Raw genomic sequence first — 72,089 nt, 5'->3', positions numbered from 1 at the left:
CACCTGATGAAGACGCAGCGCCTCAAAAGCTAGTGCTTGCAAATAACCCTGTTGGACTATAGCCTGGTGTTGTGTGATTTTTAATTTTGGGGAGGTATGAGCAGGTTAAACAAAGGGGAGCCATATTTCTAGAAGTCTTTGATAAAGTGTCGTATAGGCTACTAAATACTATAAGAATTCATGCTGTTAGGAGCATTGCACTGGCATGAATAGAGGATTGGCTGACTGGCATGAGGCAGAGAATGTAGATAAAGGGATCTTTTTCAGGATGGCAGGCAGTGACTAGTGGAATTCCACAGAGGTTATACATTAACGATCTGGACAAAGGAACTGAGGATATGGTTACTGAAGTTGTGGATATGACATAAGGATCGATGGAGAGAGACAGGTAGTGTTGAGGTAGCAGGGAGGCTGCAGAAGGACTTAGACAGACCGGGACAGTGTGCAAAGAAGTGCCAGACAGAATAGAATGTGGGAAAGTGTGGGGTTATGCACTTTGATAAGAATAGAGTCATAGAGATGTGCAGCATGGAAATAGACCCTTCGGTCCAACCCGTCCATGCTTACCAGATATCCCAACCCAATCTAGTTCCACCTGCCAGCAACCGGCCCATATCCCTCCAAATACTTCCTATTCATACACCCATCCAAATACCTTTTAAATGTTGCAATTGTACTAGCCACCACCACTTCCTCTGGCAGCTCATTCCATACACGTACCACCCTCTGCGTGAAAATGTTGCCCCTTAGGTCTCTTTTATATTTTTCCCTTCTCATCCTAAACCTATGCCCTCTAGTTCTGGACTCCCCGACCCCAGGGAAAATACTTTGTCTATTTACCCTATCCACGTCCCTCATAATTTTGTAAATCTCTATAAGGTCACCCCTCAGCATCTGACGCTCCAGGGAAAACAGCCCCAGCCTGTTCAGCCTCTCCCTACAGCTCAAATCTTCCAACCTGTCTCTCTCCATTGATCCTTGTAAATCTTTTCTAATAGAGGCACAGACTGTTTTCTAAATGAGGAAAGGCTTGGAAATCTGAAGCACAGGGGGACTTGAGAGTGTTAGTTCAGGATCCTCTCAAGGTTAACATATAGGTTCAGTTAGCAGTTAGGAAGGCAAATAAAATGTTCACATTGATTTCAAGAAGGCTAAAATATAAGAATAGGGATGTACCGCTGAAGCTGAATAATGCTCTAGTAAGACTACATTTGGAATATTGTAAGCAGTTTTGAGCCCATATCTAAGGAAGGATGTGCTAGCTTTGGAGAGAGTTCAGGGAGGTTTACAAGAATGACCTCACAGATGAAGAGTTTGTCATATGAGGAGCAGTTCAGGACTCTAGGTCTGTACTGGATGGAGCTTAGGATGTTGAGAGGATCTGATTGAAACACACAGAATACTGAGAGCCCTTGACAGAGTGGATATGGAGATGTTTCCACTAGTAGGAAAGGCTAGAACCTAAGGGCTCAGCCACAGAGTGAAGGGATGACCCTTTAGACCTGAGATAAAGGGGAGTTTCTTCAGCCAGATGTTGGTGAATCTGTGGAACTCATTACCACAAAGGGCTGTGGAGGCCAAGTCATTAAGACAGGGATAAATAGTTTCTTGATTAGTAAGGGATTAAAGATTACGGGGAGAAGGCAAGAGAATTGGTCTGAGAATCATGTCAGCCATGATCAAAGGGCAGAGTGGACTTGAAGGGCTGAATGGCCTAATTCTGTTCATGTGTCTTGTGGTTTTATGAACATTACATTCCAAACCCACAACTTCTACCATCTAGAAGGATAAGGGCAGCAGATACAAGGGAGTCACCTGCAAGCTTACCACCAAGCCATAGATCATAGGATAAGATGTTGGAGCAGAAGTAGGTCATTCAGCCTATCCAATTTGCTTTGCTATTCCTTGAGATCAAAGCTGGTCTGATGATCCTCAAGGCAGAAGTGGGTACTGCAAATGCTGGAGATTAGAGTGAAGCCTCATTTCTGATGAAGGGCTTTTGCCTGAAACATCAATTTTTCCTGCTCCTCAGATGCTGCCTGACCTGCTGTGTTTTTCCAGCACCACTCTAATCTTGACTCTGATGATCCTCAACCCCACTCTCCTGTCCTTTCCTCATATGTCTTGATTTGCTTACTAATTACAAATCTGTCTACCTCAGCTTTGAATATTCTTGATGTGGAGGTGCCAGTGTTGGACTTGTACTTTCAAATAAACCTGTTGGACTATAACCTGTTGTGTGATTTTTAACTTTGAATATTCTTGACAACCAGCCTTGACAGCTGCCTGCGGTAAAGCATTTCACAAATTCACTACTCTGTGAGAGCAAAGATTCCCCCACACCTTAAATGGGCAAGTTCTTACACTGCGATTATGCCGTTTGGTCCTGGACTCTCCCACAATGGGAAACAACCTTCCCACTCTGCTAAGTCCCTTCGGTGTCTTTTATGTTTCAATAATGTCTCCTCTCATTCTTCTAAACTAAGACAGTGGGAATCAGAGGTAAAACTCGCCAGTGATTGAAGTTGTACGTAGCACAGAGAAAGATGGTTTTGGTTGTTGGATGCCACTCATCTCAGTCTGAGAGGTGTTTTCCCTCTTGGTGAGAAGTGTCAAGTCACATTTACACCACACAAATACCAGCCAATGACAATGTCCAACAGGAGGGAGAGTTTAACCACCTCCCTTTGATATTCAAAGGAAACCCACGCAGACACCGGGAGAATGTGTAAACTTCACACAGACAGTTGCCCAAGGCTGGAATTTAACCCGGTTCCTGGCACTGTAAGGCAGCAGTGCTAACCACTGAGCCACCGTGCTGCCCTTTTCTTTTTCTGTGGGTCACAAATTAAGTTTTGAATTCTATGTTTGCATTTTCCAGCAGGGACACTTGATAGGAATTAAGATTGAGAAACATAAATGTTTTCCCAGATTAGGCAGGAGGAGGATCAAAGGTCAATTATGATCCCTTCACTACTGTCCAATTTGAGATTTGTCTGTCCTCTCTGGCAATGCAGCCTAATGCCAAAGCTTGAAAATTGTTGTGAGATCTCAGTGAGATCTTAGAAAGGGGAATGTTGTTGAGAGTGGGGACCTGTCTGTTGGAGTGCGAGTGCAGCTGTTTCAATCAGAAATCCATAGTAATGTTTGCTGCCCCAAATTGCAACTTCAAAACTTAACTCATAACTCCACTTGGGGTCCAAGTCCTCAGTTTGGGAAGTTCTGTTCTGTGTTGTTTCATGTGACTTGTCCAACAATAGCCTGTATTTCAATCACCACATTTAAACTCCATAAGAAATGATTAGTCATAAGTGCTAGGTAGACAAGCAGGAGGATGGAGAAACACAGCAGGCCAGCAGCATTAGGAGGTGGAGAAGTCACCATTTCAGGTATAACACTTCTTTGGAAATGGAGGTGGCGGTAGGGAGAGTTGCAGATGAAGTAGCGGGGAGGGTTATGGGTGGGGAAAGGGGTAGAGTGGTGAGGTAGTGACAGGTGAATACAGGTGGTGGCTATGACCTGGTTGTTCAATGTGAGGAATGAATCCAGCCGGTAGCTGGAAGGAAGGGTCAGTAGGAGGAATGGAAGGGAAAAGATGGGGCTGGAGAGGGAGCCATGTGATGGGTGGGAAGGACATTTGAAATTTGAGAAATCAATATTGAGTCCTCTGAGATAGCGATATCCACTGCACATGTACATGTAAGTCCTTCTCTAAGACTTAATAAGCCTGTTTGGTTTTATGGGTTGTTGGATTCATTGCTTGTATCTGGGATATGGATGTTGCTAGCAAGGCCAGCATTTATTGTCCATTCCTGAGAAATGTGTTTGGAATAGGCTTGGTGCATTCTCAAAAAGACACAGCTGAGACACACTCTTAACCTGACAATCCAATCACCCAGCAACTATACTGATGGGATGATGGTTAAATCTGGCACAATTACAATGACCACTCTGTAATAATTGGAAAATTTGGAGATATATTTGCTTGATCAAATAATTCTAGCTCACCACCACCTTCTAAAGGGCATCTAGGAATGATCAATAAATGGTGGCTATGTTTAAATACCACGACTGAGTAAAACAAATTAGAATTGCAATTAGTGGTGAATTTATTTGGGTGGTAAAATGACCCAGAAAACCTCATCTCCGCTTTGGAACACTTCAACCCCAGGGCATCAATGTGAACTTAACCAGTTTCCTCATTTCCCCTCCCCCCACCTTACCCCAGTTCCAACCTTCCAACTCAACACCATCCTCATGACCTGTCCTACCTGCCAATCTTCCTTCCCACCTATCCACTCCACGGGTGGCATGGTGGCACAGTGGTTAGCACTATTGCCTCACAGCGCCAGAGATCCCGGGTTCAAATCCTGCCTCAGGCAACTGTCTGTGTGGAGTTTGCACATTCTTCCCATGTCTGTGTGGGTTTCCTCCGGGTGCTCTGGTTTCCTCCCACAGTCTAAAGATGTGCAGGTTAGGTGAATTGGCCATGCTAAATTGCCCGTAGTGTTAGGTGAAGGGGTTGCTCTTTGGAGGGTTAGTTGTGGACTTGTTGGACCGAAGGGCTTGTTTCCACACTGTAAGTAATCTAATCTAAAACCCTCCTCTCTGACCTATCACCTTCATCCCCACCTCCATTCACCCATTGTACTCTTTGCTACCTTCCCCCATCCTCCTCTCTGACCTACCACCGCCCATCCACCTATTGTACTCTTTGCTACCTTCTCCCCACCCCCACCCCCATCCCTTTTATCTCTCCACCCTGGAGGCTTCCTGCCTTCAGTCCTGATGAAGGGCTTTTGCCCAAAACATCGATTTTCCTGCCCCACGGATGCTGCCTGACTTGCTGTGCTTTTCCAGCACCACTCTAATCTAGACTCTGATTTCCAGCATCTGCAGTCCTCACTTTTGCCATTTTTACACTTAATGAATGTATTGCAAGTTTGAAAACATTAATATGTGGAAATCTGGTTATAATCTATTATAAATAATGATTATTTTCAGTGCGGTTACCGCTGTTTGATTATTGAGAACTGCACGAAACACAGAATTAGAGAGTTACCATTGTCTAATACATGCTACCGTTGTAAGTCATTTTGTTTTCTTTGGCATTAGCCCTAAGATATAAGCCATTCAGCCCATTGAGTCTGTTCCACCATTCATTCAGCTAATTCTCGAATCTACTTTCCTACATGAAGATGTTTTATATTTCAGTTGGTTAACATTGCTTTCTGATGACTACTGTACTTGTATTCTTCCAGTCCCCAGGAATGACTTCCATAAGGGTGGTATAACACACTTGCCAAGCATTGATGTTCAGAGCAGCTGGAAGGGAAGCCAGTCCTGCAGCAAAGAAAGCATCAGTGACAACGAAACATCAGATGAAGAGGAGAGTGCAATAAATTGACCCAGGAAAGCAGGAAGACAAAAAGAACTGAGCCAGTGACTGATAGTTAAATCTGTTGTCAGCAATTTTTAATGTGACTTGAGTGGTAGCACAGTGGCATCGCTGAGAAACAAGATGGTTTTGAATAGAAATGAATAGTAATGTTTTTTTTTAAAAAAACCTAATAGCTTTGCTGTTAACCTAATGAACTTTGTTGCAACTCAGTTATAAGAAGATAAAAATCACTGTGGTTAATTTGCCTTAATGGCGACTATTTTAAGTGAAAGATTGCAACTATTGTATCTGCCTGCCCGCCTCTAACCTAATGGACCAACGTACAATAATTATGAAACAAAAGCAAACCATATTCTTTGAATGTGTGCAGAATGAATATTTTGATCTAAAATTTTATATACAAAACATCCCACATTGTGTTATTAAAAAAAATTATGAGTTCACTTTGTATCATTTATTACATTTTCATTTTCCCATCCTGTACATAGAGTTTTATTTTATATACTGTATAGGTATCCTATATAGGGTTTTGGATGGTAAGAGACTGACATTGTTACGTGTGAATAGGGCAAACAATTGTATGTCTCTTTAACCATTCAAGTTGAAAAATCACTAATGTGCAGCACAAGTCTGAATCACTTAATGTAAGCTAGAACTGTGAATTCATTGTCAAATCAGGTACAGAAAGCAGAATCAAGACAGAGAAAGATTATGTGAAAAATATGATAAAATAGAAAGAAAAAGTTAATAAAGATTTATTTTTAGAAATATCTGGCAATAACTGCACACATATAAGAGTTAATGTTAAGGTAGTGATTAAAATATGAGGCACTGTTGAATGAGTACTTATATTGGAATTAGCAAAGCCCGATCTTTTTATGGCAAGTTTAATTCATATCAATGATGCCATTACAGCAGTTCACACTGTTCAATGAAAGTCAGACATTACAGTTGCAAACCTTCTGGAGAAACAGAGGATCTTTTAAAGCTACTTTCTGATTCTTGCATGCGCACAGTTGTTGTTTAATTACCATGTAAATAACAGTGAGTGATTTTAGCCCAGTGTTATGTCTGCTGTTAAATCTCCCCCAACGAGTATCAAGAATTAGAAAAAAAAATTAAGACAATTGTATCCAAGCTACAAATCACCTTTTCTCCCTTCATCCCCTTCTACTGAGAGGAGTAACCACCACAAAGGTGGCAGCAGCTTTGTCTTTTACTTAAGTTTGCATTGTTCAAATGTACAATGCATGGCAGTGAGTATTGACATCATTTTCAATCATATGAGTCATTGTGACGAAACCCAATGCTGTAACCATCTGTCATCCACACAAACTAACACTTCTTGCCAAAGTTAATTGAGAGCAAATGAGATTTTATTTCTTATTTTCTTAGTCTATGATTAGGACCAGTGTCAATATTCTCAATTATGAGCATTGACTTAGGAAACAAGTGTTCTGGAAACCCCAGAAAGGATGGGTGGAATCTTCACAGTCCTGCAGAAGAACATTTGGTAACCAGGGAATCACTTGCTGTGACTTCTCATTCTGTTCTTACACTGTTATCTCTTTGCCCTCCAAGGATCTATCTTTACCCAAAAAAACTGGAGAAGTGGTTTCTAATTTTTGCTGTTTTTACTGTTTTTGGTTATACTAGTTTGAACTGTAGTAACCAAAGATTCAACTAAATTAGGAAATCCACACAGATTAATAATTCTAGTCTTTACATTTGGGATATATATGTGTGTATTTATTTTAAGCTGCCAGTATATCTATAATCAAATGCCATGCCTTGATCACAAACAATAGGTCCAGTGCTCTGATTCTCACAAATTAGGAAATGCTAAAAATTAAAGATTGGAGCTGGCTGCCTAAAAAGTTAGGTTTAGTTTTCTGTCCTTCTTGTTCCTTAAATGTTCCTGAACATTTCTGAACAGAACAAAATATGTAGATCTGATTGCATGCTTTGTAGATTGTGTTAGGAATGTGGGGTTTACTAAGATAATTCATAGAATGAAAATAACATGACTCATGTATATGAGATGTCTCAAACATTTATTTAATTTAAATGTTCCAGTGGTTTCATAAGTAGGAGGCAAACTATGTGAACAAAGTTTATAAATCCCAAAGCAACAGAAAGTGTTTCTGATCATGACATAATTACAACATTGATTGCCTTAATTAGTTTAATATAATTGAGGATCTATTCCTTGACATTTAATCTGTATGTAATTAAATAACTTCAAAGACTGAAAAAAAATGCCTTTGGCCATACTGGTCTGAAAATGCTCAATTTTGTCTGTTCTCCAAAACAAGTGCATTTTATTAGGTTTAATTCACAGCCTTCATTCCATGTGCTAACATGGACAGAGTTTAACTCTCCTGCTGGAGGGTAGGAGCACATATCCCCACTGTCTCTCCCAATTAACGTGTATACACTGTAAGGACTTGCCTGTGGTCTTCTCTCCTAGATGCCAATTGAGGCCCTGAGGAGGGTAATAAATGTCCACTTTAGGGCCTAATCCCACTACTGTTGGTATTCAACCAGCAGCAGGCAGGAAATCTGCCAAGAAAGGAACCTGAAGATTAAACGCTGCTTATTGGGCCAGGGGGATGTCTTGTTCAAAGGCACACTGCCTGATTAATGAACCTGCCATCAGAGAGGGGTGGTGCCTGCTAAGAGCCACATCTGCCCTCCTCTCATTCACCCTCTGAATAACCCTCAAATTTGCCTATCTTACCTTTCTCCAGGGGTCCCATGATGTTCCCTGGTGAACACTCAAGTGTATAGTACCTTTGATAAACTAGCAGTTCTCATACTCAAACCCTACTGGGGGGGGATGTCCTGAAATTGAATGCCCCCAGGGATCCCGCTGCCAGTTAGTTTTGTAGAGGCTGATTTGACTGAAGTATATAAGATCCTGAATGGTCTTGTCAAGATGGATGTGAAAAGGTTATTTCCTCTTGCAGGCCAGTCCAGAACTGGGGTAACTGATTTAGAATTAGTGAGAACCTTTTTAGTCAGAGATGATGAGCAATATTTCTCTCAGAGAGTTGTGCAACTTTGGAAATCTGCCTCAGAAGGCTATAGAAGAGCTGGGTAGGTTCCCGTTAGAAGGTTCTTGGGTGTGGAAATTGAAACACAAGCAGATCAAGCCTGATCTTATTAGATGACAGAGGGGACCTAATGGACTACTTCTATTCCTATTTTTGTTTGTTGCATATAATTGAGAACTTAAATCCTTCAGACTCCCAGAGATCGGGTTAGCAGGGGTGTCGCCATATAGTGGGCTTCAGGACCCCAACTGTTCTTGTTAAATTCTGTGCCATGTTTGCAACATTGCATTTAATTTGCATACTATTAACTTACAACCTATAACAGCAAAACTTAAATCTCCTAAACACTCCATTAAGCATTTCTTATTTATTTTCATTGAGAACTTGGGTGCGAAATGTCCAAAAGGTTTGCATTTCAGAGTTTATTAAAATGAATGGTTTCTTGCAACTTGGATTTGCAGTTGTAAGAGGACAATTATTCAGTAGTCTGTTCATCAGAGGGATGTGTCCAGAAATATCTAAAACTTCTCCTAGCTGTTATTTAGTGACTGCTACTAGAAAGTTAAAAATACACAACACCAGGTTATAGTCCAAAAGGTTTATTTGGAAGCACTAGCTTTTGGAGCGCTGTTGGATTATAACCTGGTGTTGTGTTTTTTTTCAACTTTGTACACCCCCGTCCAACACCGGCATCTCCAAATCATGCTACTAGAAGGGGAGCATCCATCTAAAAGGGTCCACTGCACACAGAATTAGACACATTTCAGGATGAAAATGATAGAGAAGAACAGAGCAAGATTGTGATAGGAGAAAGTGAGGACTGCAGATGCTGGAGATCAGAGCTGAAAATGTGTTGCTGGAAAAGCACAGCAGGTCAGGCAGCATCCAAGGAGCAGGAGAATCGACGTTTCGGGCATGAGCCAAGAAGGGCTCATGCCTGAAACGTCGATTCTCCTGTTCCTTGGATGCTGCCTGACCTGCTGCGCTTTTCCAGCAACACATTTTCAGCCAAGATTGTGATACACTGACAATTCAATGTGACTTGCAGAATCAAAAGAGGCCCTATAGAATGTCATAGATCAAGTAAAATGAGAAGTTTAGAAACAAGATATAAACGGTGGATGTTCAGAAGAATCCATTAAAAGAAAACTAGAGTGAAGATTGAAATGCATATGGGTCATACTGTAACAAACTGATAAGTTTGTGTATTTATTACAAATGATAACAGAAGGTGGCTGATGTCATGCAAAAATTAGAAGGATACAGAGAGTCAGGAATAATTTTGTGAGGGTGAAGGTGTGAGAATAACAAGAAAACTCAAGCTTGCAAAAAGGAAAAAAACCTCAAGTTTGTACCTTCCATCCACTTTCCTGTATGTCTCAGAAATCTGAACCATAGTCATACAGTTGACAGCACAGAAACAGACCATATGGTCCAGCCTGTCCACACCGATCAAATATCCAAAATTAATATTGTTTGTTCACTGGTACAGATTGGTTCTTAGCATATGATTGATAGTTAACGATCTACTAGCAACTTATTTTTCTAAAGAGGTAAAGCATCGCTAGCTTCAGAAGCAGTAAGACCACAGTGAGTCTTATTGTTCTGAACAGTTCTGTTATTGAGCAATATTTCATAGAAATTAATTTTTAAATAATTTGTGTTGCTAATTTGACTCCATTTTCATGTACACGATAGTCAATTAGAAAGTTGATTAATAGTCACATTACTCTAAAACCTTGAATTCCATCATTGCAAATCGTACAGACTGAACTAATTTTGCTGCCTGGATGAATCATTTAATGAATAATGTTTTCTGGAGTAAATTTAGATGTCCAACTTAGATGTATGCTCAACAAACTTCTTCAAGGACCGCAATTTCCCCTCCCACATGTTTGATGATGCCCTCCAGTGCACCTCCTCCACTTCCCACACCCCCGCAATTGAACCCCACCCCTCCCAACGCAACAAGGACAGAGCCCCCCCAACCCTGGTCCTTCCATCACATCATCCTCTACCACCTCCACCACCTACAAACAGACCCCATCACTAGGGATATATTTCCCTCCCCACCCCTATCAGCATTCTGGAGAGACCATTCCCTCTGCGACTCCCTTGTCAGATTCACAATCCCCACCAACCCTCACCCCAAGCTCAGCACCTTCCCCTGCCACTGCAGGATGTGCAAAACCTGCGCCCACACCTCCGTCCAAAGCCCCAAAGGATCCTTCCACATCCAGTAGAAATTTACCTCCATAAATGTAATCTACTATATCTGTTGCACCCGGTGTGGTCTCCTCTACATCGGGGAGACAGGATGCCACCTTGCGGATCGTTTCAGAGAACATCTCTGGGACATCTACACCAACTAACCTCACAGTCCCATGGCTGTACACTTTAGCTCCCCCTCCCACTTCGCCAAGGACATACAGGTCCTGGGCCTCCTCCATCACCAAAACCTAACCACCTGATGCCTGGAGGAAGAATGCCTCATCTTCCACCTTGGGACCCTGCAACCCTCCGGGAGTAATGTGGGATTTCACCAGTTTCCTCATTTCCCCTCCCCCCACTATATCCCATTCTCAAGCCTCCAACTCAGCACCACCATCTTGATCTGTCCATCGTCTTTCCCATCTATCCACTCCACCCTCCTCTCCGACCTATTACCTTCTCCCCCACATTCATCAACTTATTTCATTCTCAGCTATCTTCCCCCCAGCTTCACCCCCCTTCCATTTATCTCTCAGCCCCTCCCCCCGCCCCCCCCCCAAAGCGCACAAGCCTAATTTCTGATGAAGGGCTTACGTCCGAAATGTCAATCCTCCTGCTCCTCAGATGCTGCCTGACCTGCTGTGTTTTTCCAGCGCCACCCTTTCGACTCTGATCTCCAGCATCTACAGTCCTCACTTTCTCCCAAACCTCCCTGTATCCGGACACTGTGATTTGTCTGATTCTATAGGTAAATAATGTTGTGGTTTTGCAAACCTCCTGTCTTTAAGAAGAGGGAGTTGCTCCATTTTTATTGCTGCTTGGCTCCATGTGTGCAGAAGCTGTATCATTGATCCCTTGCTTTGACATTTGCTGCTGTCTCACTGTTGAAAACACACAGAAATAAAATCATAGGAAGATAGCAAGAACAGATTTCAAGTTTTGACCTTTGAAGTAGAGTATAAATGCTAACAAAACAACATCAATTACACTCTAAGAAGAAAGATTCCATTGATGATTTGTTTTACTGGTGTGTGAAAAACTGGGTCTTGGAGATCAAGAAATATCTGGCTTTGATCATCAATCTCTGCCTTGTAACCTAATGGCAAGTGGTTGGCCTTTCCATACTTGATGTCTCAACACTGACTAGCTTCACCAACATGAGAGGGCACGTGTACTTTAGTATGATGCCAGATTAACTAATATAGGGATCATGTGTAGAATTACTTCAGCAAGGCTCCAAAAAGCTGTTGTTCCGCGGAGCCCAACAAGAAATCATATCTGCTGTAGAGGGATATAAAAGAGAACATTGGAGAAAATACCCATGAGAGAAAAGAACCATCCACTAGGATTTTTTATTTTGTAAAAAAAAATTGAGAATTTTGATAAAGCCAATGGTTAAGAAATTAATTGGCAGTTTAACTGTGAAACTTGAAAGAGTTCAGAAAAAAATTACAAGGATATTGCCAGGGTTAGAGGATTTGAGCTAGACCGAGAGGTTGAATAGGCTAAGGCTGTTTTCCCTGGAGTGTCGGAGGCTGAGGGATGACCTTATAGAGGTTTATAAATTCATGAATGGCTTGGATAGGATATATCGACAAAGTCTTTTCCCTGGGGTGGGGGAGTCCATAAGTAGAGGGCATAGGTTTAGGATGAGAGGGGAAAAATATAATAAGACCTAAGGGGCAAATTTTTCACACAGAGGGTGATACGTGTATGGAATGAGCTGCCAGAGGAAGTGGTGGAAGCTTGGGACAATTGCAACATTTAAGAGGCATTTGGATGGGTATATGAATAGGAAGGGTTTGGAGGGATATGGGCCAGGTGCTGGCAGGTGGGACTAGATTGGGTTGGGATATCTGGTCAGCATGGATGAGTTGGACCGAAGGGTCTGTTTCCGTGCTGTACATCTCGATGACTCTATAAGCTCAGTGCTAGCCAAAACCGCCACTTGACAACTGTTGAGAAGAAAGACCAGGTGAAAGTGATCCAATTGCACCAGTCTGACACCTACAAGTCAGAATTGATTTGAACATTGTACCCCATGTGGCAGTGTGCCAAGCATGAGAATGTGGTGCTGGAAAAGCACAGCAGGTCAGGCAGGATCCGAGGAGCAGGAGAATCGACGTTTCAGGCATAAACCCTTCATCAGGAATGAGGCTTGTGGGTAGGGGCTGAGAGATAAATGGGAGGGAGGTGGGGTTTGGAGGAGGTAGCTTGGGAAAGCGATAGGTGGATGAAGGTGAGGGAGAAGGTGATAGGTCAGAGGGGGCAGTGATAGATAGGTCCGGAGGGCAGTGCCAAGTTGGAGGCTTAGGATTGGGATAATGTGGGGAGAGGGGAAATGAGGAAGCTGCTGAAGTCCACATTTATCCCGTGTGGTTGCAGGGTCCCAAGGTGGAATATGAGACGTTCCTCCTCCAGGCATCGGGTGGTAACAGTTTGGTGGTGGAGGAGGCCCAGGACCTGAATGTCCTTGATGGAGTGGGAGGAGGAGTTGAAGTGTTCAGCCATGGGGCAGTGGGGTTGGTGGGTGCAGGTGTCCCAGAGATGTTCTCCAAAACGATCTGCAAGAAGGCATCCTGTTTCCCCAATGTAGAGGAGACCACACAGGTGCAATGCATGCAGTCGATGACATTGGTAGAGGTACAGGTGAATTTCTGTGGATGTGGAACGATCGCTTAGGGCCTTGGGTGGAGGTGTGGGGAGTGGTGTGGGTGCAGGTTTTGCACTTCCTGCGGTGGCAGGGAAAGATGCCAGGAATGGGGTGTGGGCTGGTGAGGGGTGTGGACCTGATGAGGGAGTTGCGGAGGGAATGCTCTTTTCGAAACGCTAATAGGGCTGGGGAGGGAAATATATCTCTTGTGGTGGGGTCTGTTTGGAGGTGACGGAAATGGCGGAAGATGAAAAAGACAAAGGCCAGGTGGCAGGGACACATGCACCAGATCAATTTATTTTTTGTTAATTATTCATCCATGGGACATGGTGCCCACTGAAGCTTGCTAGGGTCATTTCAGAGGGCAGTTAAGAGTCAACCACATTGCTGAGCGCTTGTAGTCACAAGTAGGCCAGAATTGAATTGATTTGAATTTATTGTCATGTGTACCAAGGCACATTGAAAAGTTTTGTCTTGCGAACAATACAGGCAGATCACAGAGTTAAGTAGCATAGATAGTAAATAATAGGTAAACAGCGGCAAAAACAAAAACACAGGTAAAGGTGAATGTTAAGAGTTTGTGAGTCCATTCAGTATTCTAACAACAATAGGGTAGAAACTGTTTCGAAACTGGATGGTGCGTGTGTTCAGGCTTCTGTACCTTCTCCCCAATGGTAGAGGTTGTAGAACAACATTGCCAGGGTGGGATGGATCTTTGAGAATGCTGGCGGCCTTTCCTTGACAGCGGACCTGGTAGATAGATTCTATAGATGGGAGGTTGGCCTTTGCGATTGTCCGAGCCGAGTTCACCACCCTCTGTAACCATCTCTGATCTTGAATGGTATAGTTGCCATATCGTGATACATCCAGACAGAATGCTCTTGATAGTGCGCCTTTAAAAATTGGCAAGGGTATTCGCCGCGATGCCAAATTTCTTCAGCTGCCTGAGGAAGAAGGGACATTTAGATTACTTACAGTGTGGAAACGACCCTACGGCCCAACAAGTCCACACCAACCCATTGAAGCACAACCCACCCAGACCCATTCTCCTACATTTACCCCTTCACCTAACACTACGGGCAATTTAGAATGGTCAATTCACCTAACCTGCACATTTTTGGACTGTGGGAGGAAACTGGAGCACCCGGAGGAAACCCATGCAGACATGGGGAGAATGTGCAAACTCCACACAGTTAGTCGCCTGAGGCAGGAATTGAACCCAGGTCTCTGGCACTGTGAGGCAGCAGTGCTAACCACTGGGCCACCATGAGGCCATTGTTGGGCCTTTGTAACCAGTGCGTCCACATGAAGAGTCCAAGAAAGCTTGTTGTGGATGACCACTCCCAGGAGCTTGACACTCTCCACTCATTGCACCTCTGTGCTGTTAATGTGTAGGGGGCATGAGTAATGTCCCACTGAAAGTCAATAACGAGTTCCTTGGTTTTGCTGGCATTGAGAGCTAGGTTGTTCTCAGTGCACCATTTTTCCAGGTCTTCCACCTCCCGTCTGTTGTCTGTTTCATCACCATCTCAGATTCGACCGACTATGGTGGTGTCATCAGCGAACTTGTAAATGGTATTAGTCTGGTATTTGGCAACGCAGTCATGAGTATACAGTGAGTACAGTAGGGGGCTGAGTATGCACCCCTGGGGGCTGCAGTGTTGAGTGTGTTGAGGATGAAATATTGTCCCCCGTCTTCACTGATTGTGGTCTGTGGGTCAAGAAACTGAGGACCAGTTGCAGAGAGTGGGGTTTAGTCTGAGAACAGTAAGTTTAGTAATCAGTCTCAAGGGGATAATAGTTTTGAAGGCTGAACTTTAGTCAATGAGTAGGATTCTTACGTAGCTGTTCTTAGTGTCAAGATGTTCTAGGGAGGAGCAAAGCGCATGTGTTATGGCGTCTGAAGTTGACCTGTTGGTCCGATAGGTAAATATGAGTGGGTCAAGAGTAGTGAGGAGGCTGGAGTTGATTAATGCTATGATCTGCCTTTCAAAGCACTTCATGACCACTGAAGTTAGGGCCTCTGGGCGGTAGACATTGAGACATGCTGCATGAGCCTTCTTAGGCACAGGGATGATGTTGGCCCTCTTGAAACAGGCTGCAACAGTGGCCTGCTGCAGGGCGAGGTTGAAGATGTCCAAGAAGACCTCTGCCAGTTGACTTACACATGCTCTGACTGCTTCGTCTGGTTCCATCGCTTTCCTTAGATTCACACGAAGGAAAACTGATTTGACCTCTGATGCAGTAACTGTTGGGATAGGTTTGTCAGGGCTTGTCGGAATAGGTGTTATGCCTCCGCCAAAACTCAGCTCAAAGCGAGCACAGAAGGCATTGAGACAATCTACGAGGGATGTGTCAATGTCTACTATCTTACACTATCTCTTTTTAGAACCTGTGATGTCATTCAGTCGTTGCTATAGTCGCTGGGTGTCTGTGTGGGTCTCTAGTTTGGATCGGTATTGGTCCTTGGCTATCTTAATGGCTCTGCGAAGATAATACTTGGATTCCTTCTGTTTGAATGAGTCTCCTGATCTGAAAGACTTACACCTGGTTCTTAGCATGTTCCATATGTCCTGATTCATCCAGGGTTTCCTGTTGGGGAACACCCAGATTGACTTCCTCGATATGCAGTCCTTCACACACTTGCTGATAAAGTCTGTGACGGTGGTGGCGTATTCGTTCAAGGTACCTGCGAACTGTTTTGAACATGGCCAGACGAGGTAAAGATGGTAGACTTGCTTCCCTGAAAAGAATTAGGGACCAAATGGGTATTTATGACAATCAACAGTGGTTGCCAGTAGACTACTTTTTAATTCCTGAATTTTAATGGTTTCAAATTTCACCATTGACATCATGGTGGGATTTGAACCTATGATCCTCAGAATATTAGTCTGAGATTCTTGGTTAAGGGGGACATTACCGTTCACCCTGCCGCCCATCGATGAGCATGGGAGAGAGGTAACAGCCCAGAGGGGTTAAATGGTTGCTGTCAATTTAAGATGCCTGGCTAAATGGTTGTACAGCCACCGTGATGGTGATCAATCTGTCAAAGCCATTTGCAGCATTGACTTTCAGTTCCAGACGTCACTGACACTCACAGGCCTCAAAGGTCTGCACAGAATAAAAGCAATTAGCAAGAATGTTGGTGGCTGCCAGTCACTTACATTCCCATATTTATTAGGTTTATAATATGGAGCTAGGAGTAGTACACACCCACCAGCAGAGCGTTTCAAAGTCTTTCTGGTGGCAGCCCTTTAAGGTTTCTGGTTTTACTTGGACAAATGGAGTGTGAGCCACACACTGCTGACATAGAATTCCTACCGTGCGGAAGCAGGCCATTCAGCCCATTGAATCTTTACCAACCTTGTGAAGAACATCCCGCCTAGACCATCCCCCATGACTAATCTACCTAGCGTATTCATCACTAGACACTATGGGAAATTTAACATAGCCAACCCATCTAACCTGCACATCTTTGGATAGTGGGAGGGAATTGAGCACCTAGAGGAAACCCACACAGCTACAGGGAGAATGTGTTAACTCCATGCAGACAGTCACCCAAGGCTGGAATCAAACCCTGGTGCTGTGAGGCACTGAGCCACTGTGCCACTATCTGTGTGATCCAAAAGTGCAATTGGACCTAACACAAATCCCTGGTTTACACAGAAATTAGGATTAATACCAGTGTCAGGCAGGAACCCAGGATGACACCAGTGCACCCTAACCAACCTGGCATATAGACTGAGGGTGATAAAGCCATATTGGATCTTGCAGCATTTGCTCCATTGCCTGAATAACATTTGCAATATAAACAAATTTGTAGGCTACTGTCAGTAGTTTTTCTCAGCAAAGTTGTGAGACAATTTTAAATGTGAGGGGGGAGTTTCATTAGATTTTGACGTGTTAGCTTGCAGAATAGACTGCCACCTAGTGAAAGTTTCAACAGATTCCTGATTCAACTGAGCATCATTTGGAAACTTGGATCATTCAAGAAATTTTGCAAATCACAGGACCTTTGAGAGCATTTGATTCTGCAAAGTAGGAACAGGAGATGAATGATCCAAATCCCTCTTCAGAAGTCAACACTTTTTAATTGTATTCATTCACAGGATGTGGGCATTGCTGGCGTCATCAGCATTTATTATCCACCCCTAATTGCTCAGAGGGCAGCTTGGAGTCAATCACATTGTTGTGGGTCTGGAGTCACATATAGGCCAGACCAGATAAGAATGTCAGTCCCTAAATGACATTAGTGAACGAGATGGGTCTTTTTGACCATTGATAATATCTCATGATCATCATTTGTCTCTTAATTCCAGATTTTATTTCATTAAAATTCCACCACTTGCAGGATTCAGACCCAGGTCCCAGAACATTATCTTGATCTCTGGATTAATAGTCTAGCTATAATACTGCTAGACGTCACCTCCCCATTGTACAAGTCTAAGAATGTGATCTGATGCTATTCTATTCAGTGAGTTATTTTCATTCCAAAGTCTCAGGATAGCACTAAACTTCTGCACTTTGGTTGATAAAGGTTATTTAATTCTTTTAACAATCTAATTTTGGTCCAGGTATAATAATGCAGGAATATTCATTTTACATAGTTAGCAAAAGTGACTCTCTCCAAGGGCTCATCATTCACTGCCTTTATTACAATTTGCTCTGGATTAAAAGTTCCATTAGAAATTTATCCAAAATATGTATAAGTGCAGTGCACATTCTATTCTAAAGAAGGTGGAACATTTCAGCACCTCTTCATGTGTTTCTCTTACAAACATCCTTTGTCTTTTTCTGAGAGCTGTGTCCCTGCTGTTCTCTCAGTTACTGATTTCTATGACTTTTTCTCCTGTGGTCCTTGTCACACACCCTTTCCTTTCTGTTTCTAACTCTCTTTGACTGTTCTTTGTGCTTTCGCTGTTGCATTATCATCCTGTGCCAACTATGTCTTTTTTCCTGAGTGATCTCCATCGCTTTTTACTCCTTTAGTAATCTCGTCCTGCATTATAATCTGGAATAACCGACACTACATTGGAACAAGCTCACCAACTCTCTAGCTCTGAATATCTAAGTAGTGTGTTCTTAGAGCTTAGAAAGGCTTTAAAAATATGCATTACATTTCCATGGACCCTTTTAAGTTGGGCAAATGGGCATCCTCAAGATTGAGATTGAATGCAGATGCTGACAATCAGCCGAAATAAAAGTTCTTATCCTGTTGCTACTTCATTACAGGATTCCAAGTACCACCAATTCTGCCCTGCTATCAGATACTAAGTGAGTGATCATAGTTTGATTTCTGTTCATGTGAAACTTTCATTGAGCAAAGGCACATCTCAGTGATTTTCTGTGAATAAAAGCTTTGTCACTTGCAGACTCGACAATTTCAATGTGCCTCTGGCTGGTATTCCCCATTCTATCCTCTATAAACTTAGGGTTTTCACTCACAGCTGTTCTGTTCCCTATTTGCCCTGTACTTAACACATATTGGCTCCCAGTCAAGGAACATCTTGTTTTAAAATTCTTATCCTTGCTTTCAAATTCCTCCATGGCTTCATCCCTCTCCACTTCTGTGATCTCCTCTGACCCATAACCATCTGATACATCTGTGCTCCTCTAATTCTGGCATTTGTGCATCTCCAATGATACTTGTGGATGTTTCCATTGATTGCCTAGACCCCAAGTCATGGTGTTTTCGATGTATGGCGCTTCACCGCACTATCTCACTCACACAAACATACCAACCAGGATCAGTAGTAGGCCATTCAGCCTGTCTGTTCTGCCATTCAATAAGATCATGGCTGATCTGATTGTGATGTCAAATCCACATTCCCACCTAGCCTCGACAACATTTCAACCATTTGCTTCTTTAACTCTGTCCTTTTTCATCCATCTTTCTATCATTCAACCTAAGGTGTGAATCTTGTTGAGGTGTTGGGCGTCCCGGCAGCTGACTGGAGAACCAGCCAGAGACACATACTGCTTCTTCCAAGCCACCAAAGCACATGCCAGATGAGTGTTGGCAAGTCCATCCACAGACCTGTGTCTGGAATGCAGACCTGGGGTAGAGTCCTGCCTGGTGTGAGTATTATGACCAGTGCCAGGCATGATCCCTCAATTTGTTATGATTCCGGATGGGATATCCCAAATAATTAAGTTCTCAGCTTTTGAGGAACCATTTAGCAGGATATTAATGGACTGCATGGGATACCTACCCTAAACAAAAATGGGTTATAAATGGTATAAGCTTGTCATTACAGATGTGGCTACCAATCTTCCAAAGGATGTGCCCCTAAGAACCGTTTCTGCCAAAGCATTGCTGAGAGAATCAACCCAATTCCCTCAGGCCATTTGCCTGGATTCAGTACTTGCTCTTCCATTAAGTGCACATTTATTGGGAAGGGGATAGAGCTTTCAGACTCCCAATGGGTAATGATGAGGATTATTTTATGGAGGTTTTCATAAGTGGCCTCTGTTTTACGTGCCCATACATGTTGATCAAAAGCAAGTTGCTTAAGCCTTCTGATCAGGCTGTTTCCTGAGGACACAGAGTCTTTGACAGAACATTTCCAGATCTGACTAGAATGCACTTCAAATGGCCTTTTGTTGTTAAAACCAAATCTGCAGACAATTTGTTTGTGTTTCATGGAAAGACCAACAAGTTAAATTAGAAATAAAAGGAAAACAAAAAGTGATCTATCGAGACAGTTTTAATTCTGGGATTTGATTTATCCAGTAGTAACATCAGCTGGGATCATAACAAAATGTAAGTGTATATTGTCAACATAACCTGCAATGAGAAAAAGCACCTCACACTGAAATAAAGGAAAGAAATGTGGATACTGAAAATCTAAAACTGAAGAAACTCAGCAGGTCTGGCAGTATCTGTGAAGATAAAGCAGAATTAACATTTTCATTCGACCATAATAGTATAAAATATATGAGTAGAGTTGGGCTAGTCGGCCCATGGAGTCTGCTCCACCATTCAATTATGGCTGATATGTTTCTCAATCCCATTTTCCTGCCTTCTCTCCTTACCAATCAAGAGCCTGTCTATATCTGTCTTAAATAGGAAGCAAATCCTTAAGGTATTTGGTTCCCAGGCTTGAACCCTTGTAGCAACATCTCTGTGATACCCACAGCATCATACCTGCCAATTTCAATCTGCACTACAAACTCATTTACCTCATTTTGTTAACTGTGTGCATTTAAGTATAACACCCTCAGCCCTGAATTGGCTGCCCCCCTTCTCATAGTTGTCCCCTTATCTGCTGTGTCTGAAGTTAGAGCTTTGACCTTTCCATACTCTCTGTCCTATTACTTATTCTGGAGACTTTAATAACCTCTGCTGATCCCTCCCCCCCCCTTTTATTTTTTCTATAATTTCCATGGAACTGAACTAATCCCAATACTATTTAGTTTAAAGCCCTAACCACAATCCTAATTATATGATTCAATAGACAATAGACAATAGACAATAGATGCAGGAGTAGGCCATTCAGCCCTTCGAGCCTGCACCGCCATTCAATATGATCATGGCTGATCATTCCCAATCAGTATCCTGTTCCAGCCTTATCTCCATAACCCTTGACTCCACTATCTTTAAGAGCTCTATCCAATTCTTTCTTAAATGAATCCAGAGACTGGGCCTCCACTGCCCTCTGGGGCAGAGCATTCCACACAGCCACCACTCTCTGGGTGAAGTAGTTTCTCCTCATCTCTGTCCTAAATGGTCTACCCCGTATTTTTAAGTTGTGTCCTCTGGTTCGGCACTCCCCCATCAACGGAAATATGTTTCCTCCTGCCAGAGTGTCCAATCCTTTCATAATCCTATACGTTTCAATCAGATCCCCTCTCAGTCTTCTAAACTCAAGGGTATACAAGCCCAGTCGCTTCAGTCTTTCCGTGTAAGGCAATCCTGCCATTCCAGGAATTGACCTCGTGAACCTACGCTGCACTCCCTCAATAGCGAGAATGTCTTTCCTCAAATTTGGAGACCAGAACTGTACACAGTACTCCAGGTGTGGTCTCACCAGGGCCCTGTACAGCTGCAGAAGCACCTCTTTGCTTCTATACTCAATTCCTCTTGTTATGAAGGCCAGCATACTATTAGCCTTCTTCACGACCTGCTGTACCTGCATGCTTGCCTTCATTGACTGGTGGACAAGAACACCCAGATCTCTCTGAACAGCCCCTTTACCTAATTTGATACCATTGAGGTAGTAATCTGCCTTCTTGTTCTTGCCACCAAAGTGTATAACCATACATTTATCCACATTAAACTGCATCTGCCATGCATCTGCCCACTCACCCAACTTTTCCAGGTCACCCTGTAATCTCCTAACATCCTCATCACATTTCACCCTACCACCCAGCTTTGTATCATCAGCAAATTTGCTAATGTTATTGCTGATACCATCTTCTATATCATTTACATATATTGTAAAAAGCTGCGGTCCCAGCACGGATCCCTGCGGTACCCCACTGGTCACTGCCTGCCATTCCGAAATGGAGCCGTTAATCACTACCCTTTGTTTCCTATTAGCCAACCAATTCTCTATCCAATCTAGTACTTTGCCCCCAATACCGTGCGCCCTAATTTTACTCACTAACCTCTTGTGTGGGACTTTATCAAAAGCTTTCTGAAAGTCCAGGTACACTACATCCACTGGATCTCCCTCGTCCATCTTCCGAGTTACATCCTCAAAAAATTCAAGAAGATTAGTCAAGCATGATTTCCCCTTCATAAATCCATGCTGACTCTGTCCTATCCTGTTACTATTATCCAGATGCGCCGTAATTTCATCCTTTATAATAGACTCCAGCATCTTTCCCACCACTGAGGTCAGACTAACTGGTCTATAATTTCCTGCTTTCTCCCGCCCACCCTTCTTAAAAAGTGGCACAACATTAGCCGCCCTCCAATCCTCAGGAACCGACCCCGATTCTATTGAAGTCTGGAAAATAATCACCAGCGCATCCACGATTTCCCGAGCCACCTCCTTCTGTACCCTGGGATGCAGGCCATCAGGTCCCGGAGACTTATCAACCTTCAGACCTAACAGTCTCTCCAACACCAAATCCTGGCAAATATAAATTCCCTTAAGTTCAGGTCCTTCAGCCACTGTTACCTCAGGGAGATTGCTTGTGTCTTCCCCAGTGAACACAGATCTGAAGTACCCATTTAATTCCTCTGCCATTTCTTTGTTCCCAGTAATATATTCCCCTGTTTCTGTCTTCAAGGGCCTAATTTTTGTCCTAACCATTTTTTTGCCTTGGACATACCTAAAAAAGCTTTTACTATCCTCCTTTATATTCTTGGCCAGTTTACCTTCGTACCTCATTTTTTCTCTGCGTATTTCCTTCTTACTAATCCTCTGTTGTTCTTTAAAAGCTTCCCAGTCCTCAGTTTTCCCACTTATCTTCGCTAAGTTATACTTTTTCTCTTTTAACTTTATATGTTTCTTTACTTCCCTCGTCAGCCACGGCCGCCCATGTCTCCTCCTGGGATCTTTCTTCCTTTTAGGAATGAACTGATCCTGCAACTTCTGCATTATACACAGAAATATCCGCCATTGTTCCTCCACGGTCTTCCCTGTTAAGGTATTGCACCATTGAACTTTGGCCAGTTGCTCCCTCATAGCTCCATATTTCCCTTTATTCAACTGAAATATTGTCACTTCCGATTGTACCCATTCCCTCTCAAATTGCAGATTGAAGCTTATTGTATTATGGTCACTACTTCCCAATGGCTCCTTCACTTCGAGGTCACTGACCAATTCTGGCTCGTTACACAATGCCAGATCCAGAATCACCTTATCCCTGGTCGGCTCCAGCACCAGCTGCTCTAAAAATCCATCTCTGAGGCACTCCACAAAGTCTCTTTCTTGAGGCCCGATACCATCCTGATTCTCCCAGTCTACCTGCATGTTAAAATCCCCCATAACAACTGTAGTAACATCTTTGCGACAAGCCAATTTCAGCTCCTGATTTAACTTACATCCAACATCCAGACTACTGTTTGGGGGCCTGTAGATGACTCCCATGAGGGTCTTTTTACCCTTAGTGTTTCGAAGCTCTATCCACACTGACTCTACATCCCCTGACTCTAGGTCCCCCCGCGCAAGGGACTGAATATCCTCCCTTACCAACAAGGCCACCCCACCCCCTCATGATCCCAGCATGAGTCCATTCCATTGGAACACTTCCCTTCTTCCCCAGTACTGGTGGAAAGAGAAGACTGCAGATGCTGGAGAGTGAGAGTTGAAAAGTGTGGCGCTGGAAAAGCACAGCTGGTCAGGCAGCATCCGAGGAGCAGGAGAGTCGACATTTCGGGCATAAGCCCTTCATCATTAGGGCAGCACAATGGCTCAGTAATCAGCACTGCTGATTCACAGCACCAGGGACCCGGGTTCAATTCCCACCTTGGGCAACTGGCTGTGTGGAGTTTGCACATTCTCCCTGTGTCTGCGTGGGTTTCCTCTGGGTGCTCTGGTTTCCTCCCATAGTACAAAGATGTGCAGGTCAGGTGAATTGGCCATGCTAAATTGCCGATAGTGTTAGGTGCGTTAGTCCGAGGGAAATGGGACTGTTTGGGTTACTCTTCGGAGGGTCGGTGTGGACTGGTTGGGCCGAAGGACCTGTTTCCACACTGTAGGGAATCTAATCTAATCATTCCTAATGAAGGGCTTATGCCTGAAACATCGGCTCTCCTGCTCCTCGGATGCTGCCTGACCTGCTGTGCTTTTCTAGCGCCACACTTTTCGACTCCCCAGTACTGGTGCCAATGTCCCAAGAACTTGAACCTGATTCTTCCACACCAATGTTTGATCCACATATTTATGTCTTTAATCTTGTTGAACCTGCGCCAATTAGCTCGTGACTCAGGTAGTAATCCGAGGATTATTACCTTGTTGGTTCTGCTTTTTAATTCAGCCCCAAATCGTTCACATTCCCTCAGCAGAACATATTTCCTCTTTCTACCTATGTCATTGCTACCTAGGTGAGCTGTGAGAACTAGATCTTTCCCCTCCAACTCAAATCCTAGATGAGATATCCTGAAACCAGGCAGCAGATAGGCATCACAGCCTTTGGGACACGATTCTTGTCACAGAAAAAAGTGTCTAATCTCTGACTATATCATCTCTAATTACATTTCTCTTTTTGTCCCCACTTGAATGGCTCCCTGTACCATGGGGCTATGGTCAGTTTGCTCATCCTCCCTATATCCCTGTGTACCAATTTCCTACACTTCCTCCAAATTTCCAGAATTATATACTCAACTCTCACATGGCATTTAATTCTTCTAGTGGAAAATTCTCCTCCAGACCAGGTTTCATGAGACATTCATTCACGTGTGAGAGATTGGCCATGCTAAATTGCACATAGTATTAGGTGCATTAGTCAGGGGTAAATATAAGGTAGGGGTGATGATCTGTAGGTCTCTCGGTTCTACGATCAGTCAATAAACACACCTAGAACAACTTTTTGATTAACAACCAAACAATCATTCATTGTATGTTACAGCGCTGGGTTGGTGGACTCTGATTTGCCCAGAGGTATGAAAACTTCTTGGCTCAAAAGAATCCAACAACCTTACAGAGTTTGCATAAGGTTTATATACATTATTCATCAGCAGACATGGAGCATGAGCACATAGTAACAGCTAATCAATACATGGGTAGTTGCTTGAACCAACAATATTGATTAAGTCATCATGGTTTATGTCACTTTTACAAAGTTTTGCAGCTTGCAAAATGTGGTTAGTATTTCCTCTATGAGGACTTGCAGCTTGCAAAGTATGGTTAGTTATTTATATAGCTTTAGAGACTAGCTGCAGATAGTCACATAGGCACAGGGAACCAAGTAGTCACATAGGTGCTGGGAACCATTTTGCCTCTAATTGCAATTTAGAATTAATTGTTATTTCTGTTTTTTTATAATGGAATTACATCAGTCTGTGGTTTGTTGTTTCTGTCTGATTCAGTGCAATCTAATTTAGCAATGCAGAAGCCATTTTGAGCAGCTCCTTTATCCATTTTGTCCTGCCTCCCAGAGGCCCATATCCTCTGGGGAATGGGTCTGGGTGGGTTACTCTTTGGAGGGTCAGTGTGGACTTGGGCTGAAGGGCCTGTTTCCATACTGTAGGGAATCAAATCTAAGCTAATCGTATGGCATTCAGCAGGAAACCAGATTAGCTACTCCGTGGAGTGACAACAGCCTGAAACTATTCAAACATTTACTGCTACTGAGTACCCAGTTACGCTGTTATTCCTCCCAAGAACATACTTCATGTCACTGCTTTTATTTTTTTCCTATTTGCTTTTAAAAACCCAATGTAAATGAGATAGAAAATTAATTAGTTTTTTAGTGGCCAAAGGCATTAAACACAAAATCCTCTCCAAAAGATGCAAGCTTCTGGTTATTTAATAAATGCAAATGAGATTAATATTTACTCACTAAGAGCTGAAAGCATTTTAATAAAGAGTTGAGTTGTAAAATGGAAATGACATGCTTTGTTATTGAACAAGCAATTATATCTCCCTTTGTTTCAATTTTCCATTCTTTAGTTTCCAATCCTTTTGATATCAACATCAATAAATTTACTCAGGCTTAACATTAAAGTAAATAGTTTTGATATAATGCTAAGGTCATACTTGAAATTTGTAGGATTGAATATAAACGTTGAAATATGTACAAATGTTTAACAACAAAATCGCCTCTAATTCACTTTAAATATAACAGTTTAAAATTGATATGAGTGCACACAGTAAGGTTCAAGAAAAAAATTAACAATTGGAAATATTGAAATTGAAAGCTTATAGCACTAATGTTTATCCTTACCAAATTTGCTTGTTAGTTTCTTTTCCTGTTGCTATTTTTGACTAAATCTGCAATTAGAAGATAGGGTTTTGTTTTACTAATATACTCAGAGATTATGGGCTTTTGTGGCCTGAGCCAGCATTTATCTCTCATCTCCAATTGCCCTTGAGAAAATGGTGATGAGCTGCTTTCTTGAACTACTGCAGTCCATCTGGTGTAGAGCACCTACACTCCTGTTAGGGAGGGTTCCAGGGTTTTGACCCAATGACACTGAAGCAAGAAAAATAGATTTCCAACTCAGGATGGTGATTGACCAGAAGACAAACTTTCAGATTGTATTGTAAATGTATAGCTGTTGACGTTGAGATGGGAGTAGTTTGGAAGTTGCTGTCTCAGTATCTTTGGTGAAATTCTGCAGCGCACCCTGTTTATGGCATACTCTGTTGCCCTTGAGCACGCTGGTGGGGAGAGTGAATGCTTGTGATTGTGGCACCAATTAATTGGACTGCTTTGTTCTGAATAGTGTCAAGCTTCTTAAGTATTGTTGGAACTGCACTCATCTGGGCAAATAGGAGTATTCCATCACATGCCTGACTTATGCCTTGTAGATGGTGGACAGGCACTGAGGAGTCAGGAGGTGAGTTATTTGCTACAGTACTCCTAATCTCTGACCTGGTCTTAGAACATAGAACATAGAACATAGAAGAATACAGCGCAGTACAGGCCCTTCGGCCCTCGATGTTGCGCCGATCAAAGCCCACCTAACCTACACTAACCCACTATCCTCCATATACCTATCCAATGCCCGCTTAAATACCCATTGTTTGTATGTGGCTGTTCCCTTTAGGGTGTTGATAGTGGTAATGATGGTAATACCATTTAAGGCCAAGGGACAATGGTTAGATTTACTCTTGGTGGAAATGGTCATTGCCTGGTCTTATATAGTGCAAGTGTTACATACCACTTGTCAGTCCAAGCCTGGATATTTTTGAGGTCTTGCTGCATTTGGCTTGTAGTGCTTCAGTATCTGAGGAGTTGCAAATGTTGCGGAACATTGTGCAATCGTCAGTAAATCTCTCCACTTCTGACCTTATAGTGGAGGGAAGATCATTGACGAAGTAGTTGAAGAATGATTGAGCCTAGGGCTTTGCCTTGAACATCTACATCCTCTTGTGGTATGGTGGTTATGCCCTACCTCTGAGCCAGGTGGCCTTGGTTGAAGTCCCACCTACTCCATAGGTATGTAATAACATCCCTAAATAGATTAGAAAATTGATAAGACCACAGGAGCAGAAGTTAGGCCATTCAACCCATCAAATCTGTTCTGCCATTCAATCATGTATGATAGGTTTTTCAACCCCATTCTCCTGCTTTCTCCCAATAACCCTTGATCCCCTGGCAATCAAGAATTTATTTATCTCTGTCTTAAATATACTCAATGACCTAGCCTCTACAGTCCTCTGTGGCAATGAATTTCACAGATTCACCACTCTCTGACTAGAGAAGTTTCTCCTTATCTCCATTCTAAAGGATCTTCCCTTTACTGTTAGGCTGTGCCCTCATGTGGGTGTGGGTGTGGGTGTGGGTGTGGGTGTGTGTGTGGGGGTGTATGAATGTGAGAGAGTATATGTGTGGGTGTGTGTGTGAGAGAGCTTATGTATGAGCGAGGGTCTGCGTGAATGTATGGTCTGTAGGAGTGTGTGTGTATGTGTCTATGCAATGGGGTCAACTGTAGTGTGACATGAACCCAAGGTCCTGGTTGAGGCCATCCCCATGGGTACCGAACATACATTCACGCAAACCCTCTCTCATAAACAAGTTCTCTCTCATACACTAACACATACATACAGACCTACACTCACATACACACACCCTCTCACAGACTTATGCCCCTTTACACTCACACACACTCTCTCACAGACACATCATACCTCCCTCCTACACACACATCCACATGCACATACACACACATATATATATAAGTTTCTGGGGTGAATTTATACATGCAGAATTATACTTTACTTAGCTCAAAAACTACATTAATCCATGAAAGTTTTTGTAAATCCCTTTTTTAGAAATAGAATCAGTCTGAACATTGGGGCACAGGCAACCTCACACAGGGCACCTCACACCTTCATTACATTATCTGAGACTACATGGTACCTATTGTTCAAGTTCACTTGAAAATGCAACTTTAAAAAAAAAGTTCTGGGTTTACATGTGAAAGAACTGTGAGAAACAAAACACACATATTAATAAATTTCAGTCTGAGTCAAATTCTGAAGCAGCAAATTTTATTGATACGTACTTGCAAAAATGGGTGCCTAATGAGTAAACACCTCGATCTGAGGGTTACATTCTGATTTATGCTGTTCAGCTGTGTCTTTCGGTCCTCCCCTTTCACCCCATTGGTTACTTTTGCTGTAGTGCGTAGCCTATCACAAGCTCTAGTTTCACTCCACCTTTGTCTAGCTTCTCTCCGCCTCTGTTTACTTCTCCCATTACTCTAAGCCTGTTGCCCCTTACTCTTATTTATCTCATTCCTTATATGTGACTATCCTGGCATACTTTACTGTCTTCATGCGATCATCCTGCCAAACTAAATTCCATCCGTTGGCCACATCCCTCCTGCGACTGGCACACTATTCTGCTGTTACTGGTACATCCCACTACACGGTCACTCTGCCCTGTTAGTCATAGATAATTCTACCTGTTTTCGCTTCTTCTGTTTTCCTATGCCTGGTACATCCTGCTACACGGTCGCTCTGCCCTATTAGTCATAGATAATTCTACCTGTTTTCGCTTTAGTATTTGCATGCGCAACCTAATTTTATGATGTAAGCTTTTGCAGAAGCAACAGCTGTTCCCTTATTCTGCACAATTTTAACCCTATACCTTACAAACTGAAACCAACATTATCATTCTAAAAGATGACAGACTGAGTGAACAATCCAGGTCTTTTTCAATATATAATTTCAGTTGCATCACACTGTAAACTTTGTGCCTTACGATCTTATGCTCCACAACCACCTGATGAAGGGACTGTGCTCCGAAAGCTAGTGCTTCCAAGTAAACCTGTTGGACTATAACCTGGTGTTGTGTGATTTCTAACGATTAGAAAGTCGTTTGATAGGATTTTTTAGTGTGTGCTGTATCTCTAGTGTATAACACAACTTATTACCGAGTTTGACTCGCTCCTTATCCGAGGCCAAGAAAGAAATCTCTCCGAGATCGCCGTGATCCCGCTCGATCTCTGGTCAGTTTAATTGGTTCTGATTCAACGTTGTTACACGCCCAGGCGCATTCTATTGGCGGAGATCAACGTTGCCCTGGTTACTGTTGTCAATGTATACTGTGGAAACCAGGGCATGTCGTTGGTAACATGAATACAGCTGAACAACATCTTTAAACAGTAATTTACATAGTTATCAGTCTGTAGCAAAAAAAATTATTTAAAGGAGACAAATTAAACAGCTGCAGGCGTTGGATCTTCCAAAACCGAACCCAGTTCTCATTAAAGTTTTCGGTATGGTACAGACTGACCTGCGAAGTATTTTGAGCATTTTCTGATGTCTCTATCTCATATTTTCAGCCCTTCTCCCTCCCTTATTCATCAGCTTTTTAGTCAATTGAGAGAAGTGGGCAGCGCCAGATGCTTAGAATGGTAAAGAAAAACAAGGCGAGGATGCATTTCATTGGTTAAATAAAACTATGAGAACCGGTTTATTTTATGCAGGGCTTCATGGACCATTTCTCTGAGCTATTAGCGCAACAAGCTAACATTATCGTCGTGGGTGTTCTGGAGAATGCCAAGAGACAGCTTCAGGATTTGCAGCTTGAAGCAGAAAGTAGGGAAGAGACCGGTAAGTCGTTAATAAATGATCCCATTTTGGCGCTGTATTCTACTTCCTAGTTTCTATTTACCAATCATGTTTTCACGCGCCCTCGTTTTCACATAACTAAACCTATGTAGCATGAGCTGTTTCTGTGGCAATTCCTGTGTACATTTTGGCTGGTGCTGCTATCTCTATCGTATTTCTGTTCCAGATTCTGAAGAGTCATGTTGGATTTCAAAGCTTAACATCTGTTTCTCTGTCCACAGAACCTATCAGAACTGCTGAGTTTCTCCAGCATTTTCTGGTTTTATTTACGATTTTCAGCATTAGCAGTACCTTTAAAAAAATTATTTCTATTGTTGTGCATTTTTTTTGCCTCCTTAACCCCCAAGACTGTCTTCAATTGTCACACCTAATTTCACGTCTCTCCTCTCAGGTACACTGACCTCCTAATTTCCTACCTCAGCTCTTCAGCATTCCTTGAACTTCTGCTCTGTAGTCACTGTCTCAGGCTTGATTCCCTGTCGGATAATCCTACGTCTTCCCTATGGCACCTTCCAAAGAGCTCATTGAGGCCCTTGGCACTGGTACATTATGAGCTGCAACCCTAATTTCCCCACCTCACTAAAACCACCAACCTCTCATCCAGTATATTCATCTTGCAAAGCCCTTTCTCATCCAGTTCATATTCCCCATCATCCTCACTGTTCACCTTCTGGATTTTGCCAGGGGGTTGACCTTTCAGAACCCCTCTATACATCTCTCTTCAAAATATCTGTTTATTTGTGAACTTGGCCCTTCCCATTCATTAACATATTGAGATGGGTGCATCACTGTCCTAATAGAAACTTGATATAAAAACTTCCACCTTAATGAATCTTTCTTGTTTGATTTTATTTTTCACCACATAACCCATCAATACAGTCGTGGTGGCAGTTTGGCACATGCCTCTTGTTCTTCAAAACATTAATCATTCATTCCTGGTAAATTAGGGACACAATGGTTAGTGAGGGTAGATGGAATTATGGTGCTTAGGTGTGAGAAATACAACTCACTCACAAATCAGCCTGAGACAAAGCCTTGGAAACAAGAACAATTTATTACGGCCTTGCAAGTACAGGACGCCTCTGCAATCAAGCAAAAATGCATGTGAAAACAAAACATGTAAGCATTCTTATTCAGTTTGCAAGTTGCAGAATCACGCCTCTTTTTTCCCATCCTATCATAAGCCTCACTTGTTTTTTTTCTCTCTTGTTATTTTCTTATCTGGCCATCCTGCTGTCCTTGTATGTCGGCATTCTTTGTTCCTTGTTTGTTACAGCTTGTTCTTTTATCCAGTTTCTCTTATCATACTATAAGCTTTATTGTGAAATGCCCCTGCTGCTGGTTTTTGTGGTCAACTAAAATGCTTTAAAGTTATTTCTTAGTTTAAAACTATTTCTTAAACAAAAACCTCAATATTTGTTAAAATCTTAGCCTTAAGTATGCTGCAAGAATCCCGCAACCGTTTGTGTAATGTTCCCCTTCCTCTCCCCCCACAACACCCCCTCCCCCACCTGCAGAAACTACATTTCTAATCTCCCACAATTCCCCCTTTTTCTTTTTCTCTAACTGTTGTTTCTTCACTTATTAAGTCTCCTTTAATTCATTTTCTTATGTTCTGCCCTCTTACATCTTTTGGCGATGAGGTTCACAATCTTACATTTTACATTTGTGTTGTTCGTCCCTCGAACTCTAGAAGCATTCTTTGACTTTCTCTGTGTTGCATATCACCTGCTGATTGTAAAAGCATCTGATGATTTATTTGGGTTCCTTCCCCAAGGGATGTCATCAGTCAGCTCATTACCCATTTTAGGACATTGAACCCTACCACCAGACCCACTAATATCAATAATCCACAGATAGCTAGATTGACTAACCACCTTCCCCAACCAGTCAATCCCCAATTCCCCCATTCCCATTCTTTTTCGTTCCAGTACCGATTACCGGCCTCCCTTATCTTGGCAATTTTGTCTCGCACATGTTTGGAGATATCAGTAATGTTAGAGGAGACCTCAGGTATGTACGTACTACATTCCTCTCCAATTAGTGCACAGGTACCACCCTTCTCTGCTAGAATATAATCCAGAGCCATCTTGTTCTGAAGGGTCATTAGCCTAGTGGCAATCATTTTGGTCGTTATGGCTGCTACTTGGGATTGGGTTTCGGCCAATGCATCGGCAGTATTGTTGGCCAACTCTTCCAGGGAAGCCGCCAACTTTTGTATTTCTACTCCTACATAGGTATCAAAATCCAGAGGAGGTGATCTCCTTCAGTTACTTTCCGGGTTACTTACCTTACTCCCTGTTTGTTCCGAGGTATTTTTGGGGCTCTCTTTAACAGCCTCAAGTGGGGAATTATATAGGCAAGGTAGCAGCAGCCACTCCAGCCTTTCTGGCTTTGAGGCAGTGTTTAATCAACATCATAACATGCATGCATTCCTATACATTCGGTCACGCAAATGTATTTTTCCCCGGGAATAAATGGATAGGCCTTCAGGCCGCATACCCAATATGTTCCGTTTAATATTCGGGGAATGGTTGTGGCAGTGGCTTGGCTGGTGTAGACATAAGATGATTTTTCTAATCAGAAGGGTGCGGTATCATTCTGATTACAGAAATAAGTGGTATTTACTGCTCCTTTCGGTGGGGAAACTCTAAGGCCGTCGATAGCACCCAGAGTTTTCGGGGCTGGTCAAGGGAACCATCCTGCAAAGTTATAATTACCCCTTTCAAATCTCCAAGTTGTATCATTTGAGCCTGAGTCAAATTGTTGTACATCGTACACTTCTTCTTTGGTAAGTGGTATTACCGTGAGAGGAATTCTGGATTCCCCATGGTGTGGGATCTCCGCACATACCCAACAGTCGGTATACCCCTTTAGTTTATCATAATTCTGACATAAAGCGGTAAAATGATTTTTCCCACCCCCCTTGGCAGCTAGCACCAATATTATCGTGACAACATAAAGCTGACCACTCATTTCAGCTCACAACCCTATCTGTCTATTCCCTAATCCTTTGTATGCCAGGGAGGAGTGAGTCCATGCAACACTTACAATTGTTTTGGGATACTGTTTTTTTTAACCAATACTTAATAGTCTCTTATCTCAGTCCATTCTTTTTGCTCAGCTTGATTTTTGGAGGGTTGTCTGTAGGATGAGCTTGCTACTCTGCCGAAGGGGAAGGAGCGACCACGGGGCCCTTAAAACGAGTGTGATGATGCCACCCTTTTTCAGCAGTTCTGACGGCTGTTTCAGTAATCAGGAGGGTTAGGAACGGTCCCTCCCAGCTTGGGTGCAGTTTGGTATCTTTTCAGGTCTTTATCAGGACCCAATCACCTGGTCGTATCCGATGTACTGCGAACTCAATGGAGGTGTCTGGGTCAACAGACCCTTCTTCCTAAGGACAGACAAAGAAGAGCCACAATATAGTTCTTTAAAAACTTATCATTGAAATCTACAGTTGGTAATTCCCCTCTTCCACCCAAGAAAGGTAATCCAAACATCATCTCATAAGGAGAGAGGCCAATATCACGCCTAGGCGCAGTCCTAATGCGTAGCAACGTGATAGGTAAACATTTTGTCCATGGTAATCGAGTCTCTAGGACTAGCTTAGACAATTGCTTCTTTCAGGTTTGATTCATTCGTTCCACCCATCCAGAGGAAGGCGGGTGCCAAGGAGTGTGGAATTCTCAAGAGATTTCTAATCCCGCCATTACTTCTTATAGGATCTTAGAGGTAAAATGGCTACCTTGGTCTGAATCTATACTTTCCACCACTCCATATCGAGGAATTATATTTTCTAAAAGAGTTTTCACTACTCCTTTCGAGGTAGCTGAGGACATTGGAAATGCCTCCACCCACCCAGTTAGGTGATCCATTAGGACTAATAAGTACTTTTGTTTCCCTACTGGGGGTAATTCTGTGTAATCTACCTGTGTTCTTTGAAAAGGTCTTACCCCAGGGTTTCTTCCACCTCTTGGCCCCCCTCTCATTACTTTCTTATTAATCTTTTGGCAAGTCGGGCATCCTGCGCATACCTGCTTGGCTAATGTGTATATCCCTTTACATCCGTACTTCCTTAACACTATGTCACACATAGCTTGGGAGCCCCAATGACTGCCTTGGTGCAAGGTGGTTAGGATGTTTCTCATGACTGGTTTACTTAATAACTCCCTTCCATTTGGGAGGATCCATCTTCCTTGGGTTGTCTTATTAGCCCCCATTTCCTGGAATTCCTTTTCCTCCTCTTCTGTGTACACGGGGTTCACGGAAGGGGACTCCATTATGGGTGTGAGAACCCGTATTTTTATTACTGTATGGCTCATAGCTGCCTCTTTGGCTGCCTCATCTGCTAGCCTATTCCCTCTTGCTTCTAGAGTGTTCCCCTTCTAATGCCCAGGTACATGGACTATAGCTATTTCCCAGGGTATTTCCAAATTTTTCAACATTTGTCCAATCAACTCTTTGTGTATCAATTCCTTTCCCTGGCTATTGATTAGTCCATGTTCTTGCCATATTTTTCCGAAGGTATGTACCACCCCATAGGCATACTTAGAGTCGGTGTAAATTGTCCCATCTCGGTTCTCTAATTGTTTTAAAGCTTGGTTTAATGCATACAACTCACAAGTGTGGGCCGACCATGCATTAGGCAACCGGTCAGCCTCAACCGTTCGATTCTCATTACCGTCCACTACTGCATATTCATTGTGTCTTTTTCCTTGTACTACTCTTGATGATCTGTCTATAAACAGTCTGTCCCCGTCATGTAAGGGGATATCCTTTAGGTCCTGTCTAACTTTGGTTTGATACTCTGATATCCAGGTAGTCATGGTCTAATTCTCGTTTGTCCAGAGGTTCTCCTTCCATAGGAAGGTAGCTGGATTTAGACTGGTGTCTGTTGCTAACACAAGGTCATCTCTCTCCATCAGGATGACTTCATATTTTAAGATTCGTGAGTCTGTCAACCATCTCCCTGCCTTTTGGTTTAACATAGTTCTAACTTGATGGGGGGTACTAATAACTAGTGCCCTTCCAAATGTAAGTTTACAGCTTTCTTCTACCAGTATGGCAGTGGCTGCTACTGCCTGTATACATTCAGGCCGTCCTCTCGAGACAGGGTCCAAGATCTTGGACAGGAAGGCTATGGGCTATCTCTTTCCCCCTCCTTTCTGGGTTAACACTCCTAAGGCTGCTCCATCATTTACTGTCACAAAAAGGTGGAATGGCTTATCTAGGGAGGGAAGGGCCAACACCAGAGCTCGTATTAGACTACGCTTCAACTCATGTAACCCTTCCTTTTCCTCTTCTGTCCAGTGCAGTCTTTCATGTTCAGATTCTGTCAATTTGTAATATAACCCCTTCGTTTTCTGGGCATATGCCTCTATCCATAGTCTACAATAGCCCACCAGCCCCAAGAACTTCCGTAATTCTTGTTTGGTGGTCGGAAGGGGGCAGTTCTAGTATCCCTTTAATTCTCTCAGGGTTAATGCGCCTAGTGCCCTCACTAATAAGGTGTCCTAAGTATTTCACCTCTTTCTCTACTTATTGCAATTTATTCCTAGATACTCTTAAACCCTGTTGCCCTAGGAAATTTAACAGTCTATTGGTGGCTAAACTCACGTCATCTCTCTTTTGTCCTGATACAAGTAAATCGTCCACATGTTGTAACAATGACGTTCCCCGAGGCATTTTATGTTGTTCCAGGACCTGTTCCAGTACTTGCCCGAATAGATTAGGTGATTCTGTGAATCCCTGGGGAAGTACCGTCCATCAGAACTGTTGTTTTCTACCAGTGTATGGGTTATCCCATTCAAAAGCAAACATGTTGTGGCTTTCTGGGGCCAGAGGGCAAGCCCAGAATGCACCTTTTAAATCTATTACACTAAACCAGTGGTGGTTACACGGTATTTTGCCTAGCAAAGTATATGGATTAGGTACCACCGGGTGTTTTGTTCGAACCAATTGGTTCAATGCCCTAAGATCCTGCACCAATCGATGGGTTCCATCTCGTTTGCAGACGGGCAGTATTGGGATATTAAAGGGCGACACACCTGGTTCTAACAGTCCAGTTTTTACCAAAGAATCTATAACTGGTTGCAGACCTCTACGGCCTTCCAACGATATAGGGTATTGTCTAACCCGGACCGTCTCATCTTCTTGAGTCAATGTAATCACCAACTGAGTAATATTTGCCCTGTGTTATCCGCTTTCACCCACACGTCAGGGCTGATTGGTTTTTCTTCACTTGGTGTTAACATAGCCATCGTTACAGTTACTGCACTATCCTCCACCCCAATTTTTAAGACCAGAAATATAATCAAATCCCTACCTAATAGATTACTTCCAATGTCAGGAATATATAGTAATTGTCCTATCACTTCCTCATCATTTCTTCTAATTAGGGTTGGTTCAAAAATAGGCACCAAGAGTTCTTCGCCTTTTACTCCGGAAACCTTAAGATACTCCTTAGTCAATTTAACACCGGTAGGTCTAAAACTTAGGGATGACCGTGCCGCTCCCGTGTCCATCAAAAATACTACCTCCTCCCCTTCAGGTCCCACCTTTAAATTTATCAAGGGTTCCCGGTGGGTCTCAGGAGGAAGGAACCCCTGACTCCCCTATCCCTCATCGAAGGTCATTAGGGAAACGGTTTCCCTTTCTCGTGCTAATCCTGGGCATTCCTGTTTAAAATGCCCCACTTTCCCGCAATGGTAACACCCTGCCTGTTGCCTCCTTTCCCGGGTGTCCGACCTTTGTGTTTCATGTCCTCCCCTACCCTTCCTGTTATCCCCTGATCCCAGTCTCCTTTTTGTTATTTCTTCTTCTGCCTCCACCATCATTTTGTCTTTCTGTTTCTGCTTCTCATCTTCCCTTTTCACATACACTTTCTGTGCCTCACGTCACAGTTCTTCCATCTGTCTTTCACTCCATCCATCTAATTTCTGTAATTTCTTTTGTATGTCCGGCCATGATTTAGTTACAAACTCGACGTTTAAGAGTCCCTGTGCTATCGGATTATCGGGATCCATTCCCGAATACTTCCTTGTGGCCTCCTTGAGCCTTTTAAGAAATGCAGAAGGGGTTTCATCCTTCTCTTGTCGTACTTCAAAGGCCTTAACAAAGTTTTGTGATCTCAGTGCTGCCTCTTTAATTCCTAATATTACCATTTCTCGTAGATCCCGCATTGACTCCCTATCTTCTCTGTCATTATTTTGCCAATGAGGGTCAACATTTGGGAATTTCTGTTCTGCTGGGGCCCCTTCTTCCCCAACTGGGTGCTTCTTTTCCCATTCCTGTAAAGCCACTCTCCTAATCATACCTCGTTCTTCCCCTGAAAATAACGTTCCTAAAACTGCCATCAGTTCTCCCCAGGTGTATAAATTAGGCCCTAGGAATTGATCTAATTGTTCGGCTAGTCCAACCGGATCCTCTATTAAACTTTTTATTTCCTTTTTTAAAGACCCTAACTTCACTGCTAGTTAAGGGAGCGTTTACATATCCGGTTGTACCTTCCCCAATCGGAACCTCTCGTAAAGGACATAATTTTATATTTTCCATTATCTCTGCCTCTCCTTTACGTGTGGTGGATCGAGTGATTCTGAGCTCCCCCCCCCAGGTTCTGCATCTTTTAGTTCAGAGTCCGTTCCCCTCTCTGTGTCTGCACTCGGTTCTACTTCGGGAGCTGTAGGCTCATTCCGGGGAGTAGTATATGGGGGCAGCAAACATGTTAAGGGATCCCATTGTGGCTTCCTTTGTTCATTCTTTTTCTGTTCTTTCCCTGATTCCTCCGTATTCATGGGACATAATTTTACTCCCGCGCTCCCTATCCAACAAGCCGCATAATCGGACTCTTTTTGACTGTACGGTTCTTTTTGATTGATATATATATTAAGATCTTGACACAGCCAATCCTCATCGGACCCATATTTGGGCCAAAAAAAATACCAGGCGCCTTAATACTTTCTCTAGTCCAAACGAAACAGCAATAGTTTATCATTGTAGCCTTATCTTTTTCCCGCGTCCGGGAGTTGTGTTCCCAATTACCCAACATTCTCCCCAAAGGACTGTCGGGTGGGATATATCCCCCTTTAACGTTATTTACAGATCGATCGTTACCCAGGCAACTCCCCGTGCGTCCCGTTATTGCTAATTTAATTAATCTTAACAAGGTCCGGTGTCACCTTCTTCCACACCACCTTCAGGGCCCTGACTTGAGTAAGGGACCTTACTCATCCGATTAATCTGACCAATTATACGCTTTTTGAGACTTTAACTGTTTTCCATAAATCACTTTTATGTAAGGATAAAAGAGAGTAGTTAGAAACTGATAGTAAGGCAGCCATGACCTGTAAAAAGAACAGAATTTAACAATTTATTTCATAATCTGTAAAATCCTTAACCTTAAAAAAAGGTCTCTTTTCTTACCTTGGTTTGTGCACAGAGTTACCTGGTCATTTTGGTGCACCCCGTCCCGCGGCAGTTCCTGCAGCAAATACTGCTGCCCCCGGTCGCCCGGATATATCCTTTAAGACCTTTCCCTACCCGGCTCTTGTGCACAAGAGTTGCCCGACCGAATCCGCCGTGTCTGCCCGCCTTGTTTCCAGGGTCTCCCAGTCCAGATCGTTCTTGCCCAAACCGCGAACGACAAGCAAGGGAGTCGGAGATCACCAAAATCGGTGAGATGCACCTCCCCTGTCGTCCCAAGAGTGTCGAGCGGTTGGAGTTTTGGACCCCAGAATGAGGCCCCCAATTGTGAGAAACAGAACTCACTCACAAATCAGCCTGAGACAAAGCCTTGGAAACAAGAACAGTTTTATTATGGCTTTGCAAGTACCGGACGCCTCTGCAATCAAACAGAAATGCGCTCGAAAACAAAACATGTCAGCATTCTTATTCAGTTTGCAAGTTGCGGAATCGCACCTCCCTTTTCCCATCCTATCATAACTCGATTACCTCACTTGTTTTTTTCTCTCTCTAGTTATTTTCTTATCTGGCCGTCCTGCTGTCCTTGTATGTCGGCATTCTTTGTTCCTTGTTTGTTACAGCTTGTTCTTTTATCCAGTTTCTCTTATCATACTATAAGCTTTATTGTGAAATGCCCCTGCTGCTTATTTTGTGGTCAACTACAACACTTTAAAGTTATTTCTTAGTTTAAAACTATTTCTTAAACAAAATCCTCTATATTCATTAAAATCTTAGCCTTAAGTATGCTGCAAGAATCCTGCGACCATTTGTGTAATGTCCCCCCCTCAACAACACCCCCTCCCCCACCTGCAGAAACTATATTTCTAATCTCCCACATTATGCCACATTCAGTACAACCATGACCTCATTGAATAACAGAACTGGCTTGAGGGGCCAAATGGCCTTCTCTTGCTCTTAACTTGTATGTCTGTAATACATCTTGGTCACTTCCTCCTCCTTTGAGAATTGCACCTTGTTTCACCCTTGCATTCCTCTTTCAAAATCACCATTCTGTACCTCCCATGCATGAAAAATGTTTTAGATTAGATTATTTACAGTGTGGAAACAGGCCCTTCGGCCCAACAAGTCCACACCGCCCCTCTGAAGTGCAACCCACCCATACCCCTACATTTACCCCTTACCTAACACTACGGGCAATTTAGAATGGCCAATTCACCTGACCTGCACATCTTTGGACTGTGGGAGGAAACCGGAGCACCCGGAGTAAACCCACACAGACACGGGGAGAACGTGCAAACTCCACACAGTTAGTCACCTGAGGCGGGAATTGAACCCGGATCTCTGGCGCTGTGAGGCAACAGTGCTAACCACTGTGCCACCGTACTGCCGAAAAGTGTATAAGTCTTGCTAAGATTTGCTTTCCCAAAATGTAGCACCTTGCATTTTTCTCCATCTGCCACTTCTCAGCCCATTGGCCCATCTGATCAAGATCCTGTTGTAATTTGAGGTAACCCTCTTTGCTGTCCACGACACCTCCAATTTTGGTGTCATCTGCAAACTTCCTAACTGTACCTCTTATGCTCACATCCAAATCATTTTTGTAAATGGCAAAAAGTAGAGGGCCCAGCACCTTGTGGCACTCCACTGGTCACAGGCCTCCAGTCTGAAAAACAACCTTCCACCACCACCCTCTGTCTTCTAACTTTGAGCCAGTTCTGTATCCAAATGTCTATTCTCCCTGTATTCCATGAGATCTAACCTTGCTAATCAGTCTCCCATGGGGAACCTTGTTGCATGCCTTACTGAAGTCCATATAGATCACATCTACCGCTCTGCCCTCATCAATCCTCTTTGTTACTTCATCAAAAAACTCAATCAAGTTTGTGAGATAGGATTTCCCATGCACAAAGCCATGTTGACTATCCCTAATCAGTCCTTGCCTTTCCAAATACATGTACATCCTGTCCCTCAGGATTCCCTTCAACAACTTGCCCACCACTGAGGTCAGGCTCACTGGTCTGTAGTTCCCTTACTTGTCCTTACCACCCTTTTTAAACAGTGGCACCACATTTACCAACCTCCAGTCTACTGGCATCTCACCTGTGACCATCGATGATACAATTATCTCAGCAAGAGGCCCAGCAATTACTTCTCTAGCTTCCCACAGAGTTCTCGGGTACACCTGATCAGGTCCTGGGGATTTATCCACCTTTAACCATTTCAAGACATCCAGCACTTCCTCCTCTGTAATCTGGACATTTTGCAAGATGTCACCATCTATTTCCCTACAGTCTATATCTTCCATATCCTTTTCCACAGTAAATACTTATGCAAAATACTTATTTAGTATCTCCTCCATTTTCTGTGGCTCCACACAAAGGCTGCCTTGCTGATCTTTGAGGGGCCGTATTCTCTCCCTAGTTACCCTTTTGTCCTTAATATATTTGTAACAACCCTTTGGATTCTCCTTAATTTTATTTGCCAAAGCTATCTCGTGTCCCCTTTTTGCCCTCCTGATTTTCCTCTTAAGTGTACTCCTACTTCCTTTATACTCTTCTAAGGATTCACTCGATCTATCCTGTCTATACCTTACATATGCTTCCTTCTTTGTCTTAACCATAGTCAGTGAAAGAATGAAGAATTGTCAGAATTAAATGGTCATTCAGTTCAGAACAGTGTACTTCGTTTCGTATGTGGTGTAGTTTCAATACAATAGGCTGTATATATAAATTCAAATTTTTAAAATTAAATTAATGTTTCTTGTCATTAATATCTTCAAACAATTCGTCAAACACTTCTATCATTTGCATATTTTTCTTCTAGAAGAACAGCCCAGTTTCCAAGTCAGTAACATCGAATGGGTTACAAACAAGGACTTCACAGTTGCCATTGGAGCAAAACAAATAGAAGAATATATTTCTGTAAGTTTTCCACATACTTGATGAGTGATCCACAGGATTGTTCTATTCTGTGGTTTCTGTTTTTTTACCTTTTACTTTGTCTGTCACCCAACCTTCTTTACTGCAGTGCTGAAAATGTGTTGCTGGAAAAGCACAGCAGGTCAGGCAGCATCCAAAGAGCAGGAGAATCGACATTTCGGGCATGAGCCCTTTTTCAGGACTCATGACCGAAACGTCAATTCTCCTGCTCCTTGGATGCTGCCAGACCTGTTGTGCTTTTCCAGCAACACATTTTCAGCTCTGATCTCCAGCATCTGCAGTCCTCACTTTCTCCTCGAAGTTCTTTACTGCAGTGCCTTTTATATATGAAACCTTCCACAGCAAATATACAAGATCCAGTACAATACAGCACAGGAACAAGCCCTTCAGCCCACCAAACCTGTGCCGATTTCATATCCTTATTTAGGCCCAGTACTTATGCCCATTCGCAGTTTCTATCTCTCTGTTTTTCTGCAATTTATGTGTCTATCAAGATATGCCTCAAACATTGCTCATGTGCCTGCTTTCACCACCTCCACTGGCCGTGTGTTATAGGCACCCACCACCCTGTGTGAAAAATTTAACCCATGCTTTTCCCGTAAACTGTCCCCCTCTCACTTTGAACCTCTACCCTCTTGTAGTTGACCTTTCCATCTTGGGAAAATGCCTCTATCTCTCCAACCATGCCTCATAATTTTGTAGACTTCCGTCAGGTCACCACATTTTGAGTGAAAATAATCCAACCTCTCTTTCTAACTAAAATTCTCTAGACCAGGAAATATCATGGTAAACCTTCCTTTCATCCTCTCCAATGTCCTTCTGGTAGTGTGGTGACCAGAACTGCACGCAATATTCCAAATGTGGTCTAACTAAAAGTTTTATACAACTGCAAAGTAACTTGCCAACTTTTATGTTCAATGTACTGGCCAATGAAGGTAAGTATGCCTTCCTGACCACCTTATCCACTTATTTTGCCAATTTCAGGGTTGTGTAGACCTGTATGCCCAGATCCTTCCATATGTCAATGCTTCTAAGGGTTCTGCTATTTTATTATATAATTCGTACCTGAATTTAATCTTCCAAAATGCATCACCTCGCATTTGATTAGATTACTTAGTGTGGAAACAGGCCCTTCGGCTCAAAAGGTCCACATTGACCTGCCAAAGAGCAACCCACCCAGAACCATTCCCCTACATTTACCCCTTCACCTAACACTACAGGCAATTTAGCATGGCCAATTCACCTAACCTGCACATCTTTGGACTGTGGGAGGAAACCGGAGCACCCGGAGGAAACCCACGCAGACACGGGGAGAATGTGTCTAACTTCGCACAGACAGTTGCCTGAGGCTGGAATTGAACCCGGGTCTCTGGTGTTGTGAGGCAGCAGTGCTAACCACTGTGCCTGGTAAACGTCTGGATTAAACTCCATCTGCCATTTCTCTGTCCAAATCTGCAAATTATAGACACCCTGCTTGGTTCTCAGCTTATCAGATTTTTGACCAGTTTCTTAAATATGTATAATGAGGACAAAATTGAAATAGGAGTGATGGCAGGTGGGGAGAGTATTTTATAACTTACAAAACCTCTTGTGGGTTTCATTTCTTGACAGTAAAGTAGCTGTTAATATGAGTTATGTTGTACACTAACAGACATGGGAGTTTTCCAATTGCTGGCTTCATTGCCTAGACTACCTGAAAGAGGAGGAGCTGGAATACCGTATTCAACATCATTATCGTGTACGATGGAGTATACCAACTCGGAGAAAGCCCATCCCACGAGCAACAGCCTCTACTTACTTTATCATAGAAATCTCTAAAGTTAAACCACCAGTGAGTAAATAAGCATAGTAAATCCATTCTCTTTTCTGATGAATTTTTACATGATATGTGGTTAGCACTCTAAGGCTTCCATTGAGACATCTGAAACCAGTAACTGTGGCATTCTGAGGCTGGGATCTTCAAGGTGAATTTTTGTGTTTCATTTTGTTATAGGATGTTCTATAAGAATCAAAACCAGTAAAATCTGTATGAGGAAAAGGTTGATTGTGAGTGCCAAAGAGGTCATTATGAATTCACCACAAACTAGCAATCATTGCCTTTATACGTTAAGTTAAAAATCACGCAACACCAGGTTATAGTCCAACAGGTTTAATTGGAAGCACTGGCTTTTGGAGTGCCACTCCAACAACCACCTGATGAAGGAGCGGTGCTCTGAAAGCTAGTCCTTCCAATTAAACCAGTTGGACTATAACCTGGTGTTGTGTGATTTTTAACTTTGTACACCCCGAGTCCAACATCAGCATCTCCAAATCATTTATACGTTAAACCTTTGCAGACACAACCCTTTAATTTGATCTATTATTATTGCATGTACTGAGATACAGTGGAAAATATTATTTTGTGTGCTATCCAGACAAATCATACCTTACATGAAATAACTCCACAGAGGCTGGTATTCCGTCACCAAGTCACCCTTTATCTACATATGCATGGTACTTGACACTGGTCTGCTTTCCTCCCAGCCAGATCTCAGAGGTAACATAACCTCTCAGACTCTTGTTGAGATTTGTTAGGCAGAGCTCCTTGATTGGGCCAAGTTAACAGCTCCAATCAGAGAACTCATATTTTATGAGGTCCAGCTGGCTGACCTTATTACAATCACTACATAAGTAGATCAGGGTAATAGAACAGAAGACTGAATGTAGTGATACAGTTTTAGAGAAGGTGCAGAGAAAGTTTAATTCTCATATGAGGTCTGTTCAAAGTCTGACAACAGCTGGGAAGATGCTGTTCTTGAATCTGTTGGTATGTGTTTTCAAAGTTTTTGTAACCTGATGGAAAAAAGTGGAAGGGTCTATTCTTAGTGATAGATAATCCATTATTAATTAAACTGGTATTTTCAGCAGTAAATATAGTAGGAGTCCACAATTTGAGAACCTCTTCAACTTCAGGTCACGGGTTTCTGCAGTGGGTCATGTTGTCAGTAAATGGAACCATTTCTGATCTTCAGAAACTTGGGCACATGGGGAAGAATGTCTTGTGAGGTAATGGGACCTGGATTGAAGGATTTTCTTCCTCTCTTTCCTTTTTTTGCTGCAGTCTGCCTAATCTTTAAGTTGTTTGGACTTGCAATTGTCGCCATTTTGAATAATGTGTAACAAGCTCCTCCCACTCATTAATGTCAATGTTGCTGCACTTCAAGGAAAGCTTCAGAGTATCTGTGTCATATTTCCTTTGTTCACCTGAACCTCTGGCCATATCAGAGATGAGAACATGGGGTAAAGCTAAAAGATGCAATATGTTCAGAGGGACCTTTTCCAATGATTACAAGACATAATTCTCCACAATCACTGAGTGAACGCTGGTTTCTCCACATTGATTAGATTACTTACTTAGTGTGGAAACAGGCCCTTCAGCCCAGCAAGTCCACACCGACCCTCCGAAGAGCAACCCACCCAGACCCATTCCCTTACACCTAACACTATGGGCAATTTAGCATAGCCAATTCACCTAACCTGCACATTTTTGGACTGTGGGAGGAAATTGGCGCACCCAGAGAATACCCACGCAGACATGGGGAGAATGTGCAAACTCCACACAGACAGTTGCCTGAGGCAGTTGCTTGATCCTGACTGAAACTGAGGTTTTCAATTCTGCCCGTCAGAAAAATGTGAGAAATGTTTCTTTGATCCTTGAACTCCCCCCCCAATAAACATTTATCAACATATCTCATCAGTGTCAACATTAACATTAATGGAGAGACAATGACCTGGTGCCATCACTAGACTATTAATCCAGAAACTCAGCTAATATTCTGGGGATCCAGGTTTAAATCCCACTGTGGCAGATGATTGAATTCAAATTTCATTTTAAAAAAAAGTCTGGAATTTTAAATCTCCTGATAACCATTAAATCAATGTTGATTGTCATAAGAACCCATCTGGTTCACTAATGTCCTTCAGGGAAGAAAATCTACCAGCCTTTCCTGGTCTGGCCTACATGTGACTCCAAATTCACAGTCCTGTGGTTGACTCTCAGTTACCTCTAGACAATTAGGGATGGGCAATGTATGCTGGTCCAGCAGTGACATTCACATCCAATGAGCAAATAAAAAAACAGGCATAATTTGAAAGGTTACAACATGGTGCCTTTTAATTTATGATGCACTGACAACTTGAAGAATTAAGTTAAAGTGGTGACAAGTACATAATTTAATTAATATGATATACAGTGTATGTTACTTGCAAATTTGAAAAGAAACATAGTATCAGTCACTTTATTGAAGGTGAACCTTTGTTTTCTTTTAGATTTTCCCAGTTGAAGTTTACTTTTATTTTGAATCAAACAGACTTCTACACAGGTAAATAGTTTATTGAAAATTGTAGCAATTGTTTAGGTGTTGAAACTCATTCCCAACTGGAGTGTCGTTGGCATTTTTTTCCCACCTCTTGATCCCCTGAGAAATTATAGTGAGCTGCCTTCTTCATGAGTAGTGCTTTTGCAAATAAATGATTGGCTTGCTAGATCACTTTGGAAGACTAGGAATCAATCAAATTGGTGTTGGGCTGGCAGGACACACAAGCCAGAATGGGCTTAAACAGCCAATTTTGTCCCTTAAAGGTCTTCAGTGACGCAACTGGATTATGATGACAAACTGGCAGCTTCACAGTCACTTTATGTAACATATTGGGATTTGAAATCAGGCTCTTAGTGGATTGATTTGAACTACAATTAATTTCAGGACTTCATCTTCCCTGGGTACAGTATAATCAGAGAATGGTTACAGCACAGAAGGCAACTCAGCCGTCGCATTCCCCAGTCTTTTGGATGTTGCAGTCCCACAGATATTTTCTGTTTCAGGTCCTTATGCAGTGGGGTGTTACCTGACAACTGTGGATACAGTTACTGAATATATAGAAGGTTCCCTTGTATTACATAGAGCATGCATTTTCAACTTGCAGGCATTTTGAAGTCAAGATTTTATATCTAAAAATGTAATTCCCTTTTACTGTTGGTCACAGCCATTCTTCCCTGTGATAATATTGTTAAACCATGTGACATGGTTTTCAGTATGATAGGGAGGGTGAGGTTTTACAACAGACATAAACAAGCTCTTCCCTGCCACAGAGTCCTTTTCTAAATTGACTGTCAGCAGATTACTTCATGAACTGATTCTCTATTAACCACCACAGAGGAAAGGAAATTACGCCACCTTCAGCTTCCTCCCACACGATGGTTTTCACTGCAATGTTTGATATCTTGACATTTGCTTTATTGTAATGGGATAATAGTGCAAAACCAATCTAGTCTTTGAGAAGTTTAAACCATTAAACATGGATCATATGCTATCTGATCTGTGAAAGCTTAAATCCTAACAAAGGTTCAAATTACATTCTGAAGAGGGAGCAAAGTTCAAACATAGAGAAACTCAAAAACATTAAAATACAGAAATCACTTTTTAAAATATGGCTTTGCTGCTCATGGGTAGATTCCATGTTCACAAAAAACATGGATTATTTTGTCCTCGTAGAGATTGGTATTGCTTAATGGCATATGTTTTTGAAAGATTATATAACTATTTAACTTGAGTGAGTACTGTGATGTTATTTACACTGGAGTTCTTCTGTATCTTGTATTGGTCTCAAAAGCAAGAAGAAAATTTACTTTCAGTTGCTTGGTTTTACAGAATTTCAATGTTGCTGAACAAAAAGATGCAGTGCCAAAGCTTTTTTGTCTTGCACTTATTAAGTCAGGATTGCTAAATGACTGAAAAGTGCCCAGTTTACCCCAAATTACCAGCATCAGTTTCTTTAGCTTACCGACCAATGACTTTTAGCAGCAAGTAAAAATTATATTGTTGTTTTCATAAATGGTTTGTGTGTGGACAATACTGAAATAATTTTGAGCAAATTAAAGCATTTTGTTCTTTTCTTTAGACCTGGTAAATCAAGATTCAGAGAAAAATGGCTAAAAGACATCATCGAAAGCAAAATTATATTAATGGAACAAGTGACCTTTTAGAATGTTTTTGCAAGTGTACTTTTGTGTATAAAGGAGAGAAAATAAATAGATTTCTATCTCTTTATTAAATGTTTTTTTCTAACTTTTTGTCTTTTCAAAGATATAACTTGCTGTGATGGGTCCATGGGCTCTGGTTGCTTTCTGCCCCCACTCTTCCCAAGTTACTTATATTTATTTCAGTCCCAATGGTGAGGTGCAAGGCTTTTCAGAACTCAGTTCTCTCAGCAAGTTTTGAGAAGACTTGTAAGCTCAGGTTGAGGTTCTGGATGTAGGTTTGCTCGCTCAGCTGGAAGGTTCATTTCCAAATACTTTGTCACCATACTAGGTAACATCTTCAGTGGGTCTCCAGGCGAAGCACTGCTGATAATTCCTGCTTTCTATTTATATGTTTGGGATTCTTTGAGTGATAGAAATAATATAGATAAAGCAGGAATTATCAGCAGTGTTTCGCCTGGAGGCCCACTGAAGATGTTATCTGGTAGGGTGACGAAACGTCTGGAAATGAACCTTCCAGCTCAGCGAGCAAGCCTACATCCAGAACTCAGTCCTCTTTCTGAGGGTGCTTATTCATGGGTGTGCTGTAAACAATATCTGTTTTACCTTCCCCTAGTGGGTATTCTAGTCATGTGGGTGGTTTCATTCTCATTAAGATAACGGCAGAGAAAGCTGATGTTCTGTGATATCCATTTTCCACTAGAGATTGCCAAGAATGGAGATTAATTTGGATGATCATTTCTTAGCCAAAAACAGAGATGAGGACAGTATAATACCAGTGCCCCAGTTAGCTATAATATTAGTCATGAATTAAAACCAACATATTTTGGTTTTGTACAGCCCTCTACATGATAAAGCAGAATTATTATTTAACATTGCATAACTTTTAAAACTCAGTGGATGTGAAAGAAACTTAAGGAAAACATTATTTAATTCAATAGCTGAATAAACTTGCTTGCAGTGTTATTGTTTTGATAAATGTCTGGGTGAAGACATCAAAATTTATTGGAAAAAATCCAATTGAACATTTACTGGGAGATAAGTTAGTTTATTTAGATGATAGAAGGTAATGGGAGGGAGAACTGCACATTTTCAATTCTCTCCAACTCAGCAGCTCCATTACACTCCACGTGGGGATTGTTGGGATGGATTTTCTGTAAATGGAGAAGCAGTGGCACTTGCTGTTGACCTGAAAGAAAGCTGCCCACAAAAATCTAGTGATCTCTGCGATGCAGATGTTTCCTAACACCTTAAATCTGGTCTCAGTTCAGGCCAATGCAAGGGGAATCTACAGACATACAGCAAATACTACCAATTAACACAAGTAGCTAATCGCATTTAAGTACTCACACAGAGGAAATCAGGAAATTAAACACACTTTATTTTTCACTTCTAAATTGTCAGAACAATATAAATGGTCATTTTATCTTTGGATTAATTAGAAGTTAAACAAGTATCAAGATGTTTTAAAAGTATGAACTGTTATAATAGTGGAGCAATTTGCCACTAAAATAGTTTTTCCAAGGCCAATTGGGGTGTTCCAACATTAACTATGAAGTTGGTGGACTGTTCAAAACCCAGTGACACTTTATTCAACAAACATACTTAGGGCTTTTACAGTAAGACAAACACTGTAAATATCTGGGTTTTTATCAATCCACTGATTATTTATGGGTTGTACTCTAGGGAGCAATTTGACAAAACACCCTCTGGAGGATAGTATACTCTACTGTGCAAACTGTCAAAGTTGCTGTCACTTTCAATGGATTAATTATGGTGAAAGCTTGGGCTAAAAGCCCGAAGTTTGGGAAGCCACATGTAAATGTTGGTAAAGATCTGAATAATTAACTAGATAGAAGGGAACACTGAAGAATTATCTTGTATTTTCCAAATATCAATAACCACTTTACACTGCAAGTTTAACCTTTTAGGCCACAGCATAGCAATGTGAATCCTCAAATCTTCAGATTATCTGTTTTTGTGACATCTTTCAGCTACTCCCAAGTTTAACTTCAATGGTTGTATAAACAATGGTGAGATCGAAGATCAAAGTTTACATTACCATCAGTCAGGATGGGATTTGTTAACAATGCTGTTTGAGATGTCTGATCTATTCACTATTGGAATCAGAGTATCATGAAGATTTCCATCCTTCCTTGGACTAATTGATTTGAATGTAATACAAATGAAAGGTAATCTGTTAAACAAGGTATTAATAATTTTATCATTTTACAGCAAGTTTGCAATGAACTGAAGTTATTTTATAAAAATTTAGAAATCTGTTAAGTATACAATGCTAACATTAAATTTGAACCAACTAAAGTAACAAAGACAATGAATTTAACATCCATGGCTCAATTATACACTTTTTAAAAAGAAAAATTATAAAAAATGGTGAAAATTGAAAACTGGGTAGAAACACATAGCAAGTCATTTAGCTTCTAAAAGAAAATATATTAATATTTCAATCATGTATTTGAAACAATCATATATTTGAAACAATCACCTCTTCTTCAATTGACCTGCTTGCATTTAATGAATTTCTGGTTTTAAAGACCATACGATAAGCAGCTTTTTTTTTTAAAAAGGTCTCTATTTTTCTTCCTTTCCTTTAGTTTTTCTGTGAACCATTTCTCTGAAGCCAGACAGGATCTTGTTTTCCCTCTTTAATCGCTCCTCCTTGTTAAACGAAGCCAAAGCCCTTTTCTCATCTGCACTATAAATCTGGTTCTCTTTACGTAGACGCACAGCCTCCATACGGCGATGTCTGCACGCAAAAAAAAAGTTAAACTCAAGTCAGAAGTTAATTATATTAACTTAACATCAAGATCATGTCTCTGTGGACTTTAAGAACAATGCTGCAATTTAGAAAGATACCTCTGAGTTTTTGAGGTGTAATTATTTTCTATGTTAAAAATGTCTACATTCTAGCTGATAGGTTTTATCCTTCAGCCTTTCATTCAATATTCTAAACTGTGTGTATTACACAAATTTTTAAGTGAATCAATAATTTTATGCCAAATGCAATGCACCATGTTCATTGCAAAATATCTATTTTAAAACACCCCCAAAAACTGTTTCTGAACAGAAGGAGCAGCCAGAGTCACAGGCAAAATTGTCTAAAGTTCCGTTTTGATATTTTATGGCATTACTATCACTGAATACCTATTTATCATCACCTTGATTGATCAGAAACAGAACTAGACCAGCTACCTAAATACTGTAGTTACAACACAGCAGATCAGTGACTGGGGGTTCTACCATGAGAAACTCACCTTGACTCGCTAAAGCCTGTCCACCAACTTGGCATGAATCATTCATGTGATGGAATACTTTCCATCTTGCCTGCAAGAATACAGCTCTAACAACACTCAAGATGATGAATATCATCCAGGAGTATACGTAATCATCACTCCCTCCACCACTGATGCACAGTGGCAGCAGCATGTACCATCTACAAGATGCACTTTAATAACTCAATGCCAAACGCCACCTCTACCTTTACCATCCAGAAAGACAAGGATGACAAACCACGGGAATATCCCCACAACCGGAGACTTTCTTTCAAGGCACACACCTATCAGGACACAGAACAACATAACTGTTCTTTCACTCTCACTGGATCAAGATTGTGGAACTCGCTAATAGCATTGTAGGTATACCTGCACTGAATGGACTGCAGCTGTCCAAGAAAATGGCTCACATATCTTTTCAACAGCAATTATGATGGGCCACAAATGCTGCCCTTGCCAATGATGACAATATCCCATGAAAGAATGAGAGAGAAAATGTCAAGGTGTTAACAGTGCACAACATGGTAGTATTTCTCTAATCATAGCCTTCTCTTTTGTTATCAACAAGAGCAAATATATTTGCAAAACAGAGCATTTTAAAATAAGAAAGGGGACCATTTGGTCCTTCAAGCCTACTCCACTATTCATTGAAGATCATAGCTGGTCTTCTACCACATCTACACCCTCCTGCACTAACACAGTGTCTCTCAATTCCCTAAATATCCAAAAATCTGTCAATTTCAGACTTCAACACCCTCAATGAATTAGCAGCCATAGATTATAGGAATAGAGAATTAAAAAGAATTAACTTCAAGTGAAGAAACTTCTCATCTGATTCCTAAATGGCCTAGTTCTTATTCTGAGATTGTGATGCTTGACCTTAGACTCCCCAGCCATAGGAAGTATCCTCTCTAACACGGCTTTAAGATTTCTACATACATAGGCTTAGTCTATTCAAGGGGTTGCTTAGCTCAGTTGGCTGGATGGCTGGTGTTTGATGCCAACCATGTGGGTTCAATTCCCACACTGGCTGGAGGTAACCATGAAGGACTCTTCTTCTCAACCTTTCCCCTCACCTGAAGCATGATGACCCTCGAGTTAAAACACCACCAGTCATCTTTCTCTAATGAGAAAGCAACTGCATGGTCTGGTAGGACTATGGCAACTTTAATGTTTAGTCTATTCAACCCCTCCTTGTGGAATAAGCCCTTCATTCCAGGTATCAATCCAGTGAACCTTTGCTACACTTGTAAAATAAGTACAGTCTTCGTTAAGCAAGGATAGTCAAAGCAGACGTGGTTTCACCAAGACTCTACAGTAACATTTCCTCACTCTTATCCTCTTATCCTCTAACCTCTTTGTAATAAAGAGCAACATATCTTGAGTTTCCCTGATTGCTTTATGGGCCTACATGTTGAAGTCCTGTTTCATTGACAAGGACACACGGATTCCTCTGAGTTGGTATTACACAAATCTGTAGTCCTGATGCCTTAAATGGATAGCACTTATACTTATGACTTAGTTTAAACTGAAGCCTGCCCGAGTTACTAGAATCATCAGTGGGAAAGAAAAATCAACACTGGCTATTGTTTTGCCAATTTAAGTGAATTCAGTGAAAAACTATTCAGATTATTAACTGTATCTGAATTGTTACTTCAGCTTCTTGTGAGAACCTTTCCAGAACCCCCTTTCTCTAATTTTGCTCTCTCCTGTATACAGTTTTGCACTTTCATGGGCATAGCTATCCTTTGCTACCTCTTCCAAAAGAGTGTTGATCATGTGTGAGCTGAAACAATGGCAGGCTCCAAAAATGAGATCTCAGGGGAAATTTTAATTAAACCCAATCCTAATTTTACCTAATGCCTGCAAATAAACAATTCTGACTGAAGCAAAAACTCTTATTAACTTCCAAGCCAAAGCATCTGTGTCAAAGTCAACTAAAGATCCTCTCCTTTGACCAATGATTCTGAAATCAGTTATGGATTGAAGATGCAACATGTGAACTTTCTGACTAGTTTTGCCTTACTACTTACTATGTTAACCAACTAAATTACTGGTTCTCATCTTAGTTAGAGTGCAGAATCTAGATTAGAGTGGTGCTGGAAAAGCACAGCAGGTCAGGCAGCATTCGAGGAGCCGGAAAATCGATATTTCGGGCAAAAGCCCTCCCAAAACATTGATTTGGATTGCTGCCTGACCTGCTGTGCTTTTCCAGCACCACTCTAATCTAGACTCTGATTTCCAGCATCTGCAGTCCTCACTTTTGCTTAGTTATACTGCCGTTCATTTACAAGGTCTTTCACTGCCACCTATTTGCATAAGAATTTGTACACCATATCGGGTCTTAAAACTTGTCTACTTTCATGCAGGTAATGTCTCCAATTGTGACAGTTTGGCACCAAAACATGCCGAGTAGCGGTTTCTCCCAGGTATACATTGAAGGGGACAGTTTTATTCTCGTTTTAACAGGGGAACATACTGAAAATAAAAAGCTTGACTGGTAACTGTGCACCAGACACCTGTCTTTCCCTATTGTTTCATAAATTTAAAACACCATCGTCAACTGCTCTGGGGGATCGTTTTCTTACCTGCTGCCACTCATTACGTAACCAGAATGTTCAAAGGCAGCAATCTGCTCACTCGTCAGACCAATTTCACCTCTTCTTGGAATACGCTTCCCAGCTTTCACGTACTCAGCCATGGCAGCACCTTCACCAGGAAGCAGAGCATGACCGTAACTAGAAGAGAAAGTCAATTAAGTTTATTAGCAATATGGCACAAAACCACTTTCACCTGGAAATACCTTAGCTTTTCATACATTAAAAACAAGGTTGTGGGAAGATTTCATACAGATATGAATGGCTAAGCCATCAACTAATTAACGAGGAAAAGGGACAGGAGTAGGGAATTCAGCACCCTATATCAATTCTTGCATTCAACGGCTGTTCAGGATCTTAATTCCATTTATGCAATTTGGCTCCACAATCCTCAATTCCCATGTGAAATAAAAGTCTATCAAACACATATGAAATATGCAATATGAAATTAGAGGACTTGTGCATTACTCAATGGAAATGAATCCCAATTGATTAACTAGCAACTGAATCAACCAGATTTATGACTTGAAGGTTGATTTCTGATAGATCACTAAATGTTACTTGGTATGCTGCTGAAGCATTCATTATGCTATGAAGCTATGAGAATTGGAAGGTCTTAATACATAAGAACATATGAATTAGGGGCTGAAGTAGGCGATTCAGCACCTTCGACCTGCTTAATAATTCAATAAATTCATGGACTGATCTGCTTGTTTTGAATTCCACTTTGATTCCCTTGTATAACAATAGTTGGCAATCTATCTCTGCCTTGAAAATATTCAATGATCCCACTTCCACTGGCTTCAGTAGCGTAGATCAGTAGCATCCAAAATCATACAACCCTCAGAAAAGAAATTCTCTTTATCGCTAGCCTAAAAAGGCAACTTTGATCTTAAAAAGAGTGGTCCCTACTTCTGGATTCATTCAAAAGAGAAAATGTCCTTTCCACATCTGCCCGTCAAGAATATTCAGGATTTTATTCACTTCAGTCAAGTCATCACTCACCTTTGAGCTCTAACAGAAACAATCCCAGCCTGCCCAACCTATCCTCAACATGTCAACCCACTCATTCCAGGTATTAATCTTGTAAACCTCCTCTGAACTGCTACCAAAGCAAATTAGATCTTTGCTGCGTGTGGGGCCATCTGATCTCTCCTGATGGTTACATATATGGCAATTGCAGTAGACCATTTTAATTAGGTAAGCTGAATAAAACTAATTCATGAGGTTTGTTATTTCTATAAGAAGAGGATGAAGATGACATATTTATCTAGAGTCCGATACACAGTATTGGTCTTTTTCTGCCAAGAAAGAATGTAAATGCATTGAAGGTAGTTCAGAGAAGGTTTGTTAGACTATTACCCATGACAGATGTGTTGCCTTGCAAAGAAAGGTTGGACAGGCTGAAATTGAGAAGAGTAAGTAGTCACTTGGTTGAAACAAAATTCTGAAGGGTCTTGACAGGGCAGATTTGAAGAGGATGGTTCATCGTTTGAAAGAATCTAGAACTAGGGTTCACTGCTTAAAAAAAATCTGGGGGCTTCCATTTAAACAGATATAGCAAACTTTTCTTTCAGAAGGTTATAAGCATTTGGAACTCTCTCCTTGAAAATATAGTGGAAACAGAATGCTTGAATACTTTTAATGCAGAGGTAAGAGATTCTTGTTAAACAAGGGGTTGAGATGTTATTAGGAATAAGCGTGGATGTGGATTTGAGATTGCAATCGCATCAACTTTATGGAATAGCAGAACAGTCCTGATGGGCTGAAAGGCGTACTCCTGTTCCTGATTCACATGAAAAGCCAATCATTTAATGGTTCAATTTTATTCAAAAGAAGGAAAGGTTGCTTACTTCAAAGGTTTGTCATCATCTTGTGCAGATTGTTGCATGGGAGCTTCGGGTCCGACCAGAACATCTTTATTATGTGCACCTTCACAGTGAAAATATATTTATAATCATTTTTGGTGATGACTGCATGCTCTTTTAAGACACGTAGAAGCTAGTAAATTAAACTGTATATTTAACTTCTGCAAATCAAGGTTAGGAAAGATAGTTGATTTTATAAAGTTCAGCATTTTATTTAAATAAATATGAACTGCACCAAAGAATATCAGTTAAGACAAAATGAGAATGATCATTAATGAAACGTAGGGTTTTTGAAAGATTTTAATTGGACATGTCTAGACTAACTAAAACCTTACATGTTTTTTCTACCCAGATAGCTTCATTATTTGCATTCTCTTCTTCAGACTCTCCACTGCTAGATTCGGATATCTTCTTTTTGTTCCTTTTCAATTTCTTTTGCTTCTTCCTGTTAAGTTAGGTACAGAATTTAAAACAAAATCTACTTTGTCGTCTCTCCCTCTTCATCATTCTTCAAGTTAAAAAGGGGGAATTAGGGTTGGGGAATGGGGTAGGACACTTAATTGAGCACAAAAATAGACCCTTTGGTCCGACTCATCTGCACCGACCAGACATCCTAATCTGACCTTGTCCCATTTGTCAGCATTTGGTCCATATCCCTCACAACCCTTTCCATTCATATACCCATCCACTGGCCTTTTAAATAGTGTAACTGTATCCACCTCCGATAGTTCCTCTGGCAGTTCATTCCATATGCGTGAAAAAGTTACTCCTCCCCAGCTACTTTTTAAATCTTTTCTCACCTACCTTAAACCTATTGTCTCTAGTTTTGGACTCCCCCATTCTAGGAAGACTACTCTGTCCATACCCCTCATGATTTTACGAACATCTATAAAAGGTGACCCCTCAACTCAGACTTTCCATGGAAAAAAGCCTCAGCCTATTCAGCCTCTCCATATAGCTCAAACCCTCCTGCCCTGGCAACATCCTTGTAAATCTTTTCTGCACCCTCTCAAGTTTAACAACATCCTTCCTATAGAATCTATTTACAATTTTATTTACAAGAATTTACTTTAAATTACTGGATTAGAAAGTTTGGCTTCAGTCAAAAGAAATTCTAATTTATTGAGCTCCCTAAAATTTTGTGACGAGAACCTGAAAGATTTATAAATTTTTCTTCTAATCTACAAGTTGCTAGGAATTCTATCTTAGAAAGTAAATTCCTTTGCAGAGCTTCGTACTTCAACAAATTTTATTAAAACTGAACCTTGTTAGTATACTGCACACTGAAAAACAGAAGAAAGATGCAGTGTGTATTGATTATTAATAAATTAAATGTGAAACAGATTAACTTTTATTTGCTTAAGCAGATAATGACTGACTATGACAAACTAGATGTTTACTTTTTGTGGGATTTCTTTTTCTTCTTTTTCTTTTTGTCTTGATCTGAAAAAGAAATCAGAAATGCATAATAAATGATTGGTTCAAAATCAGGATAATTATTCAAATATTTAGCAAAACAAAATGCAGACCATAGGTCTTAATTCATAAATGATATAATGTATTGCATCAGAATAAACAAAGATAATCTTGTCTGATAAAAATAAGACTAAAAGTTTAAAGTTAAGTAACATATTGCTTAGGTCAGTGAAGAAATTATTGAGCTGCTTATCGCCCAGCCTCCAATAATAAAAAAAGGACCACACAATTTTGGTCAAAGGTACACAAAAAATGGAGATACAAATCTAACCCAGTAAAATTGGCTGTGTGATGGCCAGTTTTTGCAGCATTTTATTAGCAACTTCATTTGCTATTGCATTCTTGAACATCTTACCCCGCTGATAAAATTTCTGTTATGTACTCAATTAAATCTTTATATGCATCATTGTAGTAGAAAGTTTATAGTAGATTGAAATTGATCACGATCCTAAGCTGTCCTGAAATGCTTTTATATGTAATCATTTACAAATGAAGTGATCATTTTTATAAAATAGAAAAACAATTTTTCCTAAATTTCTTAGATATCTAATAACACAGAACACTTTTTTCCCCCCAGTAGTTGCATTACTCTAATCGCTATAGCTGTAACCTCCTCTCACGTGCAACCCTTCTAGAACTCTGCTCTCCTCAATTTGGGTCCCTTGGGTATACTTATAGAGTTAAAAAGCATGGAAACAGATTTTCGGTCCAACTTGTCCATGCTGAACAAGTTTCCCAAACTAAACTAGCCTGACTTGCCTACATTTGGCACATATTCATCTAAACCTTTCCTATTCATGTACCTATCTCCAAATGTTTTTTAAATGTTCTAACTGTACCTGCACCTACCACTTCCTCTGACAGTTCATTTCACATGCGAACTATCCTCTGTGTGAAAAAATTGCCTTCACATCCTTTTTAAATATTTCTACTCTCTTGAGGAAATTACCTTTGCTATTCACCTTATCTATGCTCCTCAGAATTTTATAAACCTCTATAAGGTCACCCCTCAATTTCCTATGCTCCAGTGAAAAAAGCCCCAGCTTATCCAAATAACTGAAATCCTCCAGTTCCAGCAACATCCTGCTAAATGTTTTCTGAACCCTCTTCAATTTAATAATATTTTCCCTATAGCTGGATGACCAGAACTGTACATAGTATTCCAAAAGCGGCCTCACCAATGTCCTGTACAACCTCAACATGATGTCCCAAGTTCTATACTTGATGGTCTGAGCAACGAAGACAAGTTTGCTAAATGCCTTTTTATCCACCCTGTCTATCTGTGATGCACGTTTCAAAGAACTATCCACCTGAATCTCTAGGTGTCTCTTTCAAACAACACTACCTAGGGCCGTCCCATTAAATGTATAAGTCCTGTCTGTTTGTTTTGCCAAAATGCAATGCTTCAAGTTTGTCCTAATTAAACTCCATCTGCCATTCTTCAGCCCATTCATCCAATTGATCAAGATCCCTTTGTAATCTTAGATAACCTTCTTTACTGTTGACTATATCAACAATTTTGGTGTCATCCACAAACTTACTAACCATGCCCCCTAAATTCTCATTCAACTCGTTTATACAAATGTCAATCAAAAATGGAACCCTGCGGAACACTGCTGATCACAGGACTCCAACCCAAAAAACAACTCTCCACCACTACCACCCTCTGTCTCCTATTCTGAATCCGATTGGCAAGTTCTCCCTGTATCACATGTTTTTTTAGGTGCCTACCATGTGTAATTCCCTCCCAGTATCTCTGTCTCTCTACCTCGCTTTCCTCTTTAACACACTCCTTAAAACCCTCTTTGATTAAGCTTTTGGACACCTGATCTAACATAGAACATAGAAAAGTACAGCACAGAACAGGCCCTTTAGCCCACGATGTTGTGCCGAGATTTAATCCTAATGTCAAATATCGTAACTTAACCTACACACCCCCTCAACTCATTGCTATCCATGCGCATGTCCAGCAGTCGCTTAAATGTCCCCAATGACTCTGCTTCCACCACCACAGCTGGCAACACATTCCATGCATTCATAACTCTGTATAAAGAACCTAACTCTGAAGTCTCCTTTATACCTTCCTCCTAATATCTTCAAAACATCTCCGTATTTGGCTTGGGTTACAGTTTATTTTGTAGTTCTCCTATGAAGGACTCTGGAATATTTTATGTCACGGATACTATTTCAATATAGCTGTTGTTGCAACATCTTACCACTTTCATTTTCACTGTTAGAGTCTGATTCACTTTCTTCTGAATGCTTATGCTTTCTCTTCTTTGATTTCTTCTTTTTATTCTTCTTTTTTTTCTTTTTTCTCTTTTTCCCCTCTGTATATAAACCATTTGAAATCACGTAGATTACTCCTTTGTTAGTTACTTGTGCAAAATCATAGTGTTACTTTGTTGAACAATACCAAATCCCACCAAAAAAAAAATAATTGATTGTCCACAGTTGGGTGTTGGTTGTCCTGTTGTAACAATGACTTTAATTCAGTGAGTAACTGAGCCAAACAGACTAGGAAGGTCAGAGATTTGAAATCTAGTCTGTTGTTTGTTGTTTCAATGTGGACCTCAGTTTCATTAATTTGGGCAAAGAAAAATCAGCAAGATTCTCACTTGTGAACACTTTCTTACTGGAAAGGTACGAGTGTGATTATGAGGGGAAGACAAGATCATGCTTAGCTAGCCTGCATTCTCCAGAGATTAAGTAGCTAATACATAGTCAAGGTTCATGTACAAATAATGATATTTGGGCTAAGTATTAAAGGGGGCCTGTGCCAGAGAACTGTGTTCCAGCAAAGAGTCACCATTTTTTGGGTTGGGATCACAGGGGTGGTGATGGTCAGAGAAAGAAAGTCACGACAGAAGCAGTTTGTATTGATAATTAGGAAACACTGACAGAAACCAAAGTTGCTGATTAATACTTAAAATTACAAACCGTAACATTTAATTTACACCTGGGATACCAAGCGCTTGTTTCCATAGGTCTTATTTAAGGGAAAAAAAGGCAACTTTAACATTTTACAATGTATAATTTTAAATTATTCAGTCATATGAAAACAGTTCCAGCATTAAAATAGTATCTGGAAAACACGTGTACAACAGTTATCATAAAAATTAAGTTTTCTATTCTTCATACAACTAGTTTGAATGTTTGATGGCTTGCCTCCATGACGTACTTCTAACCAAGTATAGACAAACAGAAACAAAGTAATTTCAGGTATGTTTTAAAATCTCTATACGGCCTTGTTCCTCCTTTCTCTGAAATCTTCTTCAACCACCACAATCTTTCTTTAACTATGACCCTTTGAGCATTCCCCAATTAAAACTGTTCCATCATTGTGGCTGTGCCTTCAGTTATCCTGCTTTTCTCCTTTAAGTTGCCTCTTGAGCCTTGCTTTTGGTCATCTCAACAAATGACTTCTTATGTGACTCATCATCATTGTTTTATAATGCAATTATGCAGTGCCTTGGGATGTTTTATTTTATTAAAAGTGCTGTATAAATACAAGTTGTTGTGTGAACCTACCAGGATACAGTAACATAATGGTACTAATTGTGACTGATCAGAGTTGAAATAGAAAATAGAACTCTGAATGAATCGGTCAGATAGGCAGATCAGTGCCAGATGGAATTCAACCCTGAAAAGTGTGAGGTGATGTACTTCAATGGGCCAAAGGACCTCTCGCATGATGTATGATTCTGTGACTTTATTACTCTATAACTACCTGATATTATTTAAAAATGCTCCAGTGTCACGAAGACAGATCAGAAGCCCAAATTACTCATAAATATATTGAAGTGTTGGATAAGTTGTGCTCCCTTTTAAAAAACAAAATCTCCAAGCTAAGTCGGGCAGACAATGTGACTTCTACACAGAGAATTCACTGACAGCTGAAAAGGTTGCTTGTTTAGAACTTCTGGAATGCTGTACCTTGCCGAGGAAAATTCAAAGAGAGAGAAAGACTTCAAAAGCCAGAGGTGCTAAGCCACTTAACTATCTGTTTTCCTGCTAAGAACATCTCCAAAGTCTTATATTCCAGATGTGCACGTCAAAACACAATTATGGTTTGCCCTTCCAGCAATGTACCAAACAGGGATTAAAAACTAAATATGTTGGTAGCATGTATGTGTTAGTGTAATGCGAAAGACAGCTTGTGGACAGTCATTCGAACACTGCAGTGAAGGTAGAAAATAAAGATATGTCCCGCTGAGTGCTGGAAGTCACTGTCGAAAAGGAAACAGGACAAAGGAAATTCAGCCGACCTGCAAGGCCAAGAGTCTCAATCAACCAATTACCAACAACAATGAGACTGGCATCACCTAACATAATGTCTTTGGAACTCCACTGTTCACAAACAACCCAGAGACTGATCCTGTATATCTTAGCTTTTTTCGGACTCACTTCCTATTCGTAATCTGTGCGCATGCGTATGGCATTATTATTTATGTTTAGTAACTGATAAACTAATTCTTTAACACAATAAAGCCAAGTTAAATTAGGTCCTCTAAAAATATAAACCATTTAGTCTAGGAGAAAGGCATTCACAAGTGAGGGGATTGTTTTTAATTAATCTTGTTGTGACCAACTGTGATGATGAGTGAATAAATAAGGTGAACCCATTTATCCCTCCTCGTCTGTAAGTATAACTAATTGGCGTATCCTGTCTGGAACTGTAATAAATTGGGGAACTTACCCAGGGATTAGTCAGAACAAGTGTTTAAAGTGCTGAAAAGCTGCAATGGACACACACATCAAATGCATGACCTCATTATGGACTGCTATGTAGAGAACAACAATCAACTTCTAAAACAAAACTAAATTGAAGCACTTGATAACATTATAAAGAAGCTGAAATCTAGCATTAAGAATCAAGTCTACACTTTAGGGTACTGACTTGAACCTTTTGAAAATTTCCTTTTCATTAGAGGCACTCTACCAACTAAGTAGCTTGCAAACTGTTCAATGTGTTCTGAATGTAAAATAGCAGTGCGCAGTTACCTGTCAATTTCTATTAACCATGATGAAGGCCTATTATAGATTTCCTTAAAATATGGTTATTCTTAAAACATTACCTTCTGTACTGGAATCAGAACTGCTGCTCTTGGCTTGCTCACCCTCGACTGGAGTATGCTCATCAGAGCTAACAAACAAAAAAGTAAAATCACACTCTTTTCCAAGAGAAAGCTCATGTTTACTATTTATTTAGACTGAAATACATGGAAACCTGATCATAAATCGAAGAAATTTTTCAAGCAGCTTACTTCAGAAAAACTTAAATGCTGAAATAATCTGTGTATGGTGCTTAACAAAGGAACATCCTGGCAATATTTTTTTTAACTATTTAGTTTATTAGTTTTGAACCAACAACTGCTTTGTGGCTTCAGATCAGGTTTCAATAAACCCAAATATTTAAATATAAATTATCTCAAAGTGATAACCTAAGAATGATAAAATTAAATCTGTCAACCTATAAATTGTAAAAAAAAACAATTGCAATTTAATCCAGTGACAGTAAAAAGGGTACTTACTCTGGTTCTGGGACCTTTGGAGACAGCCCCCACAATTCAGGTGCCCCAAGTTCTCCAATTCGCTCTCTTTCCTTCAGCCGCCTGCAAGAAACACATAAAAACAGGGGGCTACTTGTTAACTGAATGAATGCTTCCTTTTAAATAATTACTTGGTAGTACAAACATAAACATTGCTGAAAAGAGACCAGATGTTGAAGCTAAAACAAAGAACTGTGGATGCCGAAGATCTGAAACAAAAACAAATTGCTGGGGAAAATTAGCAGGTTCGGCAACATCTGCGACAGAAAGCAGAATTAATGTTTGAGTCAGTGTCCCTTCCGTGAAAAGGTCTTCAGTTTATCTACTGGAAGACTGTAGCAGTGAGGCAGCATTGCTGCTCATGCTCAACTGCCAGCAAGCATTCAAAAAGTATATCCACCATTAGATATCATACTGCAAACAGAAATTATTGATAAAATAATCTAGATTGTACCAAGAGTCTCACAAGCTTGCAGAGTAATGCATTTGTGCATGTTACATACATATATCTAGAAGTGTTTTATGTGGGCAAAAGGAATTTGTACATATATAGCAACTTTCTCTTAAAAAAAAATCAGATTGACAATCTCTGCTACATTCCTATGGCAACACTCTGACCAATTAGAATTTAAACATGGTCTGAGAATTAAGATAGACAGTTAATTTCTGTGCTAATAATATCATAGCAGCCCTACAGTGTGGAAGCAGCCCATCGAATCCACACTGAACTCGGGAAGAGCATCTCACCCAAACCCACCTCCCAGTAAACCTGCATTTCCCATGGTTAACCCACCTAGCCTGTACATCCCCAGATACTATGGGGCAATTTAGTATGGCCAATAACCTGCAAGTCTTTGACTGTGGGAGGAAACCAGAGCACCCAGAGAAAACCCATGTCAATGTGGGGAGAATGTGCAAACTCCACCCAGTCACTTGAGGCTGGAATCAAGCGGGGTCCCTGTCACTGTGACACAGCAGTACAAACCACTGTAACGCCCTTGAAGCCACCCTGATGACCCAACAATTAGATCCAAATTCTCATGCTGTATAAAATTTCCTTTTTCTCCCCCCCAAGTCGTTTTCCTGTATCTTACTTCTGATGAGTACAAGATGAAACGTCAACTTGTCTTCTTTTAGCCATAATTAAGTTTCCACATTGCTTGGAAATAATCTAGTGATCTGAAGACTTGAATACATTTTTTGAAAAGGGTCTTCACTTGCCCCCTCCAAATTGCTTTCCTCAAACTGCGAAGTTATCAGGGAGCTCAAAGTCTCACCCTTGGCCATTAGTCACATGATGGAATGCCAGTTATGAAAAGTTGAGAAATGATATATCAGAACAAAATTAATAGTCACATGGGCAAACGTGGGTTAATTATGGAAAGCCAGCAAGGATTGGTTAAGAGTAAATGGTTATTTCACTAATTTGCTCCAGTTTTTTGGATGAGTTAACAGAGAATAAGGATTATGCTGATAAGCATCATTTCCAAAAGACATTTGTAATGTGCCACAGAATTATCAGCAAATAAATCAGGCATTGCAACATGGATATGAAATTAGCCAAGCAACGGGAAAATCAAATGTAGTCAGTGGTTTTATTTTTGGGTTGGAGGAGTTTCCCAGGAAGCAGTGTTAGGATACTTGCTTCCTGATACATATGAATAACCTAGACCTTGGGTAAAATTTCAAATATACAGGTGATATTAAATTTGGAAGTACAGTACTATGAACCATGAGAAGAATAGTTTATAACTTGAAGGTGGCATGACAAGAGAAAGCAGAAGGCACTTCTTTGCTTTATCAAAAGGATCTTGGGGAGCATAAGGAAAGCTGTTATGGTAAGCCTGTATAACACAATGGTTTATCCTGAACTGGAGTTCTGTTGTATCCATTCTAGCCACCATTCTTTAGGGAGGATAAGAAGAGGGAGGCACAGAAGAGATACAGGGAGGTGATGGCCTAATGGTATTATCATTAGACTATTAATCCAGAGACCTAGGTAATGTTCTGAGAGCTTGATTTTCAATTCCACATGACAGATGGTGGAATTTGAATTAAATAAAAATTGGGAAGTAAAAGTCTAATGATGACGCTAAAACATTATTGATTGTTTGAACAAACCCCATCTAGCCTAACCAGCGACACCCATATACCACGAATGAATAAAATAAAGTTACAGAATTTAGCTAGGTCCATCAACTATGTTTCAAATGTAACTAGAAATGGCCAAAGTTGCCAATATATCCATAAATAATGAAAGAAGTCTGAATAAAATTTGAAGTCAACACGCAGTACCATACATGCCCATGCTTCTTCAACCTTCACCCCACTGGTGGCATTAGTTCCAAGAAGTGACAATGTATGGTTTCATACAGATCTCTTCATTAGAACTGTTGTGTGAAATGCTAACTCATCATTTCTATCCACAGATACCATGCATGACTTGCTAATTTTTTTTCCTTTTTTTGATCTTCAGTAAAAAAAAATGACCTTTTGTGCCAATGAATTGGGTAATCAGAGAAAGATATAAGTAGTGTAACATAGTCGACTGTACTTGTTCTGAAATACATTGCAACAGATGTATCCGTTCTCATCTCTAATAATCTGCTTTGTGCAGCTTAAGATGTTTCATTTTAATTAGCTACATTTGATATATTGGTAAAGAAAAAAAACTGTACAGGATGACAATTAGGCTCAGAGACACCTTTACAAAAATAACACCAAACAGAAGAGTGTTTATAAATCAGCAGGATTGAGAGAGAGAGAACAGAATGCTGATCACATAAAAAGGAGAAACAGCATGCTTCAGAACAAAGAAATAAAATCAACAAAAGTCACCAGAACTAGCTACAATTTGAAGAACAGATTTATGATTTACAGTCATCAGTCACTGACCATTCAGATGAATGAATCAAACTAACAGGACACTAACTGGGTGGCGCAGTGGTTGGTACTGCTGCCTCACAGTGCTAAGGCCCGGGTTCGATTCCAGACTCGAGCACTCCAGTTTCCTCCCACAGTCCAAAGATATACAGGTTAGGTGGATTAGCCATGGGGTAGGGTGGAAGGGTGGGTCTGGGTAGGATGTTCTTTGGAGGGTCAGTGTGAATTTCAATGGGCCGAATAGCCTACTTCCACATTGTAGGGATTCTAATACACAAGTTCTCACATTTTTGCCTTTGAGCTTCATGGATTATATTTTAACTTACAGTATGTAGGAAATGGATGATACTTGTTCTTAAAGAAAACTAGTTAATTATAGCTTTGTTTTATTTTTTTTTAATTAAAAACTTGCCAATGATAAAAAGAAGTGTGTATGTATTCCCAGCAAGCAAACAGGTTTAATCTGGGGTTTTGGAGTCAAAAATGTTCACAAGAAAACTACACTGTTGCTTTGAGGTTATTGATTTAAATCCCACAAGCAAATACAGTCAGAACTCATGGAAGCTTAATCCTGTGGGCAATGGATTTCCCTGAAATTGCTGATAAACATACAAAGAAATAGGACAAAGTATCAGGATGGAGCTCGAAGCAAGGTTATCTGAGAAACAATATAACCAAGAAGTACAAAGGCACTAGGCAGTCTTGGTGGTTAGTTGGTCTACACCTCCAGAAGTCAAAAAAGGACAAGTGTCAAAATGCACTGTGGGCTATCATTTGGACTTGGGCAACCTCAGTAGGTCCAAGCTCTTTTCAGTGAGGACATGCAACAGAAACTTACTGCAGCCAATAAGATATCTTTGCCTTTAAGCCTGGAAAGTGGCAGTTGAAGGAAGTGGCCTCCGGCAACAGCAACAGCAAAGCCAGGATGAGGCGGACACAGCTCCAGCTCAGCCTAGGGTCCTCTGGTGAGTGAGGAACAGGTCCAAGGCTGGGACGGAGTCGGTCTGGACTCACAGGTGAGGCCGAGGCTCCAAGTACGCAGCTAGGCCCAGGCATCTGGAGGAGGAGAAAGGTTGTCTCAGCCTGGTGTGACGGTCTTATCCTGGCGTGGAGATCATTTTCATGTTAAGCATCCGGGTATTCCGGTACCCCGGTAGGCAGTCTCATCCAGGAGTCGCAATCACAGCCCCACAATGCAGTCTTCTTTGGCAAAGGCTTCTGGGCCATTAGTCCAGTGACCCGATGTGGCAATCTCATACCGGAATAGTGGTCTCATCCTGGCAGCATCTTCAGGATATTCCATTATTGCTTAGTTGGGCTTCCCCAAGCTCAGAAGTTGTTAACTGAACTGTGATGAACTTTGTCTTAATTTTACTTTTTAAAAAGATAATGTATGACTTCTGTTATTGATGTCGGCATTGCAGTGGGGCAACTTATAAAATTTGCCTGTATTTTTCATGTAGAAGTACACAGGACAATAAATCTTTCCAGAAAAAAACAGATTTAGAGGTCAGTAGCACAGACAGAATTTAGAAAAAGAAACAAAAAAAAAAATTGTCTATGAGCTTTGTCATAAGAGCATTAGAACGCAAGAACTAAGAGCAGAGTAGGCAACTCAGTCCCATTAGCCCACTCCACTATTCACTATGATCATGGTTGATCTTATCTCGGCCTCAACTCCAGTTTCCACCCATTCTCCCATAACCCTCAACTTACCACTAAAATAAAAATATATCTCCTCCTTAAATTTATCAAGTGTCCCAGTATCCACTGCAATATGGGGTAGTGAATTCCACAGATGTGAAAGAAATAATTCTTTCCCATCTGTTTTAAATCTCCTAACCCTTATCCTAAAACTATGACCTCTTGTTCTAGGTCACCCCACAAGGAGAAATATTCACTTTACGTCCACTTTGTCAATCCCCTTTAATATCTTATATACCTCAATTACGTCTCCTCTCATTCTTCTAAACTCTAAAGAGTATAGGTGTAAACTGCTCAATCTTTCTGCATAAGACAAACCTTTGGAAATCTGAAATTAACCTAGTGAACGTCCTCTGAACTGCTTTCAATGTAACTACATCCTTCCCTCAAGTTACTAGGTCAAAACTATATAAAATACTCCAGGTGCAACCTCAAAAATGCCTTGTATGGTTGCAGCAACACTTTCCACCATAATACTCTACTACTTTCACAATTAATGCCAAATCCCATTTACCTTTCTCATTACCTGCTTTACCTGCATACTAATTTTCTATGATGCAAGCACGAGGACATTGAAATCCTTCAGTGCCAAAGCACTGTGAAGTTTCTCTCAATTTGCAAAATAAGTTGTCTTTCTATCCTTCCAATCAAAATGTATAAAATTTCAAAGAAGAGTTAGTTCCGCTATTAGACAGCAAAGTTTAAGTAATAATCACTTGTTAAAAAGAATTTTTGTTATACTGCCCTGGCTGTTTTGGCAATTTCCTTGTACGTGTGCATCTGATTATAGAGCTAAGCCTAAGTAACAGCTTGTCTTGGTTTATTCTATCTTAACATTCATTGTGAATTTTCAACGCCTCAACCAAATCTGCACTCAGCTTTCTTCACTTTATGGAGAACAAAGTCAGATTCTCCAGTTTTTCCACAATCTAGAATCAACCAAACAGTTTGTCAGGAATAACCTGACAGCATTCATGCCTTTGAGTCACAAGAATCAACATTCCAGTCCTACTCCAGAACCTTAGCACAAAAGTCAAGACTGACACTAAAGGTTTGCTTTGCTATTGGAGCTCCCATCTTCTTTCAGGTGAAATGTTAAACTAAAGCCCTCAATTGCCTATTAGGTTAGTAATTAAAATATCCCACTGCACTACTTCGAAAAAACCCAGCAACCATGTCCTGGCTAACTATTCTCTCTATATCAACAGATTATCTGGTATTATCACAGCATGTAATCCAAAATCTAAATGCAACAAATTGGTTGCTGAATTTCCTACATAATAATGGATACACTACAAAGTGAAAAGCACTTTGTTCACTATGAAATGTTTTGTGACATCTAGTGGTAATGAAAAGCACTGTGCAAATGCAGGCCTCTTTCTTACTTAATTATTGAAACTACTCTACTAAATCCCTTCAGTACCCTCTCCAAAGCTCTCACCTCCTTCTTAAAGCGTGCTGCCCTGAATTGCACAAAATACTCCAGCTGGCACTGAACCAATACTTTATATAAGATGTGCACAAAAGCTTGGTTTTTGTATTCAAGTCTCTATTTTAAAAATTAACAAACCCATATGTTTAATTAATTACATTGCTAACTTGTCCAGTCATAAAAGAGTCATGTAGCATGGAAACAGACCCTTGGGTCCAACCAATCCATGCCAACCATAATTCCAAACTAAACTAAACTAGTCCAACCTGCCTGTGCTTGGCCCATATCCCTCCAAACATTTCTTATTCATGTACATATCTAGGTGTCTTTTAGATGTTGTAACTATACCCACCACTTCCTTTGGAAGTTCATTTCACACATGATTCTGTGTGTAAAAGAAAAAAATTGCTTCTCATGTCGTTTTTAAAACCTTCTCCTCTCACCTTAAAAAAAGGTTACCACCAAATATTTGGGTACAGACACCTACATTAAAAATTAAAAACTTTTATTGCCTTCCCTCATTTTTTCTGTCATCATATTTTACTGTATTCAAGGTAGGATGAGAGATTTAGAAACGAGCTTTTCAATCGTTATAGAAGTATATAGCTTGCTTGAGACAGGAGCTTTTAAAAAAATTGACAATTTCTAAACTATTCTATAGATATAGTACAATGTGTAGCAGTTGTGAGTTTCAGCCTCACGCCAGGACCTGATGGCAATGGAATGTGCATACATAACACTAAGACAGGTTCAGTATCAAACTACAAATCTTTCCAATACAAGTGCCAATGGCAGGTAGTAAATACTGGATGGATTCCCAATCAGCCATGTAATGGGATGGAATTTCAGAGCTTATCTATAGCTCCATGTTGTCACAGCAGCTCAGATTTCCTGAGTGAACTGTAACACACCAGAAAACATTCTAATTCTAAAATAATTCAGGACCAGACCTGGCAATAAAAGCATTGTGTCTCTGCCGGAGTAAGTCTTCTTGCTCTTTTCCATAATATTCCATATGCAGCTTGTTGTAGTGCCCATGGTGTGAACGAGAAATTTGATCTCTTGACGTTGACCTCGAATGACTATGGTGTACACCATTTTGATGCTTGTGAGAGTTTGACCTTTCTCTCGACCTAGATCTGGATCTCATTTTTTTGTCAACTGATGGAGATTTGCCATGTCCCGAATGGTGCCTGTTATATTTTGCCGGAGGACTTGGAGTTCTGCTGTCACTGCTGCTGCTATGCCGTTTTCTCTTTGGACAAACTGATGAATCTGGACTGCCACTCCTTGATTGACGCACTGGAGGCATTGCTTAATATCAGTTTCAAAGAATGTTGCTCATTTATTTTCAATATCACCTGCAAAATAATACAATGTTCGATTACCATTGAACCACTAAATTTGGCAATTTATTTTTCTTCTGATTGTAACTATTATCTTATTGCTTATGAACTTCAAACGTTAATTTACTATAGTTGTCAAGTCAAAAAATACATTCTAAACATATGCTATGTTTACTGCATTTACTTGCACCACTTAGTAGTCCTAAATAAATAGATCATTATATGCAATTATTTAAAGGAACACAGGCTTAACAGGTCTATGGTAACTGTAAATAATTCATTTACATGGATCTAGCAGGCAAACATTTTAAACAGTTGATGATGTGTAATTTGCTGACATCTGTTAAATAGACCAGTTCCCAAAGTTTATTTCGTAGAAAAAAAAGAGTGCTCCAGTTGCTAATTTTGTTGAGATGATAATGTTGCTTCCCTCCACGTCCCCACCGAGATTACTCTTTGGAATGACTACACTTAATGTCCCCCTGGCCTGAAGTCCGTCTGCTGCATTTGGTAATATACTTAACGCTTATCAGACCTCATAACGAAATTTCCTTAACTAAATCATTCAATAAACTAACATTTGAAAAACCTATGGAAAACCAACTAAGAAAACAGTCTGATATTAAGCACGATGGTGTCCACTTATAACTTTCTTGCTCTTTACCAGTTCTCGGGTTATTTCTGGTTGTTGTTAAGGTTACCACCACACATTTAAGTTTATTGTTTTTTAAAAAAAACACAATTCTTCACTTCACCTCATGAAAACATTACCTCCACAAGCGCGGCAAACGGTTTGGACTATCTCTGTCACGCTTGATTCAGGAGCCAGCAAAAAAGGTACTGAGCAGCCAGTATCAGATAGAAACCTGTACCGTCTGCGAACCGAGTGGTAGTGAAGGAAGAGGAATCCCTGAGGTAATAGGTATCCGCCTCAGACAGACCCCAGTCCGTCAACAGCTTCAAAGGAAAGACAAACACTCGGATCCCCGTCACCCCGACAATTCCTCCTTCTCGCTAAAAGCGGCGCTTGTTTTCACAACAACTATACTGACAAACTATTCGATAAAATTGCAGAGGGAGGGATGGGATGACAAACCACAAAAATACACTCACCTCTCGCACCAAAGTGACAACAACGGACACCCCGCGCCGGAAGTGGCTGGGAACGTCACAGGTCAAAGGGCGCGACGCATCGGATTCCGGCCCAGCCGCTTCTCAGGTCACATGACAGGCGGGCGCACGCGCAGTACGGTGCCTTGGCTGAGGCGGTGACTCGTGCTCCACGTGCTCTGGACTAACCGACAGTAACAGAGCGAGCTGTCCACTGGAGGAAAGTGGAGTGCCGTCTCCCCGAAGGTTTATAACCGCTTCACATCCTGCCTTATGATATGTCTGTTCCTGTACATCCTTTCAATGGTCACCCAGTAATCTCCCTGGGAAGTCCTCTACGTGGGAACAAGTTGCATAATCCTGGTTTGGATTACCTTGAGTTTAAAAGTTCAAGTGGAGATCAAGAAATGATCCAACGAGGTAAAGTCAAAGTTACCATTGTCCTGAAGAAGGGTCCCTGAACCCGAAACGTTAACTCTGCTTTCTCTACACAGATGCTACCAGACCTTCTGAGTTTTCCCAGCAGTTTATGTTTTTGCTTCTGACTTCTAGCATCCGCAGTTAAGACCATAAGACCAACGAGCAGAAATTAGGCCATTCAGCCCATCGAGTGTACTCTGCCATGTAATTATGGCTGATAGGTTTCTCAACCCCATTCTCCCCATAAGCCTTGTTCCCCTCGATACTCAAGAACCTGTCTATCTCAGTCTTAAATATACTCAATAACTTGGCCTCCACAGGCCACATTGGCAATGAATTCCATGGATTCACCACTCTCTGGCTAAAGTAGACTTTCTATAGAAAGGCATGGGCCAAATGCAGGGAAATGGGGTTAGCGTGGACAGACATTTTGGTTGCCATGGACCAGTTTGGGCCAAAAGGCCTGTCTCTGTGCTGTAGGGCTCTATGACTATCTCTATGACTCCTTATTTCTGCTCGAAAAGGTCTTCCCTTTACTCTAAGTTCTTTGGTTTTTTTGGTCACCATAGTCCTACTGGACTGCATGGCTGCTCTTCTTTGAGAGAGAGATGTGACTTGTGGTTTAACCGAGGGTCACCATGCCGTAGGTGAGACAAGAGTTTGAGAAAGTAAGAACGATCCAGTAATTATCTCATTGAATGATAGAATAGGCTTGAGGAGACTGAATTGAGAGTGTGGTGTTGGAAAAGCACAGCAGGTCAGGCAGCATCCTAGGAGCAGGAGAATCGACGTTTTGGGCAGAAGCCCTTCATCAGGAAACTTATGCCCAAAATGTCGATTCTCCTGCTCCTCGGATGCTGCTTGACTGCTGTGCCTGTCCAGTACCACACTCTTGACTCTGATCTCCAGCATCTGCAGTTCTCACTTTCTGCTCCTTGAGGAGACTGGATGGTTAATATACTTCGTATGTTCATGTAGGATTGAAGTATTTAAGACAATAAGAGCATTCAC

At 41.1% G+C, this 72,089-nt stretch overlaps 2 protein-coding genes across 3 annotated transcripts; one reads left to right on the top strand and one right to left on the bottom strand.

Annotated features, from left to right (window-relative positions):
* Positions 1–29,511: 29,511 nt before the first annotated feature.
* On the top strand, positions 29,512–47,435 carry akap14 (A-kinase anchoring protein 14). Of its 2 annotated transcripts, XM_072595508.1 has the most exons (6): positions 29,512–29,666; positions 29,877–30,003; positions 41,266–41,363; positions 43,033–43,212; positions 45,690–45,742; positions 47,319–47,435. In XM_072595508.1, exons 2-6 carry the CDS (start codon positions 29,883–29,885, stop codon positions 47,401–47,403), a joined length of 537 nt encoding a protein of 178 aa, XP_072451609.1. In that variant the 5' UTR covers positions 29,512–29,666; positions 29,877–29,882; the 3' UTR covers positions 47,404–47,435. The 2 variants fall into 2 exon arrangements, with proteins under 2 accessions (XP_072451609.1, XP_072451608.1); XM_072595507.1 differs by having other exon boundaries at positions 29,512–30,003.
* Positions 47,436–48,757: 1,322 nt separating this feature from the next.
* nkap (NFKB activating protein) lies at positions 48,758–70,716 on the bottom strand. The gene is made up of 10 exons (XM_072595505.1): positions 70,662–70,716; positions 69,153–69,563; positions 62,166–62,246; positions 61,710–61,777; positions 58,848–58,961; positions 56,556–56,598; positions 55,491–55,600; positions 55,141–55,219; positions 53,279–53,428; positions 48,758–50,164 (listed from the first exon to the last, which is right to left on the bottom strand). The coding sequence occupies exons 2-10, from the start codon at positions 69,512–69,514 to the stop codon at positions 49,990–49,992; spliced, it is 1,182 nt and encodes a 393-aa protein (XP_072451606.1). The 5' UTR covers positions 69,515–69,563; positions 70,662–70,716; the 3' UTR covers positions 48,758–49,989.
* Positions 70,717–72,089: the final 1,373 nt, after the last annotated feature.

Source organism: Chiloscyllium punctatum, chromosome 25 (assembly GCF_047496795.1).
Source record: "Chiloscyllium punctatum isolate Juve2018m chromosome 25, sChiPun1.3, whole genome shotgun sequence".
Lineage (NCBI taxonomy): Eukaryota > Metazoa > Chordata > Chondrichthyes > Orectolobiformes > Hemiscylliidae > Chiloscyllium > Chiloscyllium punctatum.
Note: the sequence above shows the minus strand (reverse complement) of the source record. Positions and strands in the feature narration are given on the sequence as shown.

What these genes read in the sequence shown, in the direction of transcription:
- akap14 (XM_072595507.1), top strand. Translation starts at nt 29,871, where the DNA reads ATGCAGGGCTTCATGGACCATTTCTCTGAGCTATTAGCGCAACAAGCT. An exon ending in AAATAGAAGAATATATTTCT is followed by an intron (nt 41,364 to 43,032) that starts GTAAGTTTTCCA and finishes GTACACTAACAG; the next exon opens with ACATGGGAGTTTTCCAATTG. An exon ending in TCAAACAGACTTCTACACAG is followed by an intron (nt 45,743 to 47,318) that starts GTAAATAGTTTA and finishes TCTTTTCTTTAG; the next exon opens with ACCTGGTAAATCAAGATTCA.
- nkap (XM_072595505.1), bottom strand. Translation starts at nt 69,514, where the DNA reads ATGCCTCCAGTGCGTCAATCAAGGAGTGGCAGTCCAGATTCATCAGTT. An exon ending in TATCTGGGTAGAAAAAACAT is followed by an intron (nt 55,220 to 55,490) that starts GTAAGGTTTTAG and finishes TTCACTGTGAAG; the next exon opens with GTGCACATAATAAAGATGTT. An exon ending in GATGATGACAAACCTTTGAA is followed by an intron (nt 53,429 to 55,140) that starts GTAAGCAACCTT and finishes TTTCTCTTCTAG; the next exon opens with TTACGGTCATGCTCTGCTTC.